General features: G+C 41.5%; 2 protein-coding genes across 4 annotated transcripts; one reads left to right on the forward strand and one right to left on the reverse strand.

Moving 5' to 3' along the window:
- Nucleotides 1-1,289: 1,289 nt before the first annotated feature.
- klf5b (Kruppel like factor 5b) lies at nt 1,290-5,800 on the forward strand. The gene is made up of 4 exons (XM_004567982.4): nt 1,290-1,666; nt 2,489-3,419; nt 3,536-3,595; nt 3,946-5,800. The coding sequence occupies exons 1-4, from the start codon at nt 1,487-1,489 to the stop codon at nt 4,122-4,124; spliced, it is 1,350 nt and encodes a 449-aa protein (XP_004568039.3). The 5' UTR covers nt 1,290-1,486; the 3' UTR covers nt 4,125-5,800.
- A 1,239-nt stretch (nt 5,801-7,039) lies between these two features.
- Nucleotides 7,040-49,139, reverse strand: klf12b (Kruppel like factor 12b). 3 transcript variants are annotated; one of them, XM_004567984.4, is made up of 6 exons: nt 48,990-49,139; nt 30,015-30,097; nt 23,509-24,046; nt 19,265-19,400; nt 12,887-13,044; nt 7,040-11,300 (listed from the first exon to the last, which is right to left on the reverse strand). In XM_004567984.4, exons 2-6 carry the CDS (start codon nt 30,078-30,080, stop codon nt 11,119-11,121), a joined length of 1,080 nt encoding a protein of 359 aa, XP_004568041.1. In that variant the 5' UTR covers nt 30,081-30,097; nt 48,990-49,139; the 3' UTR covers nt 7,040-11,118. The 3 variants fall into 3 exon arrangements, with proteins under 3 accessions (XP_004568041.1, XP_004568040.1, XP_076730853.1); XM_004567983.5 differs by lacking the exon at nt 48,990-49,139 and adding an exon at nt 48,716-48,981; XM_076874738.1 differs by lacking the exons at nt 30,015-30,097; nt 48,990-49,139 and adding an exon at nt 48,716-48,981.
- Nucleotides 49,140-72,089: the final 22,950 nt, after the last annotated feature.

Consider the following 72,089-nt stretch of genomic DNA (forward strand, 5'->3'; position numbering starts at 1 on the left):
CTCAAACTGCCTGAAGGTGAAAGTGGATGGGAGTGGCAATAAATGTCACATTAAAAGAAATCCTAACACACACTGAGGTTTCATATATATATATATGTGTGTGTGTGTGTGTGTGTGTGTGTGTGTGTGTGTGTGTGTGTGTGTGTGTGTGTGTGTGTGTGTGTGTGTGTGTGTGTGTGTGTGTGTACATATATATATATGTGTGTTTGTGCCAAATTGTGGCACACCCATATTTCCAGTTCAAGCATGCTCCCGTGGAACCATCATAGGTAGCATAATATACACAGTGTATTATGAGGGGTGTGTGTGGGGTGGTCGACAAGTCAATTCTGTTTTGTTAAGCTGAGTTATAAAGCTGCTGTCACTGATCTCGAGTGGGCTGAAGGCTGTAATCTCCTTTATTTCTGGGCCAAATCCAAGAAAATACAGTAAAGAACAAAAGCAAGTTCCTCCAGGGTCACATTTCCAAGTCTTTAGAGTGCAAAATGAATACAGGACTGGAAGTTTAGCAGGGATTGCCGCAGGACGAAGTTCAAACACCTGCAGGTTAAAGTACAGTACAGTTAATCGGTGCTAAAACGCACAATGGCGTACGCTGCATTTGATTGAAATGCTGAGCTATTTTGATGGAAACATGCGTAGCCTGTATATGCGCGCAGGCTTCGTCGCTGGCTCAGGAATGTTGGCATCAAGTATGCAGTCCTGACAGACAGCTGCACTGCAGTGGCGTTTTTAACATGCCACACCAGGACACAAGCCTGCAGGATCCTCTGTCTCTGAACAAAATCAGAGAGTGCGTGAAGAAATTAGAGCGAAACTACTGGCGAAGCGAGACGCAGAGAACTCACCAGTTTGACTCTATCTGTGGGGATGTTAGAGTTAAAAAGATTGCTGAATTTCCTTTGAAATTTGAGAGAGAAAAGAAAACCATGTGTATAATAAAATATTTCCCCTCAGAAGTCTGTGTCCAGTTTGAAAAACTTGCAGCTTTTATAAAAGCGTAAGAAGCAAAGCATTCTTTTTAAGTATGACCCTGCGGGGTTCTGCACCGACTCCATCAACGAGTCACTGACTCACTTTACTCTAATGTCTGCGAACTGCGCCTGTAAACCGCTCCTTCATGCTCACAAACACTTGACACCTTATTCTCTCGCAAGTGACTCTTTAATCACTAATCCCCAAGAGTTTTGGCGTTATTTCCACCCTCTGCCATTTCACCCCATCACACAACCACAGTATTCATTACACTAGGTGTATCGTGATCGGCATCGGCTGGTTGCCCTGTTTATTTTGTACATGTTCAGCCCCGCCCTGCAGACGCGCTGATATCACGCAGTTGCGTAATTTGACAAGCCAGCGCAAAATAGGGAGAATGAGCGTTTGACAGCTGCCGTTTTCCTGCTACAGATTTCTTCGAAACAAAAGAACACTTATGCTGCATTCATTCGCTAAAGATTTCGGATAGTTGCCCAGAATCTCTGCTTGCATGGCCGCTGCCGTGAGGAATAATAATGTTTGGGTTGCTCCGCGGCAGGACGCGCAGTTCCTCCAGAAAACCTCCGCACCATTGACATCCGACGGTCTTAGAGGTGAAGATCATGGACAAGTGCTCTGTAACACGAGGGATGCCATCCCGGGAACTTCCTCCTTCCACGATTACAATTTGGTAGGGGCTCGTATTATTATTATTATTTTCTTTCCCCGTCTGCCTCTCAGCATCACAGGCTTTACTGGTGTCAGCAGGTTTAACGCAGGATTACAGTGTGTTGCTGATCAAAGCAAAAAAAAAGAAAGAAAGAAAAAAAGGCTGTTTTCATTTAAAAATGTGACCCACGATACTGAAGGAAGGCCCGTGTAATTACAGCTAAATCCTGGGCTTTTAACCTCTGCATCGATGCTGCTATTTACTAACTGTTAAGAGGGGGAATTGCAAACAGGACATGGCTGGGATGTGACGCGTTGCTCCCGCTCCTGAAACAACTCCTGAGGAAGATGCATTGCCGTGCAGAGCAACTGCATGTTCTAATTTCAGCCATGTATTCTGAAACAGCTTAGCCTGGAGTGTTTTAGAAGGGCGTCTGCTGCTTGTAGGGAGGGGGTGGTGGGGGCGTCTTTGATGTGGATGGGTGCACACGAGTAGGCCCCAGCATGCATCCCAGATTAATTTACGTCAGTTACTTTTGTTATTGTCAGACTTCTAGTACCTTAAATGGGCAATAATGGGAAGTTCTGAATGTCTCTGATTTTTCATTAACTCTTGCCCCAATTAATATTTCTCCAAGTCCAAAGAAATAATGATATAAACAGATGAGTGCATGATGAGTGCTGACCTTGATAAATCTGAATGAAAAATGTCCTAAAACTAAGCAATTAGTGAGCTTGAATCAATTGCACAACACTTGTATTTCCTATTCTGCTGTCTTTACATCCACAGTAACAATCTTGCTACGACTCACCTGATCATTTTCCTCTGTTTTGCCTCTCCCAGGGTAAATCCGAGATGGACAGCTATTTGTGTTCACAACCACAGGATGTAGTAAATTCCAAAATGATGTGCAGAGACAGCACCCTGGCTCTAGAGCCACCTTTCACTGAGGACTTTGCCTCCCCTTACAGCGTCAGCATGAGTTTCCTCCTTCCCGATGTCACATATCTGCACCCAGGCCTTTGCAGGACTGTCAGACAGATCAAAACCGAGCCAACAAACTCTCTGATGCATCCCGCGTGCCAGGGGAGCGGAGTATCGCCAGCAGTCTCTGAATACCCAGGGTTTTTTTGCGCAGCTGACACTGCAAGTGGTAACTTCGTCATCAAGCAGGAAGTGCCAGATTTCCAGGACGTTCCCCTATTTCAGCTTTTGAACTCTGATCTGGAACAGCTCATTCACAGCTCGCAGGTGAACCCCATCCCCATAGCCCCGTTAAGCATTCCCACTGGGAATGTTCATGCTGGCCCAGTCCCGAATTCTACGAAACCTGCGAGCAGCTTGCAGAACGAATGTTTTTCATTTAATCGACGCGTGGGCCATCAGCCAGGATCAACCTATCTGCCACCTTCTCCGCCAAACTCTGAGCCCTCAAGTCCAGACAGGGGCAAAGGAGTCCTTCACAACCTCTCCCCACCTCCATCCTATGAAGCCAGCATCGCCTCTAAGTTAAATTTTGAGACCCACAATTCCATTGACCTTGGACAGACACCCAGCATAGCTCCAATCCAAAACCAAGATCAAATTTCCACGTCTGGATTCATCCAAAGTTCAGGTTCTGGACCAGTACAGCGTTCAAGCCTGACACCAGTTCAAACAACGTCGGGTATTGGCCCGCTGTCCCCGGTGTTGGCTCAGTCGGCTCCAGTTAAGTACAATCGAAGGAATAATCCTGATCTGGAGAGACGGCGGATTCACCACTGTGACGTCCCAGGTTAAGACTTCTGTTCGGTCTCCATAACAACAATTAATTTGAGTTTAAATTTTGTCAACATTAAAAAAGATATAAAATGCAAGTACTTAATGTGCTCTGTCTGTTTGTTTTTACAGGCTGTCAGAAAGTATACACAAAGTCATCTCACTTAAAGGCTCATCTGCGGACGCACACAGGTAAAATGTTCTGAGTTGCACTTCTTATTTTTGGATGAAATTGGTGACGTTGCCAGGCAGAAAAATTGCACTTGGCTTGCAGATGCATTCTGTCTGCTGACAGACCTGGCCCACATCTCACTGCTGTCAAATCACATAAACCCGCAGCTCTCATAAAGAGAGCAGGGACGACGACAGGACATGGTGTGATTTATGACTCACAGTTGTGGCTTAGTGTGAGTTTGTTTTTTTTAATTGGATGGAGTAGTTTGGTTTTTTTTCTTGCATAACATTAAATATTGAAGGAATTCAAATATATTTAAATATATAATGACTGGCTACCTTTATTCTTCAACTTCTTCCCGATGAAGGTGAGAAGCCGTACCACTGTTCCTGGGAGGGATGTGAGTGGCGCTTCGCCCGCTCTGATGAGCTGACACGCCATTACAGGAAACACACCGGGGCAAAGCCTTTTCAGTGTGGAGTGTGTAACCGCTGTTTCTCCCGCTCTGACCACCTGGCCCTGCACATGAAGAGACACCAGAGCTAGAAACCTCTTCCTATAAAAACATCAATCTTCCTTTCCTGTTTTTTGTTTTGTTTTGTTTTTTTTGGACAAAATACCATCATATGCATATCAGCAAATAAACATGTTAAAAACTCTGAAACTTATTTCACTCACTCCAAAAGGGGCAGATAATCTTAGCAGTGCTGGCCCACAAATACGAATAATAATAATGTAAAAAAGATCAAATATTATGGTTGCCTTATTTTTTTTCCACACAAATGCCTCAGTTTAGGGGATGTTTGCATAGGTATTAGTAAAAAGAACAAAAAAAAAAAAACATAATGTAATAACGTAACTATAATGTATCTTTTTTAAGATTTTATTTTAATTCTACACAAAAACATTTTGAAATTTAAATTTTATATTTAGGTGTTTTCATTGTACACATCATATCACTCACGTGTCGTAGGGGCATTTATTTAGTATGCTGCAAACTGCTACACTGTAAGTGCAGATATCTATGTATGCTATTAGCCGGAGGGAGGACGATGTTGTTGCAGCTAGTAGGTCAAAGGGTTGGTTGTGCATTTGTGTAATATAGAAAGTAAAAGCACTTAAGTTAAAGTTGCAGGAAAGCAAGTTGCAGAGTTTTCTGAAGCGGTAGCAGGAAGAATAAACATTGAGGGGGTGATGGGCATTGTTTGTGAGCCATGTGGTGATTGCATTGCTTACAACATGAGGACACTTGGTATGAGATATTAAGCGTTGAATGACCAGCACGGTGAATGATCTTTATCTGTGCTCTGACACTGTAACATACACATGGTCCTTACAGAGAGGGTTGTCTTTTTTTTTTTCTAAGTGCAGCAGATGAATCCAAATGTTGCATCTTGATTTTAGGATTTCTGTGAACACTTTCCACTACTGTGGTGTTTAACTTTCAGCGAGATCTCATTTTATATTAGGAATTCGAAGTGCTGAAACAATTTACAATATCTTTGGGAACATTTATTTTCTCTCTCCTGTTCGTTGTCATCGTGGAGAAATCAAAACATGCGGGTGAGCCTAATTTGACACTTAATGTTTTCAGTGTGAACATCTATGAAAGTTGATGGTTTCTTTGACTTCTCTCCAAATATCAAACACCTTTTTGAAAGTGCCTTTAACTGCTTAGTTGTTGCTGTTTTTTTTGAATGAATGAATGAATGAATGAAAAACGAAGCTGCCCCTGCCTGTTAAAACCATCGACTATGTTCCTCTTAATTTCCACAATGTAACATTAATAGAAATCTCTATTACCTGACCAAATTTGAATATGGCTTAGCAAAAACTAATTTTAAAGTTTCTGTTATTTAAGATGTATATATTTTGTATCTGCTGTTTTAAAATAAAAATAAAAAAGAACCATGTATTTCTTTTGGATTGTATTACAGTTTAAAATTTTCCTTTTTTAAAATAAATTAGGTTTGTTTATTTTTGTTTTACAAAGTACAAAAAGGATTAGATTATGCCGCTACAGTCGACGCTGTTACGAGTTTATCCAGCCAAGAAAGAAGCGCAGCGAATTATTGCAATACTGTTGAATAAATAAATATGCACAAAGGTCAGAGGTTTGTGTCAAAGCTGAAACATTAACATGTAGCCTAAACTGATCAAATGTCCAATGGAGCTGTGTGTCCCTCACGGTGCAAATAAAGATGTTTTGTGTTGAATATTAACTTTTGAAATGTCTGATAATTTATTCACAACATTCAAAAGGTTTACTCTAGCCATATGTCTCCATGCTAAATCTGGAGAAAACGCTGGCTAATGCTAATCTTTTGTTGCTTGCAGAGCGGGAATATTGCACGTTATTATATAATTTTACACCACAGCTTTTGCTTTCAGTGAACCTTGCTGGTATTGAATAAGAAATAGCACAAAAACAGGCATGGCAATGTTGATCGGTTTTTGCTTTAGAAATTCTGCTTTTTATGCAAAATAGGAGGGAAAAAGATTAAAGGTGGCTCATTGACACCATTATTTTTTAAGTTACAAGCTGAAAATACAGATAGTTTTAGAAGGATAATAAAAAGAACTCATGTAGCACCTTTGTAGTCTGTCTAACTTTCCCAAGGACACTTGCCAGCTGGAGGAGCCAGTTTTTCTGGAATTTGCTAATTAGTCCAGACCACACCCCGATTCATGACTTTCCTTTTTAACAATCTGGTGTAATCAAAACAAAACAAGTCATTTTCTTGGTTTCTCTTGGAAGGTGTCCCTAACATGAGTCATAGCAAAGCTTTTGCAAAAAGTACCAGGAGAACCTGTAAAAGCCACAGAAGGTGTCTGAGCTTGTCCTGGGTGCAGAGGAACTCCTGAACTCTTCTGAGGATTATTTACTAGTGTAAGTCCCCCCCCCCCAGCCCTCCTCCCAGTGCTTTACATTACTTACGGTACAGTAAAGCCCACATAACTCAGACTCTAGTGAGTGATAAATCATTCAGGTGAGATCCTGCACAGTAAAATGCTTAGTGGAGTGGGAATTGATTGTAATCATCTCAATCCGTTGCTGCCTGACAGAAACATTCATCCAGACCTCGTTATAATAGAGCAGAGGACAGGAAGTACAGGGTGCATTCTTTTAGCTGAAACCTTTTCTCAGAAAAGGCTTGTTTGAGAATACCAGGTCTTAAAATACTACTCTTTGTTGATACTACATAAGAACAACAAAGCATGTGATATTACACCGAGGTACACAATGTTTTAGTTGGACGATTCAAAACGTCTTTTTCCGCTTCCAGTAGCGGTCTGATGAACTTTGCGTACAGACCACTGTACTGTTGTTCAGCTACGTCTTCCCTAATAGCGAGATTAGTTTTCCGAATGCCAGCGAATGGGAGTTCTCGGATGTCTAAGTGACACCGAAACCACATTCCACCCATCTCAGTCATAGATAGCAACTGGCTCCGTCCCAGTCTGTTACATACAAAATGCAACTTTATTAACCTTCATGCCTCCATTCATATTAATATACATGTATATGTTTGAACTTATTTTAATTTCACAGCTCCATCCATATGAAAAATACAGAGAAAAAGGCAAAAACACTGACTGGATACTTAAACAACTCTCGGAGAAAAGGAAACAAAAAAAAGTGTAACAGGAGAAAAAAAAAGAGTACATCTGTTGTTGAAGTTTTGAAAAATATCAGGATTAAAAATTTCTGTTACAGATGTGGAATTCCATGAGCAGAATCTCCCTTTTTGAAGCGATGTTGAGCAATATCACATTTTTCTTTACGGTAAGAATGAAAAGATCTGAATATATTTACACTACACTCACTTTACATAAATACAGGAACAACGATTACTGTACGTAATATCAGCAAACTTGAAACAAAGGCATTGGCTTCACTACCTAAATTTTCAAAACCAGGAAAATCAAAAGCAGATGTTATACAGAAAGTAAAATATATATTGAACTGACAGAAACTGCAAGATAAGTATTCATTAAGAGAGGTGTGACTGCTGGAATCCCAGTCACAGGATTTTTTTTCCTTTCTTTTTTTTTTTCTTTTTTCCTGTGAGTATGATTCCTCATCATCTTCCATGGAATCACTATGTTGAATTGATGTGTTGAAGCTGAAACACCAAGAGACCTTTGTAACTCGGTTTTGTTACCCTTAGAGGAAGTGACTTATTGCAAGCAAAGTAATAATGTGTGCTATAAACAGCCTGTGAAAGTGTTATGGGAAGATGCTGCATTGTACACAATGGTATAAGGCTCAGTGCGAAAAGAAAGTTCAACATTAGAGGTCCGACTTGCATAATGTTGTCTGTGCTTCTTTTTCCCCCCAGAATTCGTGGTTTTCTCGTTTGAAATTTATTAATCCAAGCACGCGTGCTGAAATCGAAGCTCTGCACAGAGCAGCTGATATTACAAGTTTGTGATATGAGGCACTATTCATTATTATTATTGCATAACTTTGACCCTGGTTACCGTAACAAAATTATGCTTTAAAATATGAGGAAAGAGATGCTGAAGGGAAATACAATACACCCTGTCCTATGGAGACACCATCTTCAAGTCAAATTGAGATTTTCAGAAATTGGTGTATTAAGGCATGCAACGTCATATACTGAATACAGGAGTACATGTGTCGCTGATATGTGCTTGATCGGTAGAATTTCTTGTCGGGTATAGCAAAATAGCAACACAGGGAATTGTGTACCTTAATACTGTGTATAAATAATTGGTCGATTCTAGCAAACACTGGTTCAGCCTTGGGAACTGAAAAAAAATGATTTGATCATGAATGTGTTTAACCACAAACCAAAGAGAAAATAAAAAGCAAACTGTTCTATAACATCACATATGATCATTTACATGATGAATACCATTAGCCCCATTTCACTGTATATCAAATTAGATAAATTACAGTCTCTGAAAAAAGACTTTACATGTATAAATGTATTTCCTGCATCTACTAATCAAAAGCCCTATTTTTCCAATGTATGTACAGGCTGTAGAACTTTGTAATAAGTTTTATCTTCACTATCACATATATTACAACATTTCAAAATGTCCTTTGTACAGAAGAGAAAGATTTATATGCAAATGAAGACGTGCCCCTCAATCATAAAAACGCTCTAATACATTATAAGGATGATAAAATACGATGATGATTATTCGCTTATAAATTGACATCTGAAATAAAATCATTTGAATATCATACGAAACAAACAAACAAGGTGCTGATATGGTTTTGCCAAAATGCTAATACAACTGGGCATAATGTCGTGCACAAACAATACAGATAAATAATGACAACATGCGTTCTCCAACAAACCGAGAAGGGCGTCGCACGCTTCCGTGCGGAAATTGCTTCCTGGATTTGGCTGTTTTACTGAAAGTGAGAATGTGGAATCCAAGTTTGTGCATTAGCGTGCAAGTGTATGGATTTCAAGGTACCGTAATCGAAAAGGTTAACATTTTTCTTTTTTACTGGCCTAGGTCCAATAGATGCATTTGGCAGCATTATCGAATAACATTGGTTGGCCTGATATTTTATGTCCGAAGCTTTTACGTAGCATAAAGAGCGCTGGAAATACTTGCAAAAATGTCCGTTATTAGGTCTATAAAAATATATTTTTAATTGAATTTCCTGATTAAGGTTAAGTGATGCTTTCCAATAAATATATCTCTGCCGGAAACTGCTTCTAAAAGGTACTCCTGCTGTGAATACAAACACACACACAGAAAAAAAGAACGGAAAAAAACAGTGTGCATGTATTTGTGTATGCATGTGTGCAATTCCTGCATTTTTCTGCTTTTTACATGACCAAATCTCAGGTAAATCAGACATAAATCATAACTTATATCTGGTCTGAGGCGATTTCAAGTGACTTTGTTTGTGTTTGAGACAAACAACAGGAATAGAAATGATACATGTGGAGACAATCACCAGCTGGGAGACATCAGATTAGAAACCAGTCAGTAACGGAGGGAGTTGCGGTACAGAGCGTGAGGAGGTGGCCAAGCTGGGAACTTCTCCTCGGATATTGACATCAGCAAACAGAACAAAGAGGAGGTTTAATGTTCCTTCCCATCACTTTGTTCAGAATGTATTGCTCTTCTGTATTGTACACCAGGTGCCACACTATCCCTGTAACACTTCAGCTGGTGTCAGTGTCATTTTATGGACAAGTGCTGCGGTGCTGTGCAAAACCACAACACAAATTCCTTTTTTTTCTGTTAAACCCAGCTGAAATGACTTTTTCTTTTTAAAAAATGAGAAATGTCAGGACACAATAAAAGTCTGTAAGGTGCCTCTATTTTTTCACATACTGGAAATCTCCTCTGATTGTTCAGTTCACTGTACATGAGGGGTTGTATTTTCTGAGTCAAACATAAGCAATAAGCAGGCATTAAAAAAGAAGCAAAACCCAATAAACAAAACATTTTTATACTGAAGTATATTTATCCTTTAAGATTGCACTTTACTGATTGCTAATCACAGCTCAAAATCCACCAGATTTTTTTTTTTCCTTTTTCTAATAAATGCTTTGAAGAGGCTCAACATAAACATAAAGAACAGCACTGATGAGATTTGGAGTTGTCCGGCCATGTGAGTGGATCATCAATGGTGTGTGCTGGTGCGATGATATGCAAGTCCTATTTCCAGGCATTGAATGACTGAAAAAGTGGAGGTGCTGATGAGGTTGATCTTTTCGGGTTGTGGGCATTTGAGTCTATCTTGATTACAGTTTGCAGGCGATGAGAGAGGTGAAAGTCCAACCTTCTTTTAGCTTCTACAAGGGATGCCTCAGATCTAAGAGCAGAAGCCAACAGGAAAATGAAACCACTTATGATTAAATGGTGCCCCCTGCTGATCACAAATCAGACTCACACAGGGGGGCGTGGTGAAAAAACACTACCTGTAACTTCAACTACCGGTACATCCAAGTCCGTTCCCGTGATCCAGTCGAGGCCAAACTTCTTCCTGCTCACACAGGAAATCCATTCCTTACAACGGGGTCTTTCACATTATGAATGCTGGAAAAGCAGCCGTTTGGAACAATAATGAAAAGAAAGACACCAAAACAAAAAAAGACACAGTTGCAATTGCATTATACTTTTTTTTGTCCAAATAAAGAGTTAATCTTAAAAATCAAAGTGAAACATTTACGAACAGTGCTGTAAAAGACAGTTCCCTATTATACTCCAAGCAAAGACAAAAAAGATCCTGCCGTCTCTTCGTTCCAAACCAAAGAGGATCCAGAAGTGACCCTGTTTTGTGCTCCTCAAGCTCTGTGCACCTTCATCCATCAGTCTTCTCTGTCTCCGTCTTCTCTCCTTATGAAGGATGAGGGCATGTGTGCGTCTGTGTCTGTGCGTGGGTGTGAGTGTGATAGTGTGTGTGTGTGTGTGCGCGTCCAGGCCGGCTGAAAACATTCACAGGGAGATCCCGCTCCCCTGGCTGCCTGTGTATGCATGTGAGTGTGTGTCTTTTCGTTGACCTCTCCATCTCTCTCTTTATCGCGCTCCGTCTGATTCACACCAGCATGTGTCTCCGTCGGTGCAGGGCCAAGTGGTCAGATCTGGAGAAGCTGCGGTCACAGTCTGCACACTTGAAGGGCTTCACCCCTGTGTGTTTCCTGTAATGCCTCGTCAGCTCATCAGAGCGGGCGAACTTCCAGGTGCAACCGTCCCAGGTACACTTGTATGGCTTTTCACCTGGAAAGGAAGTCAGAAAACACAGTCCATGTTCAGTCGCATTTCCGGCAAATTAATTAGGAAAATCTGCACTTGATGAGTGATAATCCATGAATTACTGCTAACCTAATGTCCACTTTGGTAGTGCACAAGTTTCAAGAATCTATATAACTCACTAAAATGGTATGGATGTCTGATGAGATATTATTGAAAATATTTAAACACAAAAAAATTACAGGAACATATAAGTCACGCATCAGATTTCGACAGGGAAATATTCAATTTGAAAGTCTTCACTGAAAGACTGTGGAAGCACAAAATGATGCAAAAGCCTGGATTCAAAGTCACGGCAAAAAAGAAACATGAATTTGATCAAGTGTTATCTTAATATTCTGAGCAGTCTATACTGTTGGACCTCAAACTGGCTTTAAAGTCTATATGATTTCCAGTGAATAAACAGCAAATTGCTGTATATTGGCTAAACAACTGATATGCTATATTCTATAACAGGCCAGGAGCCGACACCTTTGCTACCCATAAGTCAAAATTTAGGGTTATTATCTCAAAAATTTCAAATCTCAAAAAGTTGCCTTTCTAACTCAAACCTCTGAGAAAAATCACTCAAAATTTAGAAAATAACTTGAAATTTCCAAGTAATTAAATTGAAATTTGGAGAGAATAACCTCAAATTTTGACTTTAGATAGCAAAATGTGTCTTTTTTTTTTCCATAGAAACCTTGTCAAATACAAAAAAGGTCTAATTGTGGACTGAGGTCAGAGACCTTTTACAGGGAAAAGCATTTTCCATTATCCTAACAGCTTAATGTTCACTGCTTGTCAGCTAGTGCGCTGGCTGAAAAGTCAGGCTTTGCAGCAGCCTGAGAGAAATGACTGATTTTATAATGTGAGGTGTCACAATCATCAAAGATCTACACGGTTGGGGTAATGAACGCAACATGCTTATTTCATTTGCATAAATGGTCTCCATATGTGTATATGCACTTAATCATGATATGCCACAGTTCTTTTCTTTTACGACTCTACTGCGAGGCCAATTCTTTAAATAATGCTTGACCATTAAAAAAAAGTGTGCAGAGTAGTAACGTTCTTCTCAATGTGTGAACAGAATAATGTATAATTTCTTGTGTGGTGCTATAACGTTGTGCCAGGGAGCCATACAATTTACAATCAGTATACACCTTTTACTTAAAGCAGACTCTGAGGCTTGAAATGATTTAAGGAAGCTATAACTTCAGTGTCCGTCCACAACAACGGGAGATCGTTTCAGTAGGAACGGCTGTAATTGTTTTAGCACTTTTCATGAAATAAATCATGTTAAGGACAATTCAGCCTTCTCAAAAAGTAATTAAAATGTTCCAAGATGCCGTATGCTGTCTTGTCTTACTGCGTTCATGAGACAGATAAGAATAAGTTTAGCTGCTCAACGCTCTTCTTCTGTGAGTCAAGACTCTAAAGTGGTTTTCAGCAGTAACTTTCTCAAAATGTGAAATGCCACCTCACTTAGACTTAAACAAATAGCATTTAACAGCATCAAAATAAAATAACAGCATTTCACAACAACTGTTCTCACACGTAGATTTACTGACCTGTATGCGTCCTCCGGTGTGCTTTTAAATGCGAGCTTTTGGTGTACACCTTATTGCACCCCTCAAAGTCACATCTGTGGATTCTTCTCTTTTTGGAATCCGGTGACTCCGACCTCCGAGGACGCCGTATGCTGTCGATACTGAACGGGGACATGGAACTGCAAGGAGGACAAAAAGTAGCAACAGATAACATTATTAGAGTCTGATGATGTCTTTGTCTTCTTCCGTGATAAAGAGCAGTTGTTGAAAGTTTTGAAGAATAAGTCAGTCATTTTAATTAAAGTTTGCAGTGCATTTCAATTCAAAACCTGCTGAAGAATATTGCAGTGTTTATTTAACTTGCATTATTGCACCATTTACCATTTCAGTTTCAGTTTTCAGTTTTATTTGTCATATGCAAGTTAGCACAGGGTCAACATTGCAATGAAATGTGTTTGACGAGCAGCAGTCACTCAGCAGCATGGTACAGTAGAAGAAAATATAATAAAATATAATAAAATAAAATAATAAAAAAAATAGAAAAATAGTAAAGAGCAAAATATTAGAGAGACGTGGTAAAAGATAAAAGATGACTAAATATATATGTATCTATAAATATAAATATATGTACACTAGTGATTAAATAAGAAAATCTTGAAAAGAAATATGACGGGAGGGCAGATGGGATATTGCACAGGAATGAGCAGCAGAAAATTACAGTATTGCACTTTTTAAATATAAATATTAATAACAATAAAGTGGCGTGACCAGTGCAGATTAAACAGAGTACTTGTGAAGCTGCAAGGTAGCTTCTGAGTGCGTCCTGTGGAGTGTGTGTGTTTAAGTGTTGTGGTTGAGGTGTCGTATGGCTTGGTGGTAAAAACTGTTTTTAAGTCTTGTAGTCCGAGCAGGCAGACTCCTGTAACGTCTGCCAGATGGTAACAAGGAGAACAGCTGATGATGATTTGCAATAAAAGGTTTAAGTTTTTGTTTTATGCAACCAAAAGAACATAAAACATAACCGTCATACCGGCTGTAATGTCACTAGTTATTGTGTTAAGAGAGGAAAAGGTGTGTAGATAAAAGACAGACTGGTATTTACAGAGTGCTTTTGTGTGCTTAGTGAGAGCTCACTACGCATTTACACTGGAAGCACACAGTGCACAAAGACGTTCATACAGCACTTTGCTTTATGCGCTTGATCTAGAGCTCACAGTCACACAATTTGAGGTTCATCTTACCCAAAGACATTTCAACATGTCAGACTCTAGGAGTCAAACCACCAGTCTTCTGATTTGTGGATGATTTTGATGCCCTCAATAAGTACAACCATTTTATCTCTTTCTTGTAAAAAGTAGTGCGTTTCTAAACGGAATCAACATATATGTATTTTTGAAATGCAAAAAAAAAGACAGTATACAGTGAATATTGAAAGATAGACACGTTGAAGGTGGCAGAGCAGCAGCTTTGCCAGCAGGTGGCAGTGCAACTCTACTTAAGTACCTCTGAAAAAGTATGTAAGGTAAGAGGGCTGATATTCGTATGGTTCCAATACTATTGTTAAAGCAAAAGTGGTGAGATGAAGAAGTTTTTGTCTTTTTTAAAATCTCTGTGTGAGTGATTTATGTACTCATTGCATTTTGGCATTTCCTCTCCAACAAGCAGTCAGTATCACCGTCTACTGTATTTGTCATTGTGAAGCAATGCTGCAAAGTGTGTGCCTGTGTCAGTGAGCATGTGTGTGCGGTTTCACATGCATGTCTGACTTGCCAGTGTTTGTGAGCGCAGTTGCAGAGTACAGTCATCATATCTGTAGTTAATCTGAATGTACTGTCATCTTTGTGTTCTGAAGGCAGCGCTGCACACAAGCACACAACCCAGAGAGAAATCCAGAAGGCAGCAAGAGGCGGTCAGAAGTTCATGCCTCGCCCATGATTGTTGACTGTGCAACAGTGAGCACCTTTTTACACAACACATGACTCGTGCACGCAGCCGGCAAACTGGCGAGAAAAACTGAGATACGATATTGAGCGAAAACAAGAACATCTCTGTTTTGTAAAGAGGGGAGGAGTGATATATTTGGGATATATTTAACAGGGTTCTCTGCTTATGCTGTGAGGCTCGGAAACAGGTAAAAAGTTGAAGTGGGTAAAATTAAAGCAGAGTAGCGGGAGGAGGAACTGCTAAAATCATGTCAGAGGAACAGGGGCTGCCAGACAGGCCCTCCAGTGAACTGTCTCCACCGCACACAACCCACTTCCTGTCTCTCTGTCTTACACCAAAGCACAGTCAAATGCAGATACAGTATACACGCACAACAAAGATAAACACATAGCTATACGCAGGCTATATAAATACACTGAAACAGAAGCGCACGAATGCATACAGATCACCTGTTACTCTTGGCTTACTGCCAAACTGAAGCTGTACAGGAAATGAGCACACGGGTCAGATATGAAGTGAACTCCATTTCCCCTCTCATTTCTCTCTCTCTCTCTCTCACTCTCTAAGCTCAGGGAATATCGCACTGTAACGTGATGACAAAACAAATGAAGAATTTAAGACGAAGAGTTAAACTCCTTTTCTCAAAATGATTGATGAGTTTCCCGCATCACATATAATCTAGATGAAAATTTAGAGGGCCGTTTAGAGTCAGAGGTGCTGTAGAACTCTGCGTGTGTGTCTGCCCGGGAAAGTAAAGAGAAGAGCCAGTGGATACACTCTGAGCTCAGACCATCGAGCAGATGAGGCGGATGTTTACATTCTGACTTCATCCATGAAGTGACTTCATGATTATGATATAATTTAGGAAGGTCTGAGTACAACAGCTTCTAAAACAAAGAACAAGCAACCATCATAAATTATTTCACCGAATACAACGCTGCTGCGTTTCAAGAGCTCAGTGACAGATTGGTGTAATCAGTAGTGGGAGTATTTATAGACGTTTTGTGCATCTGCAAAAAAAAAAAAAAAAAAAAAATTAAGTGAGAAATGTTCCAGTTCTCAAAGAAGAACGCCCATTGCTCACCACCGCTCACCAGTGACATAAAGGTAAACAGTGGAAAACTTCTAATCCCACTTAAATGACATTTTAATGATTCAAGTGAGGAAATTGGGTCACAACAAAAGTGAGCAGAATTCAGTGCATAATTGAAAAATAGTAATAGAAGTTAAAGGCTTAAAGAGAACTGAATATGAAATACTGTGACAGAGTTATTACTAGACCTACTGATTTAAGCTCCTGCTACACACTCACAATGAATACACGTACAGTCATGCGATTTGCCTGATTATTACTATTATATAATATATGACTATTTTGATAATCTGATAGATGTCAATTAAGAGCATTTAACAAGAAAAAAAGTGGCAGGAATTCGGTGCTTTTCAACGATAGCGTTGTAAACGCACAAGAAGTCTTCACTTTTACTACCTCATTATAGATGCACAAATTAATTTTTCTCATTTTTAAAAATCTAATAATAATCCCAAATGCAAGAAAGCACACAAAATGTATCTCTTTGGATCTTTCATGCTTATAATGTAGTTCTTGTGTGACCGCGAATTGGTTATATTTTCTCATTAGAGCCCAGAGGAAAACTCACTCTGCCTTGAACCCTGAGTCACCGCAGCATAATGCTTGTATGAATGTGTCTGTTTGTGTCTCCCGAAGTAGCAGAAAGAAATGGGAAGTACAGCTGAGAATAATTTCAAACAGCGCTAACCTCTGTTTTTGTTCCTTTGTTTCCCCGTTTTTGGTTTTTTTTTTTTTCCCATCATCATCCACTGGGCTCTACACATACGACAGAAAGACGGGGAGCATGGGGAATGAGTGTGTGTCACCTGCATTAGGGATTTCCCACAATACAAGCACAATACATATTTCTAACTCCTCACCCGCAGCGGGGTCACAACACCGGCTTGAGCACAGCAACAGCACGACCTGCTTCAAGGCACTGGTGGAATTATCAAGAAAACAGGAAAGGGAGTGCTCAAGTTTGTGTATGTGTGCGCTGGAACACTGCCCACCGGGCATTCCTGTACCTGTCCGAGGATACTACCCCTCACCTCGCCCACATCTCCTCCCTCCACCTGCTCTCTGGCCCCCCAGGTCCTTGGGGACCTGCCAGACTTCAACAGAGACAACCCTCCCAACACAAGCCCCTGCCCCCAGCCTCACACACCTCTCCTCTCTGTCTTCCTCTCTTTCACTCGCACTCTTCCACAATAGCCTATCCTCTGATCCCCAGGGAAACGCATGAATATGGAGGAGGCTGACCGAGTAGCACATGATACACACAAACTCGCTCTCTACCCAACTCTCCTTTCACTCATTTATTTATATATGGATACCTGGATTGGAGGCTGCAGGCACTCCCGTCCTCCGCCCTTACACCTCACCTCTCTGAAGCTCTCTGGGTGACTGTTTGTGTAAATGTGGCTGCCAAATTATGTAAAGCTGCTCTTTCCACAAGCGCGGCATACACATTTAAATGAAAAGAAACGCAATATAGCGACGCAGTGGACTGATATGTTTATAAGTCGGCTTCTGTTGCGGTGCAGATGTCCATCGAGTGCATGTGCTATGTCAACACACAACGCACATTCTTCCTCTCTGCGGCCAAACCGGCGTGTAACTCAAGAAGACTACAGACTGCTTTGTTTTTCACAGACAAACATGCAAGTCTGTGTTCCTGTTGACAATGGCTGACCTCCTTCTGGAACCAGCTGTTCTGTCCACTGTGCAGAAAACACGTGCATGCATACAGTACAAAACACGCACACACACACCGGAGGATTAATACTTACAGAAGTGCACACATACTTTTTTTTCACACTAACACACACGCACGCACAGTCACAGTCACATACACAGCGTGCACACAGGAGTTTCCACACAGCACAGTCTGCACTTTGCACACAGAGAAGTGAGTGTGTGGGCAGGCCCTGGCAGGGCAATGCTAACCCTGGCTGGTGATTTATCGCCATAGTGAAAGCTTGGGCTTTGAAAGGTTGTGTCCTGCCAACCTCTGTTCTCCTCTGACCACCCGGTGCCCACGTGTGGCACTCAGGGGCACGCCTGTCCCTTTCAATAACCTGCATCGAAACCTGAGTCCTCTGGTGCGTGTGTGCTTGTGTGTGTCTGAAGCACAGCAACCTATACTTGTACCCCTGAACCACAGCTTTACTATTATGTGCTGTACTTTGGAACTACAATAAAAGATTTAGGTTAATTACAGTAGATGGTCACACAGCCAATGGATGACAAACAAACAATACAACATCTAGTACACAATGTCAAACCTGCCAGCTAGAACATTACAAAACACAGTGAGTGCCGGCAGCCTTGTTAATGTCGCTACGGCATTAGCAGGATTCTCAAGGAGTCCTGGAATACTTTCCTTACAGTTAGTCTAAATAAAAGTCTGATGGGTATTAACTTGAGTCTACCCAGGCTGGCAATTATGACTGTTCTGGGTTTATGAGCAGCAGCGCAACAAGGACAGGGCCGAGCCAAATGCTTCTCTGCATCTGATTTCCTCCCTCTGATAAGAATTCTATACGCTGTCGTCAACTTTTCATTTCAACACAGATGGACTGGCACGGCAGGAGTTGATGTCTGTAGGCCGAACAGGGCATAAAGTATGTCTGAGCCATATGCATACAGGCATATAGATGCACGCCCACGCAGACACATCCAAAGAGTGGAAGAGCGGTTACAAAACCACACGGAAATGCACAATGCTAAGGATTACAATGGATCTGATAATGACGCCCTCCTCCAGGGAGTCACAAAAACATATTAGTACTTTGTGCTCTGTCTATTCAGAAATTCAAGACTGCAACATCACTGGCTTGGATGACTAAAGGGATTTTTTTTTTTCAATTTTACCATATTAAATCCATTGAAGATGATTTAATTTTAAAAATAAAAGCCTCTAATAAATGCGTGCACACATGATAAGATGTTATATTATAAAACATATTTACGTGTATTAAGTTTCATGCATTATTTCTGTGAGCTGTTTTTTTTCCCCTTTATGCAATGCAGAGTGCTACTTATTTTAATAAAGAGCTCTGCTGTGCTGTCATTATTAACTATTTGGCTCAGTAATAAAGCAAAGTAACAGTAGTTCGCATAAATTTGCTTTCCCCAGCACTAACAATAATGCACCAGTGGAACAAACTGAAACTTTCATGTAACCAATGTAACACCGGTCACTGGTAAAGAACGCAAAAACCAAAGCCACATACTTCTGAGCATCTTGTTGTCATAACTCCGACCCAACTCATGGCAGAGATCCACATTTGATTTATGGCTTTAAAGTTAGCGAAGAAAAAAAAAGTCAGCGCCAGGATTTCCGGCGTGTGTTCAAGAAAAAAAATGAATATACTCACTCTTGTACAGCACGGGCTATAGACAGCGCGGTAGAGCCGGTCTCATTAACACTGTCCAAGGTCACGTTTGGCAGGTCATCGTCATCGCTGTCACTTTTGATCTGCCTTGGCGACAGGCCGTTGGGGTCTATGTGTGCTGTGAGGATGGGACACAGACATGGGAGACAGACACATGAAACTGGAGCTGGCGCTGTAAACTTATAAGGCATATCACATTGTGCGTCTTTCTAATTATAATGAAGTAACTCCTTTATATACAATTTCATCCGAATAACCCCAAAAGTATTCTTTTGTGTGCCATTATTTAGCATACTGTATGCAGTAGCTGAGCGTGAGTTGAGATGGCCTCAGTACTTGCCAGTATTTTCTCTCAGGAGCTGTCAATCAAACGAAACATTTAACTGGAGGACAGAACAGTCGACCGTGACTCTGTACCCAGAGGTTGCGTACTTACAGAGTAGCATGTGAAAAGGACACACGTGTGCACATAATCTCTATCTGCCTCCAACCACAAAGATAAGACTACAGGGTGGAGCACTGTTTAGCTGTTGTTGCCTGTGAGCAGCGTGTGAAAACATTCGCGCATTTGTTACTGTTTCCAACTTAAAAGAACATGTGCACGCATGAGAGCAACTGTGAGCATCTGGTCCTCTATACAGTATGCACACCTGAAATAGAATCTTATTCATCATAGCGACGAACCTGTACACAACACCTGAAGAGATCAGCTGCTAATTTCTTCAACCTCGAAAATTAACAAGCAAACTGTATATGTGGGTGCTTGTTTCCTTTTGGACAACATGGACCAAAACCATGAAAAACAAGGAAAAAAAGACCACAATGCTGTTGAACCATGACCCTCTGAGCCAGTGAGCTCAGTGGTTTCTGTCTCTTGAGCTACGCAGTAAGGTTACATCTATTCCACAAGCTGTGAAAACTTGTCCCTTGGACAGCTCATCAGATATGCTGCCAGAGCCTGGAGCCATTCTGTCCATTCTTTCTCTTTCAGCCGACAGATGCGGCGAAAATCCCGGATAACACAATAAATTAATATCAGAAGAAAAAACAAAGACATGCTGTAGATGGAGAATTAGCAGCAGGGCATTCTAATACAGCACTTAAAAAATGTACACTGTTAACGGTTCTGTAAAGGCTATTCTTGCTTAAAATCACCGGAAACACTGAATATACGGAGACATACAGTATTTTCCACTGAGGTCTACAACATCCCCATCTACTGTAAGCCAGGGTGCTTTTATAAGCTATCAGGACTTCACCTTCTCTGCCCTCTCAGCTGAGACTGTGGCCATAATGGCCCATAATAATGGTCTAGAGTTAGGAGCAGACATGGTGTTATTACTGGAGGGGTGGGTTGGACACAGAAATAATGCTGTAACTCAGTTGGAGCTTTTGCTTTTAAAGGTTTCTGCTGTTGTTGTAGACTAAGACATGCAGAGTGGTCACCAGCTCGCCGAACCCTATGGAAAACCTGTAATTAGCTAGAAATACATCGCGTTTTGGAAATGGGGATTGGAGGGTGGGGGTATTTTGAACTAGGGACACAAAGGAGGAGTGGTGGAGAGGTGGGCAGAGCAGCGGATTTCTTCCTTTCTCTCCTGTTGTTTCCAGTCAAGCCCTGTTTCCATGGCAACCTCCTACCGGAGACAGGGAGACAGCAGTGAAAGAAAGGGTACCCGCCTTCTCTGAAAGAGGATGGCCAACCTGTGTATGTATGTGAAAAGCGAGTGAGTGTGCACCTCATATCTACGCTGAGAACTTTAATAATCGCATTAAAGTTTTCTTGGTGGGGGGTGGGAGGGGGGCTGGATTTAGTTCGGGATTTGCCTAATGTCAACAACTTATTTGTTTAACCACCGGCCAGTAGTGACACTTGAAATTCCAGATAAGGCAGGAACAAAAAAACTCTCTCTATATATAGATGGATAGACAGATATAGATATTTTTCCTATTGCTTTAATTCATTTTTGATTTGGCTTTGATGGTGGAATGTTGGATTTTGTAGACATCATATTAAATGCAATAAATAGCCAAATGTTCTGGTTCTCAACCGTTTGCACTCTCATTAAAAGTAACTGCGTCCACCACACCCAGCACTCATTCACCCCGTTTCCTTTGTGCTGGGTGCGTTCAGAGCCGGGCACTGCTGATGTTGCTCTATGTATGTGTGTGTGGATGCGTCTGCTTGAGTGCCACCCATCTTCAATATCCATCCACACCCTATTATGCAAGTCTTGTTTTTCCCTATCCTTCCTTCTTTTCCTCTCTCCTCTCCCTGGGAACTGACATCTAGCATTTTAAAAAGCAAAAAAAAACAACAACCAAAAAAAAACGCCCATCTCTGAGGACCACCCCACCCAGCCGGCCGAGTGTCTGTTTGAGCACATGCTCTAATTACATATCATTGCTTGTTTGCTTGTACGTACTGTACATGCACGGGTGTGAGCCTTAATGTGTCTATTCCTTCTGCAGGGAGTGAAAAGAAGCAACCTTTTTTTACAACCAACAGTTGCCCTGTGTACAGCTCAGACTTGGACAGAAACACCTACTGTAGGGTCTCATCCAGTGGTTGGCAGTAAAACCACACCCAGAGAGAAAACCAACAACACATCCAAGGCAAGGCCGGAGAGGTCTAACTCTCAGACTACCCCAGACTTCTGCTTCTTGACAGAGGGAAAGCTACCTGCACTGGAGGCTGTTAAACACAAACAAGGCGTTCAAGCTCTAAGCCTTATCTTCCCTCTGAAGGGGCAACATTTTTGCCCGAGAGGCCATTCTGAAAGCATGGACATGACAGTCTGCCTTCTCAGCAATGTGTTGACTAAAGACAGAGCAGAACACCTGCCAGATAACAAACCACACAGCTTATCACTGAGCTTTCCCCCTCTAACATTTCAAAATCCTCAGTGCTAAATGTCAGTTTGTGCCATCCCTTATATCTGACCCAGGTGCAGCCAAAAAAACTTCTGTAATTGTTCCCAGAGAAAGCTGCGAGCGGTTTCTCTATTCATACACCTCTTAGTAAGAATACATTGAAGCTTATTATGATTATAACCTATTTTAAGTGAGTTAACGGATTTAAAAGTAATATTTCTCAAAAGGTAGCGCCTAAGAACAGGTACCAGCACTTTCAAACTCTTAAATGTCCTATTAGAGGTTTCACCCAATCAGTCAGGCTGATCAGGAATCATGATGGCCACCAGTGGTGAAACACGCCAACAAGGTGGTAAGCCATTACATTTTTAAATACAATTGTAATTTTCAATAAAACAAAAACGTGATTTCCTAATTAAAACTCACTGGTGTAGAAGAAAAATTGACCTTAAAAAGTACGCAATTCAATTCAGAAACTTTTGAAATATATGTATCCCTGAGATACATTTTAATCTGAAAAACGTGGTAATACTAGCTCCAAACACAGAAATTGCATTATGAAAGTATTGCTTTATCTTTTCCTGCAGGGCATCGCAGGTAGCTCATTTTGTAGGAAAGAAAGAAAGTGATTAGATTGATCCACGCAAGCCTTTCAGACTTTGAGCTCAGTGATAAAGGCGTTGAGAGATAGTTGCAGTGGTTTACACATTTGCCATAGATGTGAAAAGACCCCCAGTTTGAGATCGGGAGGAGTCACAGGCTGGCGTACTCCTAGGGCCGGTTCCAATCACAGATAATCGAGAGGGTTGCGTCAGGAAAGGCGTCTGGTGTAAAATCGGTGCCAATTCAAACAAGTGAATCTATTCGCTGTCGTGACCCCTTGGGAAATAAGGGAGCAGCTCAAAGTCCCCCCCCCTCAAGATATAGCTCTACTGCAGAGGTAGAGGATAGAAGTCCAAAAACCCTCAGTGGATTTAGGTTGTGGTAAGCCTACACAGTATTTGTAATGTAATGGCCAGGAGAAGCTAGAATATGTAACTTCTCTTTATTGAATCTAACATTAAAATGTTTATCATTTTGACTTTGTTACACCATAGGGCAACATTTCCTTATAAGTACGTCTTAGAACATGCAAAATACACCAAAACAAGATGTGGGGCTAGAGTTTCACAGGGGCCCAGGCTGCTCAGTAAATATAAATGTAATAAAAAAGGCAGCAGTTCAAAACCTGAATCATAGTTGAACTTTTTGCAGTGTATCTTATTAAAATAATGACAGAGCTTTAATAGAAATCCCAACAGAACAAAGTTAGCTGTATAAATATAGAGCAAATTCAGCGAGCAGGGTCTCACCTTTGCCCTGGCTTTTGGCCTCATCCAGCAGAGGTAGCATGATGGCATTGTTGAGGCTGGAGGGTGATCGAACGGCAGTGGTGTACATGAGGGGCAGTGACTGTACCACAACTGGGATGCGGTGAACATGGCTGGCGAGCTTCCCGGCTCCCTGCAGGCTCAGAGGGCTGGATGGAGGCGGAGGCACAGAGTGCAGGATGTGCAAATATGGCTGACCTCTCACCCCAGTTCCCGGGGCAACCAGAGGGCCCGATGTGAGCACCGACGAGGCTGAGGTGATAACAGATGGAGAGGAGGAGGAGGAGGATGACGACGATAACGAAGACGGGGAGAAGGCGGATCTGAGGGGGGATGACGATGAAATCGTGGTGGCGGATGAAGAGGAGGGGCGGGGTTTGTTGATGGACAGGTCGACGGGCTCGGTCTGCGTGTGGAAGTGCAGGTCGTGGGCGAGCAGGTCTTCGGGAGGTTCCGGTTTAACTCTGCTGAGGAAAAAGGGGACGCCGTCCATCGCAGTGTAAGGGCGCACTTTGGGTGACTGTGGGCGTAAGAGAGACAGTGATGTTTCAGTTTAATGCCACAAAATACATTAACCTCAAAAGACAGAGTGTTTCTATGGCTGAAATCCAAGTTCTAATAGTTTTTGTGGAAATATTTGTTATGAAACACAAATACAGAGCAAAATATTCATTTAAGAGTTCAACTTCTCCCGTGAAGCTCTTCAACTGGCATGATGTCACGCACAGAAATGCACGAGTAAAGATAACGTCTCTAAAACTCGCCTCCTTTCGCTCCCTCGTTCTCTTCTCCTGCCCTGGGTTGCACTCTCTCTTTTTCTCCTGTTTTCCATGACTCCCACACAAACACAGCTCTCTTGGCTCCCCTTGTCTCTCTCTTAAATCTCCTTTGTGACGGTGAAAAAACATCATATGGGCTCAATTTCCTGACCGTCTCTCTCCGTCTCTCAGAAATGGGCCTCCTAAGGCCAATGCTGGTGGCTTAGCGTATCCCTCAACACATCTTTCACTTAACACCAAGCAGACTGTAACACAACCTCTCCATCTGTCTGCACACGTTTCAGGAACCTGTTTACTTGGAAAAGATAATAGAGAACACACACGGTAGAAAATGTGACGCTCACCCTGCTACTATTTGCTTCTTAGGGCTCCCAAACTTTGGCCCCTTTACTTGATATCGCGGTCTTTGTTCTAATGTCAGATTAGCCGAGTTGCATGTGATGCGGCTGATCTCGGCTCACTCTGCTCAACGTGGGTGCTGCAAAGTGTGGTAAGCAGTGTTGATCCTCACAGTGGAGCCTTTCAGAGGCTGAGTCACAGTTAGTGCCATCAGGGAGCGAGCACGTCCAGGATTTTTTTTTTTAAATAATCAAACAGGAAAAGCTCATTAAAATTAAATGGAAAAAAAATCACTCCAATAGCAGCTGCAGGAGAAATGAAAAAATGTTCTCTAATGTGGGTTTTCATGCTCACTTTTGTTTTCAGAGACTCGCATTTCTTTTTCCTTATGTAATGCTGACTGAGAGTCGATCTGCGGTGAATTACGAATTTTTCTGAGTGGTGTGTATGGGTGTTCTTTTATGTAGTAGCTTACTATTTTTACTCCAGACTTGTATACTTGTTTTCAGCCTACAGGAAGTGTTACAACCCCATGAATCAAACAACAAAAAAAAAAAACTTCACGCAGCGTAACTCCTCTTCAGTTGGAAAACAAACCATGCCCCATGAAAAATGCTTTCTGATGAACTCTGAACCTCAGTGGGGTTCAGCTCAGAGTCACTGGTGTCGTGTCAAGATCCACAGTAAAATATGGTCTGGGTCATTACCCACCACCGATTTCAGGCATGAGCCTTCACAGCATTTCGTTTGTGTTATTCTTCAGGGGTATTGCTTCAAAAAAAAAAGCTCAATCATGCTGTTTATTAAGAAAATGGAAGACATGATCAGTTCTAGTGTACTGTGATAAAGATAACATCACATCTCCTTCAATTTTGTCAGTACTATTCAAACAGAGACACTTCCCTAAAGGGGCTGACGAATCGTTATAAAGTTCTCCTCTTTTAAAAGTTATTCTCAAAGAACGAGAGCGACCTACAGGCACATATAGAATATTTAGAGATTCTAAAGCAAATATCAGTAAAGGCTTCAGTAGAAGCAACTTAGATCGTTGCGAATCCACAGTGGCATAAGGCTGCCAGCACAGCGACAATGAGAGCGTCATACAGGTTCCCTTCTACCTTTTCTGTTACGATCGAACTTGTGGGCCTCATCGCAAAGAGGAAGATGAAACCAAAGTTTACAAATAAGGTTTTGGTTTTTTGGTTAAAGAATTATGGTGCAGTGATGAAGTGCAAAAAAGAGTAAGAAGATAAGAGAAGCTATGAGAGAGCCACAAACTCTATCAGCAAGAACAGCGATCAGTATCCGGCTGTGCATGTTTGAGACAATAAAGCCCGTGCACCACTGAGAGACTCCGACACTGTGGGGATGTTATGGGCAGCGCACAACAACTTTTTTGATACTATTTGAGTATTCAACTGTTAGATTTGCAGCTAATTAAAGAGCCACTGGTGTGAAAGCATAAACCAAACCAAACGGCTGATGATGTACATGTACAATAACAATAAAGAGATTTTCTATTTTATTCTATTCTAAAACACGTTTTTGGTACTTAGAGGCAAAGAAACGGAATACACTTGTATTCTTAAACATGCTTCAGGCTACATTTATACGCACAGATGGATACATAAACCTATCATTTTTATACAAACAACCTCAAGTGAGACGGATGACGCTTGCATTGCTTTGCTTAATAAAAGTTACACTCTGTTGAGTCTCCATGCTAGCAATGTCTAGATTTAAACAAGCACGTCCCTCCTTTAGGTTATTCAAATTCACATTTTATATTTTTCGTTTGTTTGTTTGATTTTTTTATGGTTGAGTGTCTGCTATCTAGTGGCTATATCAAGAATTTACCAAGACAAAATTATCTAAATAAATTTCACACAGAGTTAAACATTAACCGTCATCTCTACTTTGTCTTGCATCAGTCTGACGTAGCCTTTCTTGGCTGAGCCTCGGGCTACCATCTAGCTGCTTTTGCACATGGTCTCTCTGTGTTTCCATTTTTGTGTATAGAAAGCGAGTGTCACAGTCTGCCCGGAGCTATACCGCCTGTCGGCTTTGAAGCCGTTAGATTCACCGAGGCTAATCTCAGTGTTTTGAAAACAGTGTCTTTCTTAGTAAGTGTGTGTAGCCCACTCCTAAAATCATGTAGTATTAGCAGGTCTTCTTACCAGTTAAAGACATTGAAGTATCTCATGTGGTAAAGTGCAGAATGAATAATGTTATGAATAAAACAGATATGCTGCCCCAGTCCTAAATGTTGATTGTTTAGGACAATGGAATTTTTCTGGCAATATCTTCCCAAGTGCTTTTTTAAAAGAGCAAAGAGTTTTCAACATAGCATTTCTAAACATACTAGTTTTCTTTGGAAAACAGAAATTGTTTCTATTTGTCACAAGAAATATTTCAGAAAAACAAAAGAAATTGGTTTAGACTATTGACGCTCACAAAGTAGAAGACCCATATAAAAAGTTATCACAACATTTCCTGGTGTTAAGAACAGAAATCAAAAGAAATTGAAAGAGTCACAGAGTACAGAAGAAGCCTGGTCGAAGTAAGAAGTTAAAGATTTCAAAGCCTCTGAAAGAAAACTAGTGAGAGTTGGTGTGTAAAGACTCCAGAACGACTACCGAGGCACCAGTGAATGACTTAACCCATTTGGGAGAACAATAACTAGAAGCAGGCACAACAATGGACTGTGCAGGTCTAATGAGATGAAACTAGAGTGCTTTGGCTACTTTCAACATGGCAACGACCCAAAACATACGGTGAAGAGCTACCTCCAGAAGACCAACGTGAGCATTATTGACTGGCCTGTGCAAAACCCTGACTTGAATTCTACTGAAAATCTGTGTGATGAACTGAAGACCAATGTCCATGCCAGAAGATAATCACATAACAGGCTGGGATTGCTCAGGAAACATCAGAGAAGCTTGTTGAAAACGACAACCAACGACTGCAGGCTGTTAACCAGCAAAAAAACAGTACACACGGTTGACTATTGACGTCAGAGGAGCTAATCATTTTGACCGGGTAGTTTGGCATTGCGTTGAATGTAAGCATCCAAAATAGGGCTAGGCTGTTTGGACAAGCTGTGTTAAAAATTCCTTTCTCTGTTTAACAGTACTTTGGAAATACTTCTGAACTAAAACTAAATTTTCATAGGGAGGTCTAATAATTCTGTCTGCATTTGTGTATGTTTGTAATGACAGTGCACTTGGAAAGTGTCCTTTAAACAAAGACTAGTTGGCGCTCTAGCAATGACATTTCCTTTTTAAATAAAATACATATACACTGTTTCTTAAAAAAAACTTTACTTATCTGTTAATTTATTTATAAAGTAGTTAAAAGTAACTTAATGTACTAGATGGTAAGTGAGCAAATTGCACTACAATAAATGATCATATGGCACAAACTCAGTTTACAGCAAGACATCAAACATGCCACTTACAGAAAAGTATACTTGCAACACTATTACAAGCCTATAAAAGTAAATCTACTGCTTTTTTTAGTCCATTGGTATTATACCTTTTGTTTCCATTCATTTGTGAGTGCTGCCGTAATGTTGAGAAGTAAGAACTCTATTTAAAATTCTCTCGTCAAAATATTAGAACGGTCTATACATAAACAAAACATGCAGAAACGAAAGTTCTGCCTTTTTTTCTTCTTCAAACACAACTCAACAGAAATGGAAAACTTAAGCCACCCCTACTCTCACTTTGACAGATACAAACCCACACATGCTTACAAACCTGACACACATACAGCAAGAGCCGCTCAACCTGCCTGCCTGCCTCCGTCCTCATGCCATTGTCTTTATTAGGGGATAATGGTTAGCGGGGCAGATTTTCCAGCCCCTTGCAGGCGAATTGTCTAACGAGGCAGACCATTTCCAGCAAGCCCTTGGCCCCACGCCACCCAAATGAAGACCACATTTCTGCAGCAGCCTAAACTGTCTGTCTGCCTCTGCCATCTAAAGGGAAGCTCGGTCTGTTAGGGCAAGATTGGATCTTAGTGCACTTCAAAGCTGTGTGGGCTGCAGTGCTCACATCCTGTCTGTGACTGACATCATTACAAGGAGAATGATTTCAAACCCAAGGTATGAGGTAGCAGCGCAAGAGCCTAGCTCTCAAACCCTTAAGCTGCAGCTGAGGAAAGGACACCCAGAAAGTAACCACCTGCTCCCTCTATGCCAATTCCTTAGATGTGGAGATTCAATTCTTATCAACACAAACCACCTCCACAGCCAAACAATTCTCTGCAAGGCCTCCGAGATAACCTGACGGGTTATCAGCAGCCCGTATTTTTCTCATCCATCACAGGTTAATGCTCCCAGATTCATCTCAACAGAAACTATTCCGTTATCCCACAAAGTGACCTTGGTGATTTATTAGAGAGCTAAAAATGTTATTGATAGGTTATGAATGGAAATCAATAATAAGTGAATTCTAATTCATCACGGTTACAAATATTAAGTGGTCTGCGCCCACTACACACACAGCTATGCCAGCAACACAGAGCCCTTGTAACCTAGCAACAGCTTCACCATAACAAGACCACTTTATTTCTAGGTACGTCAGACCAGAGAGCACTGATACTGTATGTGGGCCATGAAAAGCTTACGCGAGGTGCCTCTGTTATAAATAACATGATCAATACATTTAAATGAACTCATGAAAGTAAATTGTTCTATGTAGCCGATCGGGTAAACAAAGTTATTACAGATTTGCTGGTGGAATTTTTAAACTGCGCTCACATGGGCTTGTAGTGACAAGCTCTTACTCTGTGTAGAAACACCACGGAGGTGACATGGAGCTCTGTGAGAGAGCAGAGGCATGCAAAGGATACAACAAAGCAGCAGATGAAGCCGTAATAGTGTGTGCAGAGAAGGAGTGTGGCATGCTGTGTTGTTTGTCTGCCTGTATTAATGTGTGCATGTGTTTTTGTGAGAAACCCCAGAGGGAGGATAAAGGAAAATTGAGAGATGTCAAGAAGCAGGAACAGGCAGAGATAGATAAGATTTAGTTTCCCATGCAACCCTCCTCCTCCTCAGAGTAGTGACGAGGCTACATCTGCACAGGCCTCACCCACCCGTCCAGCCAGCCAGCGTGGACTCCGCTGGCTCCAGTCACCTCCCTAAAAGACCCCCAGTGCATTCCTGCTCCAGCTGTGGCTCTCTTCCTCTTGGTTCTTCTCTTCTCTTTTCTTACTACCATGCTCTCCGACCACTCCTCTAAGCCCCCACTCAGTCACTCACTTGCTTAGGCCTGGGAGTGATTATCAGCCCATTGCCGGGAGGAGGAAAGAAGGAAAGGAAAGCAGGAAAAAAAAAAGGAATTGTCTGGAAAACAACTGCTCTCTTACCCCTTGTTCCGATTCCAGGGGCTCGGCTTTGACTCGGACTGCAGGCATTCCGTCAAGCATTAACATCCTGTTTCTTAGCCTGCCTGTGAAGGAACACAGAGGAGGTGTAAGACGGGTGTTTTAGCATGACTAAGCAGGTCCCACACTCACTTATTCACACATGGACATCTACAATGTTGTCCTCACACCCACTGAGAAATAAACACATTTTAAATAGACATGACTTCATGTTTCAGAATCATCAGAAGCTGACACACAAACACACACACACACAAAAAGACGCACACAAACTGTGAGTCCCTCTTCTTTATAATAAAGATTTTCGAATTGCCTGGTGGGCTGCAGTGGGGCTAATAACACTTAATAATACTGAAAGAAATCCTCTTAAGACTTCAATGGAATACAAACACATGCTTCATATACAGTTAATCAACAGCAAAGGCATGAACACAACCCGTCTTCAGAGTTTTCCTCTTTAGCCACTTATATAGAGAAAACAATGAGCGCCGTTTGAAGTTGTGGCACTTCTAAAGGTGTAATGTAATATTCATTAATTCACATTATTATTTGAAGTATTTCTTAAGATCCACGCATCCCTCTGCCTCTGAGCACGGTGCGTCTGTAAAGTGGGCAGCAGTGCCCGTCTCCTCAGCTCCGCACTGTGGCTTTAAGAGCGATACTCAGATGGAGCCAATGACAACAATGCATGTTCCGTATCCCTCAGCTTGGGCCCGACCTGAGGTAACCCTCCCTCTTATTATTTTAGCAGCAGTACATGGAGGAATGCAAGCAAGGCAAATAGACCCTAAACATCTCTATTACTCTCCACTGCTGGCACCAGCAGAGGGGTTTGCGGCCCAGTCCTCATAGTCAGCAGCACCACGGCAATCATGACCATTCTAATTCTGAGGAATAAAAGCTGAGGCGGTAATGAATGACATACATTATCTCTGTTTACCTTATGTCCTAAACATATTGCATATCACACAAAATCCCCGTGGCCTGCTCAATTACTAAACGTTTGGGTTTTGTTTTTGTTTTTTACTCACCAAAGTATCCACTCAAGACAGCTATCGGAAAACATTTCTTATGCAAAAATTGTTTCAGCAAAACTGTTTAATGCCAAGTATTGTTCCTCTACCTCTCAGAGTCTCAAGCGAAAGGCTAATCCTGACTGTGTTTGTGAGTTGAGTGTGTGAGGGAGGCAGAGAAAGAGGGAGGATTTACTCCCTCAATCTGCAACCCCCCAGATCTCGCCTCACAGGTCTAAGTCCCTCAGGTACCCTGGCTGTGCTGCTATTGTATTGTTGTCCAGGATGTCCTTCGGCTTCAGGTCTTGGTAGGCCCAGATAGCGTTGCCATGGTAACGACTGGGCGGGTGGAGCTGCAGCCTCGGTCCAGCCTCAAGCCATGTGTTGAGGAGGAAAAGAAGAGAGGAGTGCACTAAGAGAGGCAGAAAGTGAGGTTTTGTTTTCCCCGGGATGACCACCGTTATGGCAAATGCACTTTCTCCTCATTCACGAGAAAAAAAAAGAAAAAAAACCCCAAACCTCTCCAGACAGAGACACTTAAGATAAAACTTTATTTTCCCGAGGGGTTTGCTATTCTTACATCAAAAAGTTGTTGTTTTTTCCTTTTCTATTCATTTTTCTTCACTGTGCTAAATGCTCACTCTATTGCTGATGGAAAAGCAAAACAATTAGAATCTTTTCCCCGTGTGCCTAAAGTCCATTTAATCCAGTGGGTTTGTGAGCAGTACCTAATGAACTGGCCTGCAGAGGGATATTCATAGGAAATCAATGGTCTCTGCTTTCCTTTGCTTGTGATGATAATGACCAAAGAGCTAACGGCAGTCGGGGAGCCCTAACACTGAGTAATGAGATAACTGAGGGGTGTTGAGGAGTTCGTGTCGCACTCCTTTCATTCATTCATTCATTTATTTATTCATTTTCAGGCACAACAAATACCTATATTGAACATAAAATACACAAAACAAAAAACAAAACTTGCCTGAAAAAGGAGTGGGACGAAGAAAACTTATTAAATCCCACCCCTATACTCACTCATCAACAAAAAAAACCAATAAACTTCCCGCAGCTACGCCCATCATTGCATACAGACCCATCAACAGCCCCGGGCAGATACAAGCATCTAAGCGGCAGCTCGCAACCAACAATTAGAGCCTTCATAACTGAATACAGAATATATAAATTATAAATTGCATTACCACAGGTAACTGGCAGTAATAACTACAAGTAACAGACACACATACATATACATACATATATATCTACACACACAAGTACATATATGTACATACATACGCACACTTTATTTTTTTATTTTTTATTTTGGAATCCATACCAGCAATGGTAAGAGGACAGACATTACAGAGCACACTAAAACCCATCATTGAGTATACTGTGACCAGACCAACTGTTTGTAGAGAAATTTAAATCTATGAATATTTTTGCATTGTTTCAATTGTAAACTCAGACTGTTCCAGATTTTCACACCACATACAGACACACAAAAGCCTTTACGGGTTGTTCGAGTTCTGGGTAATTTGAATTCTCCAAAGCCTCTCACATTATAAACCTTTTCTCGAATTTCAAATCTAGTTTGTAAATTTGCCGGTAAAAGTTTAGTAAAAGCTTTATACAAAATTATGGATGTATTGTAATTAACCAGATCCTGGAATTTAAGTAACTTTGCCTGAAGAAAGAATTTGTGAGTATGATCTAGATAACCAGCCTTGTGAATAATACGCAGTGCTCGTTTCTGTACTGTGACTAATGGATTAGTTGTATTTTTATATGTATTTCCCCACACTTCCACACAATATGTAAGATATGGAAGAACCAGGGTACAGTACAGAGTACGAAGTGCATCTTTATCAAGGAATTGTTTCACTTTGTTCAAAACTGCGAGGCTTCTGGAAATTTTGGTTTTTATGTGTCTGACGTGGGGTTTCCATGAAATTTTGTTATCAATTATAACTCCCAAAAATTTGTTTTCACTCACATTATCAATTGGTACACCTTCAATGATAATTGGTAATTCTATATTATATTTTAAATTACCAAAAAACATTGCTTTAGTTTTATTTATATTTAATGATAATTTATTTATGTCCATCCATTTTTTTATTAATTGTAGCTCCCTGTTTACAGTCATTACAAGATCAGTATAATCATCGCTACTGAAAAATATGTTGGTGTCATCTGCGAACAGTATGAGTTTAAGTACTTGAGAAACATCAAAAATATCATTTATGTATACATTGAAAAGTTTTGGTCCCAACACTGACCCTTGGGGAACACCACATGTAATACCAAGTTTCTCTGAATGGTAATGCCCTATGCTAACATATTGTTCCCGACCTGTTAGGTAACTTTTTAACCAGTTACCAGCTTTCCCTCGAATACCATATCTTTCCAATTTATCCAGTAAAATTGAGTGATTGATTGTGTCGAAGGCCTTTTTGAGGTCAACAAAAATACCAACTGCATATTTATTTTTATCCAGTGTATCAGTAATTTCTTCTACTGCCTCAATTATCGCCACTGAAGTGGTTCTTTGCGTTCTGAAACCATACTGACCAACATTTATTATTTGATGTTTTTCAAGGAATTTTTCTAATCTTGAATTAAAAAGTTTTTCTAGAATTTTTGAGAATTGAGGCAGTAGAGAAATAGGCCTATAATTGGTAAAACTGTGTTTGTCATTACTTTTATATAGTGGTATTACTTTCGCAATTTTCATTTTTTTTGGAAAACAACCGGACTGAAATGATAAATTACAGATATATGTTAAGGGACTAGCAATATTCAGAATAACCTGTTTAACTACAGACATATTTATGTCATGATAATCCATTGAAGACTTACTTTTACATTTTAATGTGATATTTATTACTTCTTGCTCATTTGTAGCTGAGAGGAACAGTGAAAAGGGATTTGATTTTATATTACTGATATTTTCATTTTTATGACACGGGATGTCCGCTGCTAGTTCAGGGCCAACATTTATGAAGAATTTATTGAACCCATCGACAATATTACTCATGTTGTGATTTTCACCATTTGCATCAGTAAAATATTCAGGATATGATGTTCCAGAAGATCCTTGTTTAATTAAGTTGTTTAACACATCCCAAGTTCCTTTTATATTGTTTTTATTTTCATATAATCTTCTTCTATAATAAAGTTGTTTGCTCGTTCTTATAATATCAGTCAATTTATTTCTATATGCTTTATATCTTTGTTCCACTTCTTTTGTTTTTACTTTGATAAACTGTTTATACAGATTGTTTTTCTTTTTGCAAGCATTAATAATTCCTTTTGTGAGCCAAGGACTTTTTATCTTTTTTTTCTTTGTCATGTGTTCGTTTACAGGACAATGTTTATTGTACCACATAGTAAAAATATCTAGAAAATTATCATAAGCCTTGTCCACATCTGACTCTTCATACACCGAACTCCAATCTTGTTGTGCTAAATCGAAATTGAAGGCATGAATTGCTTCTTCATTTATTGTTCGCTTTGCTATCATGATCTTGGTATCTATTTTTTTTAAATCACAGTCACACAAAGTAAAAACTGGTAAGTGGTCAGTTATATCACAGACAAGCAGACCACTATTAATTTGGAAATCCATGACATTAGTAAAAATGTTGTCAATAATAGTGGCGCTATGTGAAGTTATTCTGCTTGGCTTTGTTATTGTTGGATATAGTGATAAGCTGTACATTGTGTCAGTAAAGTCATCAATGGCTTTTAACCTTGTTGGATTTAGCAAATCAATGTTAAAATCACCACAGATAAATAGTCATTTTTGGTTCACCGAAGCAAACGTTTTTTCTATCCATTCATTAAAAGTGTCAATACTTGAACTGGGTGTCCGATATATGCAACTTATTATAACATTTCTCTTTTTTTCATTCATAATCTCAATAGTCAAACATTCCAAAATTCCATCAATAGCCATAGACATAGTTGTTACAACATTATATTTTATAGAGTTATGAACATATATAGCAACCCCGCCGCCCGCCTTATTTAATCTGAAGTCAAATGTCAATCGCTTTTGTTCCCACAAAAGAATTGTTTCTAACAGCTAGTGCTTGAAGATCAAAAAAAAAAAAAATCAAAAAGATTAAAGATAAGAACAAAGACTGAGTTGAAACTGAAAAGAATTTGTTGGTGGTGATAAACCAATGCCTATCCAGTATCACTAAATTTGCTCTGCTGGCAGCAGGCTCAGGCAACTAGCAGTGCACTGTCCATCAGCGGTATGAGGCACTGTGTGTGGGAGATGGAGAGAAGGAGGGGTGGGGGGGTTAGAAGGAAACAGGGTAGATTAAGATCACCTTTCCATTTGCTGCTCTCTGAAATGAAATGGCCATCCCAGGTGTGTGGGGGAGTTGGATGGAGAGAGGAGGGCAGTGGAGTGTTGAGGCATCTCATTTCTCCCTCCTACAAGCCCTCCTGTCCCCACCGCAATCCCTCGGTAAAAAAAAAAAGAAGGTAAAGGGAGCAGGTGAAGATTGATGTCAGTTCTAGCAGAAGAAATACTCCAAGTATACCTATTTGTGAATTTTCTGCTGTCTTTGTTTTATTGTTTGAATTTATTTGCGTGCCTGTTAATGCGTTTAACTGAATGAAGTGAAACTCCGACTGCACATCAACATCCATGACCTGAGGTTCACCATCTCCTAGTTCCCTGTTGACGGCTATTGACTGTGTACTCACTGAGGCAACAGCAAGAAGCTTGCGGGCTGCCTTAAAAAAAGTGTTAAAAATTAGAATAGACAAACTTCTCTAGAAGACATCAGACATTGTGAGACCAAATGTTGACCTCATGCGCTCGTTTACATGCACATTTCCTCACTGCATACAGAATCAAAAAAATCAAAAGGAAAGCATATCAAATTAAAAACCACTGTGCCAGAAACAGCTCTGTGGCTTACTCTTGTCTTTTAGCTTTACACCTGTGCTACTAGCACGCTGCCAACACTGTGAATGAAATAATTTTATTTATGAACTGTTCAGTGTTAATTAATGGAGTTTAACAAGGAAGTACTTGACTGGCTAAAAAAAATTATATTAAAAAAAAAAGATGCATGTCGGTTGGTGGTGAACAACACTGTGACTTTGTGCAAGTGCTTGATACTGTCTCTGGGTGTTCACTCTAAGAGCACGGAAAAACATTTCTAATTTTTTTGTTGTTCAAGTAAAAGTTGAGGCTTAAACAAGCTAATGAAACCAGATTTAGTATCTAGCTGTGTGCACCATCTTTGCTTCCCTTCTCATCTTTTTCCTCTCATGTGGACATACTAGCACACACACACACACACACACAGATGCCACACACCCTGTAACACACTGCAGCAGACGGGCCCCGCCAATGCTTTGTTCCCATGTCGAACGCCCAGAGCAACTGGGTGCATCTGTGTCACAGAGGCTGGACCTGCTGCCACGGGCTGGGATGGAAGAGGGATGGAAAAGGGTGAGAGGAAGGGAAGGGGTAATGAATAATTGGGGGGATTGGGGGGAGGGGATGGGGGGGTTACATGAGGATGGATTCAGGAAGGTGATAGGAAGAGATGGCGGGGGGGGGGGGGGGGTTGAAGAGCGCAGAGTTACTGGCAAAAGCAGTGGTTAGGAAAGCAATCACGGGGAGTTGAAGGGGTTGGAGGGGGTTGTTTAGCGGGGAGGAGGAAGGGAGGGAATCAGAGAAGGGAGAGAGGGGAGAGAGGGGATATGGACATGAGCCAAGGCCCGGTCGAGCGCAAAGCACACGGTGCAAGAATGCCAACAGACCCCCCCTCCCATCCAGTCCTCTACCAAAGGGAGGAGAGAAAGAAAAAAGGGAGAACAAGAAAGCAAAGCAAGAAATGCATTTAAAAATGTAAACAAATGCTTAACTAGTTCTATGGATAAAAGGGACAGAGCTGTAGTTGATGCGAAATAAGCATTTCCTGTGTTTTGCCCAGGCTGTCTGTTGCTGGCCTCTTCGCTGCAGCTCACTTCCCTGTTCTGTGCCCCTGGACACCCCAATGTGACACATTGGCCTGATAACCAACCTACGACTGTTAGCTCACTTGCACACTGCAGCACTTCCTCTCTTTCAAGTCAGCCAGTGCACAGAGGTTTTTGAAAACTAGTAAAGAAATACTGTAGCAATTTCTCAATAAAGAAGGTGAAATGAGGGGAAAAAACTTGCTAGACAAAGAGCTTTGGATGAGTGATACTTTTGCAGACACTGGGACATAAAGCTACTGATTTTTTTTTGCTAGCAGAGTAGACGGATCAGCCGAATCACAGCTGATTTTCAATCTCAGCCTGCTTCATGTTAAGCTGCATCTGTGCATGACCTCATCTTGTTGAACTAATTCTGGTCTTGAGAGGTACGTGCATAGTTCCTTGCTGAGTTAGTACTCGAAGAGTAACTGCGCCCAGGAAAATTATGGCATTTTATGCGGTCAAGGGCTCAACATTTGAATCTTAAACCCAATCCAGTCAGTGGTGCCCTACAAAGCTAAACACCACATAAATAATGCAATTCAAACAGGACCACTTTAGTCAGAGAACTTCTTATTTTCATTTGCAGATGACTAAGTTATACTTGGCTGCTTGGCTCTGCTCTCAGGCCTCCCCAGCAAAAGCCTTGAAGAGCACACCTCAATCCCATGCTCTTCCACATGCATAGATAGAAAACCCAAGCACTCTCAAAGGAAGAACAGCAGCACAGGCGTCAGTGACACCAGATATGATGCTGAGAAGTCAGATAAATCCATAGAGCTATTTGGGGAATGTATATAAAGAAAATCTTAGCTGTGTTGACTCATATTCATATCTGACAACAAATTGCATGGCTGGTAAAACATACAACTGACATGTCTACTTGGAACCTGGGTTTTCTCCAGGATGTCAAATGATAATTTGTGTGGGAATTAAGTGGAGTTTAAGGGATTCAGACACACAGCATCAGCTTATCCTCCATATTGCCTTCTGTGCCTGCTGGCGACTGTAAAAGACCGTAAAAAAGCACCTGATGCATTGATTTTTGCTGGGAGTGGGGGGCAGTCAACTCATTCCTGCTTGCTACAATATAGCTGTTGATGACCAAAATGACCCTGAAGCCACCGGAAAATGTTCCCGTGCTCCTGATTGGTAGTCTGCCGCTGTTTGTCACAGTGCGCAGCGGTCAAAGTTCAAATTAGTTGAACTCTCAGCGCGCTGCGGGTGAGCCACATCGTTGCTTTGGCCAGCATGCCAACAAGCCATCGGCGCAGTAACAAACCAGTGGTGCGCAGCGCAAACCATTTTAAAGTATGGATTTCACAGCGTCAATGTTCCATCATGTTTGAAAAACCGATTATGTTGATAGATATGAAAAAAACTCCCTTCAGAGCCACAGAAGGGACATAAAGATTACAAACAAATAAGGCAAATAACTGTTTTCAATACGATGAGTTGACTTTTGAAATTAGCAGAGTTCCCCTTTAAGGTCTCTCATGAAAATGAGATTAAGGTACTTCCTATCTAAATAAAATCCCTTCACCAGACAGGAAAAGAGAAACACCGTCAGTGTTGATGGTGTTTGTTGATTGTCCAAGGTATGTATGTGTGTTTAGGGTTCACGCCTGGATGTACTGTTTTGGACATGTTTTTTTTTTTTAAATCATTCCTGGCACTCTGTGAATGGTCTCAGAATTTCCATTTCAGAAGACGTATTTTCCTTGGCAAGAGCAGCAAGTGAAGTCTTTTGGATGCTTCTGGGACATTTTTGAACGGGGCTCAAGAGAGCAGAGAGCTACTACCTCCTTGCTCATAAAAGCGTGGACTTCTCCGACTGCAGACAAGCACAATGGCAATAAACTACAGCTTATACACCCTACCCTGTTTAAAAAAGAGAGAGAGAGAGGGGAAAAAAGTTCCCTTTAGGGTTAAAACCCCCTCAAAGATGCACTCAACTGATGCCTTTTACCTCAAAACACCCCGCCCATTTCCTCTTCGAATAAATCAGTTCCACAGAGGAAAAACACAGCTTGCTTTATGTACACAGTTATTAATAGACAGAACACACTCATCATGTGTTGGATGATTTATTTCTGGCACATATTGTGAAACTTGGGGAACTTATCAGCTCCTTATCAATTTAAAGGAAAAACTCAGAGACAGGATGAATACATAATGATTTTAGAAATAAAAGGTAAATGGGCACATTAAGGTTGTCAGCAGCAACAAAACAGAGCGATTACAGAGGTGTCACCTAATGGCTAATCCTTGTATGATTATTCTTGAAATTAAGAGTAAAAACGATATCACTGAGATGCTGCCTATCAAAAAAAATGATGTGTATTAAAAAAAAATTTCATAAAACCGAATACCAAATAAAGCCATGTGACAAATTGGGTCCAGGGTGCACCCTGCCTCTCGCCCCATGGCACCTGGGATAGGGTCCAGCCCCCACAAAACACTGAATTGGATTTTGGATGGTTGGATGCACGGATGTGTGGAAAATCAAATACAGAGTAGCCTGAGACAGCTCCAGAGATAGACACCCAAAGCATGTGAACAGGTTGACTGCGCCTAGCAAAGGATGAGTATTGATTTCATTGATCCAAGTGTCATAATGGTTACACCCAGCTTCAAGAAAAGCTCCAATTTGAAATTCCCCATAAAAGTCGTCGTGTTCCAAATTAAATTTAAAAAGAAAAACCTGCGCTCTGGCGACATTGTGCGGTGTAAAGTTAAAGAAGCAACAGCAGTACCCGTGATATAAATCATTTGAAGACTTCAAATTAAATTCTTAGAAATCAGTGTAATGACGTCTGAAATTATGGAAACACTGCCATGTGTGAGAGAGAGCCACAGAGCAGTGAACTCATAGTGTTCCTCCCTGAGCCAGGCAGCTCAGCACCTGAGAGGAAACCGGCTCCATTTATAGAGTGGATGCCCATGTAAATACACAAACAACACACAGACACAGAGTCACACACTAGTAAGGCCCACGGAAGTTCCCATATTCTGGTGAATTGCCCTTGGGTCCTTGCTATTTCTGCCAGGGGCAGGGGGATCCTGTGTCAGTAATCCTGTCATGATGAGGGGGATGAGGTCGCCGGATGCAGCTCAAGTACGCTGCCTTCACCAGCACACACGCACACAGGCAGAATAATTTGTAACGACCACGACATACAGCAAGTCAGTTATGAGTGTGGTTACAATAACAAATCTGCGGTTCACAATAAAATTTCCTCAAGGTAATGAGAAGATGTCGCAGACCGGCACTGACACATGCTTTATTTAATCAAGTGAAACTTATCAAATTAAACCAAAGAGTCGACAGACCAAAGCAAGTTGCACAAGTAATAACACTTTAGCCAGATATTTCCCTAGTGCCTCTTGTTTAATGAGTCAAATGGTCAAAATATGGTTACAACAGGGCAAAAGGGAAATCTTTTATCTTTTTTTTTTTTCAGTGACTTTTTTCATTGTGAAAGATCCCCACCTCCACCATTACCACCTCCGTCCCTTCTAGGTCTTGTGAAACTGTGGGAAATGAAGAAGCTGTTTATTCTGAGAGGAAACACTCAAAGCGAAAAGAAGAGTCGGTCGCTGTCTGGTTTGTCTGTGTCTCTGTCTGTGTCTCAAATGCACTTCTTATAAAGCTGACTTCCTGAGCCCCTTTTCTGATCTACAATCTGGCTCGCAGACACTCACAAACCTCGTGACCTCTGCCTGCACCCACCGTGAACCATATTTATCTTAGATTCAGAGGCAGACACGCATGCACATAAACTCTGCAGCTCTGCCCATGAAAGAAGAATATGGATGCCCATTCAACACAAACAGCCACCCACACACACCTACAGTGTATGCACACACAAGCCGTGCACAAATACACACACACTCCTCCACATTGCTCCAGAGAGAGGTAAACAGAAGAGTCTGACATCCTCTTGCATCATGTGCCTCAAATGCAGCAGAGAAACAGCTAAACAAGCTGTGACCGTGACAGCGCTAAAGTGAGGTGGCATTACTCAAGCAAGCTCCGACTCCCAAGTCAAAGCAATTTGTGACACCATTCTAGACTATTTATGTCCAATTGAAGGTCATTTTGATGAAATCGTGAGAAAGAATAAGTTAAATGTTCAGTATGAAAGCTGGATCGAGTTTGGTGCTAAGGAAACCACAAATAGACACCGCAAAACAGCTCCTGAAGAGATAGTTTACTATGAGGTCTTCTTGCTTCAGCATAATCCGCTGACCTCTCAGAAACACCGTACACATGCATACACACTCACTCACCTCAGTAAATGCAGCACGGTCAGTGGCTGTGCATCTAAAATAGCCTCTGACACAAAAACCTCACTTGTACCAAAGGAGGGGGAGGTGGAGCCAAGCAAACCAGGGTAAACGTGTGGAGCACTTGGCTTAGCCTTTCAGGAAGATACTCTAATATTCTGTGTATGTTTATACCACCATACGGCTAAACTGTACACGAGAGTGAGATACTGTGAGGCTGGTTGACTGCAGTGGATCAATATAAGATGCACTCGGTGCCTCTGTACCAGTCTCTTATTTACTTTCAGTTCACAGGTCCTTGGTTGAGGTGACCACACTGCGGTACTTACTAACCATCTCGAAAAGGCCGAACAGCATCGCGGGCACATTTCTGTACAGCATTCACCGTGAATAAAAAATGAAAAACCGGTGAATATATTTTTATTGATGCTTTACAGTGGGAGGCCGCCATAGAAGGGAAATATAAAGCGTTCTCAGTGTTGTAAAGGTGTTAAGCAAGTGAACCTTGTGGTATTTTGCCATTTCTCAGCGCTCGTGAAGAAGTTATAGCTGCTTTCAACATGTTGAAAATGAGTGTAAGGGTGAAACCCTGCTCTAATTTCCCACACTGAACTAATGGATTAGTTCAGTACCCTCACAAAAAAGCAACAAAAAAAATCCTTTCCATCAACTCTACCACCACTAACCACCCACATGTTTACCACCCCCACCCACTCTCACCTGCCCGAAGGGATGCCAGCACACTCGACCCTAATGGCGAATTCTTTGTGTAGGCTACTGTCTCTTATCCCCTAGGCTCTGGTAGCGTATGTGTGTGTACTTGTGTTCCAACATGTATGTCTGAATGTGATTCCCCTTCCCCCAACATATGCACTGTGTACATACTGCTCCCAATGGCCTGTCTTCCGAATGCATCACAGCACACGTGCATTCTCAAAAAGATCGACCTAGATGTTGTACAATAACTGTACAATGCAAGCATGCCAAGGCACCAATACAGTGACTCATCTACTACTGTATCTACTGTAAACAACTCATGTAGAAATAATATCATCTCAAACAGTGAAACACACACTCTTATTTTTTTTTCACTTGTCTTCCTTTGCCCTTTTTTCTCACTCGCCATCTCTTACATCCAAACAGCGGCCTGCATGCAGGCATATATGCGAGCGCACGGGCAATTTTCTCGTGGCTTTTTTTTAATAGCCTTTGCAGAGTCCTCCTGATGCAGCTTCACAAAGTGTCGCGACTATCTAACCCTACTTTTTGCTGACACAACCAAATCCACCCCAACGCACAGCACATGGAAATTGACAATAACGGACCAAGCAAAACATTCCAACACACTGACACTTATTACATCAAATGCGCGCAGCTATTTTCGCTCACCGAGTTTTTCCCCTTGGTTTGACCCATTCCAGCTCTCCAATAACACTCAATAAAAGCCAGCAGCTGTGTTTACCTCTATTACTCATCTACTCACGCCTTCACTTCGATTACTGCTCCTCTCTTTTTAAGCCGACGCTGTGCCATGTTGATACCTGGCTGAAGCAGCTAATTGAGTAGAGCTATGGCCTGTAGTAGGAGCCTAAATTCAGCTGTGTAGAAATGCCACAGCCCTCCAAATGGATTCCACATGCTGTTTACATAATTTCGTTTCCTAACAGTTGACCTACAGTACAACTGGAAACAAAGTTCACAGTGATCCACGCAGCATCCTTACACAGGTCTGTAGAAACCATCTGCATGGAGGATAGAGAGAAGCAACTCCCAAAAGATTCTGTGAAGGGGAAAGTCTCAGAAATGATCCAAAACAGACTGAAAATGCTGACTTTGAATACTCTCCCATCCTTCTTTCTTGGCTTCCTTCCTTTTCTTCTCTCCTCCTTTAACCAGCCATATTTGGCTAAAATCAATCGCACGCTAGTTTGAAAGAGGAAACGTCATCGCCTATAGACGGGCCTTCCACTGACATACCTTTCTATCCTAGCCATGGAAACATGTCGAGCGACCTCAAATCAGAGTCTGGGGGCAAGCTCTGCAACATGAGTCACTTCCAGTAAGCAGTGAGTGTGCTGCTCTAGCGATTGTGTCATTACTCAAAAGGAAAAAAGAAAAAAAAAACTTGGATCAATACACCGGTCAGACATCATTTGAAAAAATCTGCCTGTCTTAATACGTTTTTTGCTCTATCAAAATAAAAACTTGGTTCCCCACGATAGCTTTAACAATAGGAGACTCCTTATAAGTATACAACCAGGGATGAGGTTAACAATGCTTAAAATGATCTTGGACAAGCTGGAATCTTTCATGTTAGATTGTAGAGCCTTCTGATTTTTTTTCTTCACTATTTATACTATCAACCTCAGAGTCCCTGGCTGTTGCACAATACTTTCCGTGCTTTCTCTCTCCCTCTCTCTCTCTCACCCCTCTCTTTCTGCTCACTAAACACACATGCTCTTGCACTCTGTGTACACCCTTAACTTAATTTGGTAAACAAACGGGGGCTGGACACTCGGGTCGAAGGTTGAATCCACAAGAGAATGTGCAAAGGGAAAGAACATTTTGTCATTTCTAGGATTATGAAATACCAGTATAGGGACTTCAGCTCACTAACATCACCTACAGATGTTTCTTTTTGTTTTTTAATGTCGCTCACAGTAAGTTCACAACAGCCACCGCTGGATGAACGACGAAGCGACACAACGATTCCTTTCTCTTTCCTTTAATTGAATCAGCTTTTGCGTTTTCTTTTTTGGCTCACATGATAGTTTGATGTAAGAAGGTGCCAACATATCCTGGATTGAGAGCTCGAGAGATGAGAAGCAATTTTCGGAAACTGGATCTGTATGTTATATATTGGGTCCATACTCTAACCTCTCTAATTTTCCTCTCACCCTGGCCTTGGATTACAGTAGAGACCCACATTAATCCAGCCATATAGTGCGCTGCAGTCTATCTGCAATCAGTGCTGATACACTCCATAACACCCACTTGGATCAATGAGCAGTCAGTCAATATGGCAGCAGTTAACCCAGTTTATTAGCCCTAATGCAGGAAATTTCATCTTCTTAAATACAAATTTGAGCCTATGTGTTGTTAGCATGAACAAACCAGAGCAAAGCACATCTTCCTGAAAGATTTGATCTGTCAACAAGCAGCCAATTTGTGCGTCCTGATACGTGGCTGACAGAGGTTGCCTTTAAAGGGGGGAATCCTGCGGAGCAATTAAATATCCTGGGCAGAGCGGTGTTGATGGACAGATAGAGTCTATCCGTTGGTGATTGGCTTTTTAATTGAGTCCCCCCCACCTGTACCGATCCTTATCGTAAGCCTTTGGACCATGTCTTGGGGTGGGGGTTGAGCTACTGAAGGAATCAGATTGGCAGCACCAGCTTTATACAGTTGTGGAGGAAAACAGCAAGACATGTGAGACATCAAATCGTTCATGTCAATGTTGGCATAGTCGGTGTGCTCTCAAGATTTGCATTCTATTTGTGACAGCAGCGGTGGGTTTCAGGGGTTGGGTGCGCTCAAAAGCAGGCACAGGTATGCTAGAGAATACCATTTATAAATGCAAATGTTTAACCTGACATGTTGAGCATTTTAATCAGCTGCCTCTCCAGTGTTTCTTTCACCTACCACAATTGGATGGGCTCCAACTGTAGTAGTGACACATGCAGCAGTCTCCAAATACTGCAGGTCTCAGTAAAAGTGGCTCTCCAACTTACAGTGGATCTCCAGATCTCCCCATACCAATATGGGCAGCTGCCATCCAAGATGATGCCCGGGATGAGAGCAAAGCAGCTGAATAATTTTGCCAGCACAGCAGTAAACCAGCAAAGCATGACACAGGAAGGATGGGGCTAGGTGGTTAGTAACAACTGAACCTTTAAAATAAGAGCGAGATGATTGTCCACTTGCACAATAATGATGTATATCGTCCTTTCAGACAGACGATAAGAATCACAAAAATGCTAAAATGAGTCATGAGACATTAAAATATCTGTACAGCCTGCCGATATCTATGTAAAGTCTATTTGTGGGAAAACCTGATGCTTCAAGCAAAAAACTAGAAAATAAAAAAATAAGGAAACACCCCAAAACAAAATAAGTCAATTTTCAGAGCATTCTGCAAGTTGCAAGAGTTATGCTTGCTGTCCTTCAGAAGCAAATGTCAAAGATGAATAAAAAAAAGTACATACAGCGATGGGTGGATGGATGATTAAAGTAAATTTGAACACCGAAGACAAGTGTCAGTTCCCAGTTTTTTAACGGACAGCCACTGCCATCATTGTTCTTGAACTCTTAGTTATTACTATAAACAGGGCATTGAAGAGACACCAATATATCCACTGTAATCATTTTTCCAGCTAGTTTCATGGAGAACCAGGGGGTCTCCAGATCATAGACTGGACAGAATTACAGTCCTTGCTTTTTGCCTGCTGGGGTCTCCAGTCCATCAAAGGTCTAACAAAAAGACCCTAACAGCCTTTCACACTCACGCTCACCTGTACAACCGACTTTGAAATCAACACTTATATCAAGCATCTTTTTGGACTGTGGGAAGATACAGAGCATCTGGAGAAAACCCATGAAGTCACAGACAGAATACGCAAGATCGAGACAGAAAGGACACCGACAGGTTCAAGCCCAAACTTTCTTGCTGTGACGCAAAAGTGCTAAACAGTCATTTTGAACCCAAACCATGACCTTTTACTAACCCACTCATTTTTTCTAGCTAAACATACATCCTCACAGTAAGCCACAAACAGCAACATCCTTTCGATACTGCTGTCAAACCAGCTAGTGCAGGTTGCATGTTGCTTTAGGGTAAACATTAAAAATATATACACTAACTGGTCAACATTTCTTTTTCTTCTTCTTTTTTTGTTACTGCTATCTGAATGTCTGGATTAAGTCACAAGGAACACTGACCTGTTTATCATGTAAAGTGACCTTTACATGATAAACATTCAGACAGGTCATTTAACTCTTCTGTTATCATCCAAATGTACTACAGTTCATTTGAACTGAAGTGAGTAGTGTTGTCAGTGAAGTTAATACTTTAGCAGTCAATGAAGTCATTTTTACAGAAATACAGGCTCTGACTGTGTTTCAGCAAGAAGATGGTCTTGATTAAGACAATATATCACATGCACTGTGCAGGCTTCCCTTACATGCAGGCAGCAGTAGCATGATCAAATACAGAATGTACAAAGGCTTCTAGCATCAGCAGCAAAGTGGGCATGTGATGAAGACTTCGGGACCTGGACTGCAAAGTCTCTGTTTTCCTCAGTCCACACTAAAACACAGTGCTTGAATTTTCTACACTGCTTCATAATCCAGGCGTACTGTGAACGCTGGGTAAAGACACAGCAAAAGTTATGCATTTTAAAATGTTAACCAGTTATTGTGGCCATTGCCTCAGGGATTATCCAGCTTAAAGACTTTCTGTTGAAGACCTGTTCATACATACACTGAACCCCCTAATTATAGCTACATTATCTAGCGCTTACAATGGCACTCTGACCACAGATGTGGTTCAGTGCTACAGTAATTAACCTTAAAGAGTTTATTTTCAAATTTCTTTCCAGATCATAAATACTGTTATCACAAATAAGCCTTCAGATCCGTGACATTCCAGACTTACGTGATTTGGATGATCAAGACGTGCAGATGTTTGTGTGCTGTAAAGAGACACTTTCAGGCATCTAATGTGATTCCTTGCCGTGTACACACAGTGTCGAAAGTCTGCTCTACATGTGTGATATCAGCCTGCTTATTCGTGCACAGGCAGAAGGCCTTATTGTACATGGATTTAAGCGATACTTTAAATGGGCACTAATCTCCCTCGCTCAACACCAAGGAGCTGCAGAGCTGCAGGGGGTCTCATCCTCACACATCCACACACACACATATATATGCCCACACCTTCCCTTCCTCTTTCTTTCAGATATGTGTATGTATATATATATATATATATATATATATATATATATATATATATATATATATATATATATATATATATATATATATATATATATATATATATGTATGTGTGTGTGTGTGTGTGTGTGTGTGTGTGTATATATATATATATATATATATATATATATATATATATATATACACACACACACACACACACACACACATATGGACAGAGAGAGAGACCCCGGACGCATAGTTAAAGGCAAGGTAGGGCCTCTCCACATCGCTAGGGTAAAGTCACACAGGTCAGTGCTTAGTTTCCACATCAAACCCAAGAGCAGAGGCCAGAGTCTCTACCACCCCCATCCCCACCACCACCTTTCTCTCTCCTTCCCTCCCACTCTCTCCACACACATACTCCCCCCTCCTCCTCGTCCTCCCCCTCTCTGGATGTACAAATGCCTTTGCTGTCAGCTCTGCCCTGGTCCCCTGTAATTGAAAATAACAGCCAAGGGCCAGCCCCCGGCCACTCTCTCCAGCCTGGTGGCTCTCTGCCCCTGTGACAGCCACCCATCAATACCAATGACTATTACCCTGGAAGTGAGAGCGCTGGCGATGACATCCAAGACACCACCCCTGCAACACTCCCACACACACACACACACACACACACACACACACACACACACACACACACACACACACACACCCGAGTGTCCTTCCTCCGCTATCCAACCCTCCCAATGTTTAACCCATTCCTAACAGCCTCGTTCCTCTGTTTCTAAGCTGCTACAGTAGACAAACAAGCCCGTCTCTCTCTTTCACACACAGACACACACACACACACACACACCATAACGCTGCACACAAATGCACACCCACACGCACACAACTCTCTTAAGACATGCACGAAACTCTGACAAGCAGCAAACTTTTTTTTCCACTGAGAAGTGCCGAGAGTTTTTGCAGCGCAGTCACACTCACATCCCCCACTAAGACATTCAGTCAGTGTTATTCTACAACACTCCTTCACTGATAAGCAGATATGTTTGAAGTTGCATTGGACTTGTGAGAGATAAGAGACTTGAAACACAGGAGGTGCCTGCGCTGCAAAAGTGTGGATGCTGCCCATGTCCCCGGTTGTCCCGAGTATATAAAAATCAGCTCTCTTTTTTTTTTGGCCTCTTTTATGACAGCTTATTAATTGACACTGACAATAAAGAGTTGTCCAGTCAGCTACATGCGGGATCTCTTGTCTCCCCCCCCACTACCTTCTCTACTGTCAAACACCAAACACAATACTATAGGTGATCTGAGTTGTCATTTGCTTTGACAGAGCAATGACAGCTGGACGAAACGCATTGAACACAAGCACAAAGCCCAGCAACGTGACAAATGAAGCACATAGCAGCAGCCAGCAGAGGAACAGGACAAGAAAATTGCACAGACCTTGTCAGAAGCTGCAGAGCCGTGGAGACTAGGAGACTGTTTTCCTTTCTACAGTCCTCTCTGTCTCGTCTCCTCCTCTCCTCTTCTCTCCTCTCACTCTGCGCGTATGTACGTGTGTATGTGTGTGAGTGAGTGTGTGTGCGATAATGTGTGTGAGTGTGTGTATGTGAGTGAGCAGCTCCCTCCCCTTCTGCCTCTCAGCTGCTCGGCTCAGGCAGTTCTCAGGAAATGAATGAGAGCGCACAGAGAACTGTTGTACTTGCAAATGACTTACCCCGAGTCACATGATCCGCTAAATGTAGGGTGGGCCGGTGGGTGGAGGCTTCATAAGCAAAAGGGAAGACAATATACTCTAAGCTTTAACAGCATGCATCGAATTACATGGGGCCCCTCAGGGGAGGTTTCCGACGCGTCCGCTCTAAACCAGTCCAAACTCCCTCCAGTGCACACCTCCCGGAGCGCAGCGGAGAGTCCTGGGCTGGGGTGAGCACCGGAGCACCTCCCCGTTTAAAGGGGACGGAAACGAAGGGGGTAACAGTGCATTAGTTCAACTTGTTTTATTCGCAATGCATCAGTTTGGGTTGTGATAATTAAAAGGACAAAGTTTTTACACGCGCGTCTAGTAATTACACCCACGGATACAGTAATTATAAATACAAATGAACCGATGTGGTCAGTGAACCGATTTGTGAATAGAAAAACGAACTAGTGAACATTTAGTTTAATTTTAAATCTCATCCAAGAGCAAGGAAAAACAGCAAAATCACATGAGAATTTTTCGTTCTTCTCTGATTCAGTGACGATCAGTGTCTCAAGGGAATAACTGGCAGATTAATACATGAACACGAACATTTATTGATGCAAAAATGACTTAAATCCTTAATCTTCATAAATCAGAATTGTGACTGAAAAAATATTGCAGTGTAGAATACTTTGCTTCTCATCATTAAAGCATATGTCCTATTATTTATTTATTTTTATTGTACTTACTACTTATACTTATTGCATTTATTGCACTTATTAGCATAATAAAGCCTAAAAATCTATTTTAAAAAGTCAAATAAATGTATATATATATATATATATATATATATATATATATATATATATATATATATATATATACATATATATATATATATATGTAGAGAGAGAGATCAGTGCTTTGAATGATCACCGGTATTGATTACTTCCACTATTTATTCATTAACAGTTTAATGTCATGAAATAGTAATTAATGCTTAATTAATGCTACCCTTGTTGTGCATCCATATATATATATTCGCTTATTAAAATAATCTAAATAAATAAATAAATGAAGTGACCATCCAGATTATTAACGATAATTTTCTTGTTGATTCGAGTATCACTTTATCAAATCAATGTTCCACTTTAACCAACTGAATTCATAAAATCTCACAAGACATGTGCACACACAGTGTAAGACTGTTTTAAAGCACCCCTGTTTCCCTCGTCTTTTGGGGATTATACTATCTGCAAGTAAAACACAAAAGGCATTTCTGCCCTCGCTTAAAGTGAAAAGATTTGGATAACATGCAGGAATATAATAAGCAGCTAAGCCACTGTAACCACGTCAGTTTTGCTCTTGGTATAACTGAGCTTAATGAAAGGTATCTCTGTGGTATGAGCGGCTGATGCTCATACCCCTCAGACCCACTCCCCTGAGAGCTCTAATTAAGGTAAAGGAAGCAGACTCATCTGCATGGCTGATGGCGCTCATGCCACTTTACATGGTGCCAGCTTTATCGTGGAGCTGACTGAAAGAGCCAGAGATGATAAAGAACGAGAGAGAGAGCGTTGAAAAAAAGACTCTTTACTTTAGTACAGTGATCCAACTGCAACCCACTTAATATTCATTCTGTTTCACTTCAGATACTGTATGTCCTCTGTTTGCAATCAATGGAGGATAAAATGGCTGGATGGATATGAGAGGATGGAATGAAATGGATGGAGAGAAAGAAAGACTGGACTAATAAGGTTGAGTAGGCTGGATAAAGGGATGGCCTGGGTGTGCTATATGGGTGAATTCTGTGGCTGTCTCCTATTGGAGGGGTTGGTTGAATGAATAAAGAGAGATGGGACGGTGTGGCACTGACGTAAAATGTAGCCGTATATAATCTCAGGCTGCAGACCTGCTCTTCTTAGCTCTGCAATGACTTTTTCCATCAGTTGTACAAGTGCTTTATATGTTCTTACCCATAGATAATACAGCCTATTGAAATCATGGTTAAACCTGTTGGGGTTGATGCTATTTTTACTTAAAGTACCCTAATGATTATAAGTGACTTACAATGTATTTAGTGTTGTCAAAAAGCATAGCTACATATCAATTATGCAATTCTCTAGTCTAGTTACATACTTTCTGACATTCAAAGTATAAGCATGCGAAAACATGCATGTATGGTGAAAACATTAAGTATTGTGTCTTTTTCTGGATAACAGCAATGACACGCTGTTATCCAGAAACCCAACTGGGAAATTATCAAGTTTAAAGATACGGTTGTATTTAAGGTCAATGCAACAAGTGTTGCAAAACACAACTAAAATCCCTCTAGTGTTAGACTATCTCATTACCTGTCACACATTCAATGACCTTGTGCCATGTTTTACGACAGACTAATGGCTGTTCATCTTCTTGATTACACTGACACATGAGAATGGTCAGCTACAGATTCATGTGACGTTGCCAATCTCAGAGATAAATTTATGTGATGAGCGAGCTGGCTATTAGGTGCTTTGAAGGCCCTCCGTGTGTGATGGAACACTAATGTAACATCAGCCGTAAGGCCCGGCGATGATCCTTATAATGACGTCCCGAGGAGCTATTTCAAATGAAATCCTTGCTCTGTAACTGCTGCCCCAGGAGTCCTGGCATGTGTTGAAGGAAAGACGGCAGAGTGGAGCGCACACAGGCGCTCCGAAGGAAGAGGAAGGAGGTGGAGTGTGGATGGAAGAGAGGAAGAGCAAGGGGAGAGAGGATGATGGGAGATGGTCTGAGGGACGCTTGCGGGGAGGGGGTGGGATGAATCAGGCACGCAAAGGGAGGTGTGCGAAGGGGGCCTGGCGCTTGATTCGGGAATCTCAGTTCCATCGTGGTGCCCCAGCAGAGCTTGTTAAACACCTGAGACGCGAAAAGCTCTCCCAAGGCTACGCCAGCTCTAGACAGGTTGCTAACGTGTCACCCTCGGGTGGGATCAGTTCAAAGAAGGCGTGGGTGTCTGGGGGATCATTTATGCAGCATAATAAGCAGTAAGACATCAAGAAGAACATTATGATTGCACTCCTCTCCCTTGCATCATCTGACCCAATCTCATCAAATTATTGTAACACCATTCATCATTTAGTCACACACTACAAAATGTCTACACTGAGGGGGCGGGCGATCTCAGCGTGCAGAGGAAGCCTGGAAAAAAAAAAATCTGTGCGTGTTGTGAAATGCTACAAGTGAGGGATGTGATGCTCTCCTCCTGTTCTCCCTGGCTAAACTTTAGACTCTGGACTCAAAAGATCAGTCGTGTCAGATGAAGAAATAGGGAGCAAAGAAGCTAAAGTCAACCTGTTACAGCGCAGTAAAGCGGGAAGGAATGGGGAAGGGGATGAGGGTTGCTGAGAGGATAATAATAAATACTACAAAGCCACAAAGACACATTCCTTTCACTTACTTTCGTTTCTTTTCCTTTTGACTCAGAGAACACTGTAAAATATAACTTCTACCCCATTTTAAAATATTTCACCGTGGATTTGAAAAGCATAATGAACACAGGCACAAATAAGAAATATGTGATAAAAAAGAGTAATTGTGAGAAGACTCCGAGTAGAAGAATCAGCTTGAAACCTTGAAACTGGAATGGTCAAAAATACATATTCATGCTGTCAGACAGCCACGGTTTGTAAGTGCTCACCTCTGGAGCCTGTCTTTATCCCCTGCAGACCCACGCTGTTCCCACTGTGAATACTCAACACAAATGGGCTACACAAAATGACAAGCGCTTGCTCTCAGCTTCACGAATCAAGGTTTTCTCTCCTCCAAAATGAAATTGAAGCAGTACATTGGGCCGGCCTATTTGTCTGCTTGCCACAGTACTCGCACAGTGTTGTCAATTTTGACAAAAGTTTGGCGACTGATGCATGTGTGATGAAAAATATTCATATTTGAGTATGGTACTGTTAATCTACATTACACAATAGCTTGTACACATGTTAGAACAGCAGAGAAAATACTGCATTTCACACCTGCACACAACCTTGTTCTCAATTCAACCACAGTAGCATTTCACAGTATGGAGCTGTGCTAACTGCTCCCTTGCTAGATCTGTAAAATAACATGCATTATTGTTTCTTGCAGTATACTGTGAGAATATAGAAACATTAAAACCTTTAACCTAAAATAATACATGTTAGAGTCAGCTGTGTTCAGTAATTGGATTTTTTTTTTTGGTTGTGACAATAGCAATAAAAACATTAATGGATATGTCAATAACATATTTGTCATTTAATGCACAGCAGCTGCTTGTATACATCAAAACATTGATAAATATAGGGATTGTTATCCCTTTGTCACCAATGCATGTGTTTGATGTATTTCATTCATAAGTTTGCATGCTATCTATCACATATGACACATTTATTTATCACACATTCTTAACATTTTATTAGGAAAATGCAAAATAGGTGCATAGGGATTGTTTTAAACATCTGCAAACACAGATGAAAATGTAGTATATGAGGAGAAATTAGGGTTTGTACAGTTCAAGATTTGTTTGTCATACAAGATTTTGTATGACCGCTGTCATTCTTCAACACAGCTTGAACTCGAGCTTTCTTGTTATTTCTTAAAGTAGTCTTCAGGAATAGTTCTCCAGGCTTATTAAAGGACATTCAAAGCACTCCTTTGGATGTTGACTGCTTTTTTGTTCTGTTCTCTGTCAAGATGATCCCACACTGCTTAAATAATGTCGAGGTCCAGGCTCTGGGGAGCCCAATGCATGACTGATAATGTTCCAGTGTGTGCATTTTCTGTCCAGGTATGCTTTTACTACATTGGCAGCACATTTGGTATCATTGCTGTGCTGTAAAAATGAAGCCATTGCCAATCAGATATATTCCAGATGGTATTGCATGGTTAATCAAAATCTGACGCTACATTTCTGCTTTCATAATTTTGAAAAGATCTCCATCACCGCTGGCTGAAATGTAGCCCCAAATCATAAAGTGTAGAGACTCACTGTTATACAGTTCCCTTGACTTCCTATTGCCAGTCATTTCAACCCAAAGTTTCAGATTTGCATAAATAACCTGTTGCCACTGATTTTCTGTCCGGTTCATGTGTGAAGAACACAAATGGGTTCTGCTGTAGATTGTTTTAGGCCTCCCATTTCTTCTTTTAGCACCTTTTATCCAGTTTCCTCAACTTTCTGAAGGATACACTGCACACCGTTCTGAAATATGCCAAGTTTTTGGCTAATGGCCTTTTGGGAATTACCTTGTTATTGCAAAAATACTATTTTATGCCTGTCAAATTGTGTTATGTTTGGCATTTTTAATCGATTTAACTTAAGAAATGGGAAAAAATGATGTGTTTTTCTGACAGGCTGCTGGTAATAAAGTGCCCAAAGACACAATTTAAAATAAAAATGATCAGGTACAAGGACTAGACTGAAAATGTCATGCCCAAAACACTTTGAAAGACCTTCAGAAAGCCTGGAGAACAATAAGAAGACAAGAAAATCCAGCTCATTGGAAGAAAATTATAAATATATGAAGGGTGGCTCAAGACTTTAGCACAATATTCTATATGATATAGAATGTTAACCTGTCCCTTTCTTCAACCTGATGCAGTCCCAACAAACCAGACATGTTTGAATTATTGTTATAAAAAAAACAACAACAACCAAAAAAGGCTGTTTGGGGCATTTTTAAGTTGTCTTCTCTGTATTTTAGCTATAAGAGGTTTTTCAAAGCCCCAGTGTAATTTCTCTGACTTGTTTCAAAAGATTGCTGAATTTAAACACAGAAGGATGCCAACTAAGAGGTTAGATGTGGGAGTGGATGCAGTGCGTATAACTCGAGAGTATGTACAGTACTGTGCATAAGTGCGTGGCCAAGGTTTATGCCTGCACTGGGAACTCCACCCCCAAGCTCTTAAATGCATTGATCCAGGAGCTTGATTGCAATCACTGATGAAGAGTGTTATAAGGAGTAAATTATCGTGCGTTCATGTGCATCTATTGTTAGCTAGTTAATAAGTTCATTCAAAGCATGTTCAACTGCATGTTCTGGGACAATGGTTTGCTTTTTATTTTGTCAGAAAAGATACACAAGAAACCAGAAATGATTCCAAATAAGGCCCACAACTGGAAAATAATAAGTACCATTCATTTCAGTATTTGCTATTGCAGCAAGTGGAAAGGATCCTGCAAGCATGGTAAAGAAGGTAAGATAGTGTTACAGAAAGGAAGAGTAAGGAGAAAATGAGTACCAGTGACAAACCAAAAACAAAAAGGACAATAAACCAGAAATACAAGGAAAATGACAGTGAAAATGATAAATCCAGAAGAAAGGTAACAGAGAAACAGAGTGTTAGGACATCTGCTTGCTCAAGGGCCTCACTTGGTCTGGGTCTTATGCATGTGTGTGTGTTTTTCCAGGCGACCGTACACCTGCACAGACTGAGTGGGCTGGCTCAGTGGGCTGGCGTGGAGCTCCGTGGATCCCCCTCCAGGCCAGTTCTCTGTCAGGCCCTGCCAAGGTCAGCTGCCTGCCAGTGGGTGGGTGGGGGTGGCAGTGGCAGGGGGCAGGGAGGGGGAAGCTTCATCAGCATGGCCACCGGGGTTTCAGAACACTGTGTCTAATAGCAACCGCAATGCTTGCACACACAAGCACCCCTAGAATGAACTTTAACACCAATACAAGCAGATCCTGAGGAACACACGAGCACGAGTTGATAGGAACACATTCAAGGAAGTAGAAGAGATTTTTTTTACCCTGCAAATAAGATAAAACAAAAGAAACTATAGCTACAAAAACAAGGAAATAGTTTAGATTCGTTGACAAAGTAACTATATCTACTGAACTTAAGAGAATGAAAGGTTTGCTAGGAAAGTAACAAGGAGACCTGTGTGTTTTAAAACAGCAAGCTCTGTATTATGTCCATTCCACAGCTATCACTTACCTGGATCGTCTTACTGGGTGGCTAGAACCAGGGTGGAGTCTGTGATACTCAAGCCATCCTGAATACCTGACTCACTGATGCACAAATAAGAAGTTCAGCAAGTAATATAATGAAAAAATATACACTGTTGAAAACTTACAGCACTAACCCTGGAAAAAAGTTATCAACTAAGTATTGAAAAATATCTTTACATTACTATAAAAATGATTGGACTATATTAGATGATGCATTTTTCAAACAAAGCAATAAAAAGAAAGAAAGAAAGAAACCAGGACTGATTGATTTATTTTGATCATCAGAATCTGTCCCACATGACTTGGGGAAAGCTATTCACAGAGTGCTCATTACACCCACTTGCAATTGACAATCACCTGACAACCAAACCTATGTCTTTAAACTGTGGAAGAAAGCTGCAGTGCCAAGATCAAGGCCACACAGGCGAAAGGGAATCACAGTCATGATAACAGCGTAGACACACAGTCCTAGATACCGCTCTAGCAACACTGGTTGTGAAGAAAAAATGCATATTCCCAGACTCATTGGCAAGTGGTTGGTGACAGTTGCTGGGAAAATGATTATTAAAACCCAGGTCATTGATCAGTCTCTAAGGGTGTAGAGACCTAGAGACTGGTCAATGACCCTGTGGGAAAAATGTTTACTCCCTGACCACTTGGCAAAAAAAACTTATTGCCATTGCTTTTGTTGCTGGCAGATTGCCAGCCTTACTTTGCACTCCAACTTCTCTGCAAACATTCGCCACACTGCTTTTAATATAAGATGGGGAACCAGCTAGGAGAAGTTAATGGTACAACTATAGTCACAATTCAAACTTACTTATTAAACATACTTTTAAAGTAAAAGTTTCACCTTTTAAACTCTGTTGGTTACAGCGCTGAGGCACAATTTTGATTCCCAGTTTGCATTTCACAACTGCTTTGCTAGTACTTAGGGAGTGTTTCCAGAAAAGTCTGGGCCTTGAACGCTACTTAAATCCAATTCAGTTCAAATGAAATCAAATCACAACAACAGAAAAAAAGTCATGATCCTGTATAATACAGAGAAAACAGAGAAAATCCCAACAACCAGATGACCCCCTATGAGGAAGTGCTTTGGCGACAGTGGGAAAGAAAAACACGAAGAAACCTTCTGCAAAACCAGCCTCAGTGGGTGATTGCCATGTGCAGCGACTGGTTGGGGTTCAGGGGAGAAAGATAGGATAGAGACACACTGTGGAAGAGAGCCAGAGACTAATAATAACTAATGATTCAATGGTGTACAAACACATAGTGAGTGAGAAAGATGAGTGAAGAGGAAACACTCAGTGGATCATAGGAAGCCCCCAGCAGCCTAGACCTATTGCAGTGTAACTCAGGGAAGATTCAGGGTCACATGATGTGATGTGATGAAAAGGATTTTAAATTCAATTATGGAATTAACAGGGAACCTGTTAAGAGAAGTTAATATGGGAGAATATGGTCACAATTAAAAAGTTATTTTTCCCTTTTTTTTGGACTGATGTACCTTTACACAGGTCACTGCAAATTTTTACAGGAAAAAATGTGGCAATTTGTTACAGTGTAATTAACATCAAATGCATCAGTGGAAGGGTTAAATGCATTACTTCGGCACTTTACTAGACTTGTAAAGTGAGTTTTAAGTAGAAGACAGATGAAAGATTAGCCTCATCATAGAGCAGTGGAGACACCTACGTTGTATGGAAGCACTGAAGCAGTTGTTCACTGCCACTCTTCCACATCCCCCCACTGCTGTCAACCCTGTCATCAACACTGGTGCGTGTGTATGTAACTAGCTGGGGCTGATCAGCCACCAGAGCCCTCAGTATTGCTCTTTTGTTGCTCTTTTTCCAGCCAGCAGCCCTCTGATTTTGACGAGACCTTGTGCTGTTCCCCCTTTGGCAGCTGGACCCCCACTCCACCCCCCCACCACAGACATCCCCCACCTCACCTCCTTACACCCATCACCTCCGTCCCCCCTCACCTTCTTCCCCTCTCCTCCCTCCCAGGGTTTGGATAGAGAGGGAACAGCCAGTGCTCTCCAAACACAAGGACAGAAGCTGCCAGCAGGTAGCCATGGCAACAGTTTCTCTCTCACCCGCCACTTCCCCGCTCGGTAAAAGGGAGTGTGGAGAATCGCAGGGCCCCTCTCTCTCTCCTCTCTGCGCTCTCTCACAGCCCAAATTAGACGGGTCACAGTGTTTTTCTGGCACCCGTTTAAATAATCATAGAGAAGGATGTGCATAGAGAGAGAGGGTGGAAGAAAGAGAGGTGAGGCGGGGGCACGCCAAGGAAGTAGAATGGGGGTGTTAATCAAAAAGAGGCAGATTGCTGCACAACAAATGATTTCTTTTTTCCAGACATAAGACTGTGGTGGGTGTAGACAAGGATGCTTGAGATATTTGCAAGCCATGGTACAGAACCTACCTTGCTAATGCAAGTGCACGCGAGGAGGCTCGAGTTGTAATAATTTCAATTGCAGCTTCGTGGTGAGAGGATGTAAATGTCTGGGAGACAAATCAGTTCCTCGTTACGAGCTTTCTGTTTATGTGATTTCAAAGGTTCATTTCCAGATGCGTCTCTGTAACTTGTAGTTTAGCACCTAAAACATTAGAACAGAGTGCATGAGCAGATTTGATCATACATCCCTCTTGGCAGGTATACTATACTGCAGGTCTTACATATTTTTTCATGTAACACCTAGAAGGACATGCATCAAGCTAATATAAAACTCTCGGTGTCCTTCTGAAAGTTTATGTACCTACTAAGAGGTGCTGATATTAAGAACAAGGAATTGTATGATGGAAAAGCCAGAAATGTTTTCTTTTCATGAGCTGCTGCCACGGGTCTGCCCTGGCTTAATAGCATGCTGGCTTTTGAAAATAATTCAACCCTGCTTATTTTCTACTTGATTTACTCTGTGCAAGCCTCCCCTCATCAGGCCATGGTTTTGATATTAAGCCAAAATAAATCAGTTTCCCTTTTCAGCGATATGTTGAGCTTGCACTAACAGCAGAGAGAAGAATTTTTGAATGCAGCCACAGGATTACATCATAGTCAAACAATGTCTATTTTTACCTCAGCTAAGGTTTTTCTTACTTCCAGGAATTTCCAAAACAGGAGAAATCTGAAAGCTCACTGCAAAATTGAATTAAGCTGCAATCATAAAAAGGGGGTCAAAACGGGGAATTAGGCGTACCCTTTAAAGTAAACTCTGGGTTTCAAAGGTGTGTTTTGGGGAATAATACAGTGATGATACATACTAACAACAGCAAGACAATAACCTGAAATTTATCCTGGTCACAGTGGTACTTTGTTTGGTTTACATTACATCATTTCAAAAGTTGCCTAACCAGTGGAAATTATGCTAGTCTAACAACATACGGCCTCCTGCTTAATTTATGTGTCCACACCAGCACTAGTAGAAGAGGTCACTGACATGATGTTCAGGTTCAGCCACGAATCTCTTGTCCATAAAACAAAGTCATGTCTTCTGTGTGTGTGTGGCCGTGAATGTGTGCACATTCATAAGCTTGCTTGACTTCTCCGCATTGACACCAGATGGCCCTTCCCATCATGGCCAATGGAGGAATTCAGCTGGCAAGACCCCTTCTTGTTCATGGTCAGTGTGTGTGTGTGTGTGTGTCCCTGAGCCCCTCCTTTCCTACCGCACACTGACCTATTTGTATTCTGGGCAGAGCAGATGAGGCTCCAGGCCCACTGCCCTGCTCCCCTCTAGCCCGTCCCCTCGGGAGGGCATCTGTGGGTCTGCGCTGGGCAGATAGGGCAAGCCCATCATGGCAGCACTTTAAAGACCACCTCACTGGTCCGCAGAGAGGCAATGTGTTTGGATTTCAGTGTTGGTCCCTCCGTGCTTGAATGCTGAGAAGTATCTCCTTCCATTTCTTTGTCTGAGACGGTCTCGTTTTGCGACCATAGTTCAGATGACAAAAGAAATCTCCCGACTCCACCGCAAAAACTCTGAAAATCCACAGTCAAGTGGTAGCTCACAGTGACAAGTAATTGTATAGAAATGCATCTGTCACAACCTAGATCTTTTCTGCAATGCATTTGAAAAATAAACCAATAATTGAGAGACAGTGAGCGCTGTTAAGACTCTCCATCTCACACTGATTAGTCACTCAAAAGGGGCACATCTCCATCCTCTCTGAGATCATGTGTGGTCAACCCATATGTGTTGTATGAGTGTGTATTTCTGTTTGTGTGTGTGTATTTCAATTCAAACTTAGACGAGCTCATTTAAAATCACCCAAGCGTATCTGACAGACCCCTATTTTTAACCCCCACCTCCTCTCCACATCCATTCACCCTATAAACATTATTTGTTGATTTGCAGCTACGCACATATACTCAGAAGCTCACATGGAAAAAGAGCGTGTGTTTACGTGTGTGTGTGGGAGTGTCTCTGTGAAAACACGCGCGCGCACTCGCACACAGCCATAAAGGAATGCAGAGCGGTATAATCACAGCATCATCAGCTCTGTCCTCTGAGAGAGCGGGCCAATAATGCCCCTCTAATTGAATAACTTATCCACAGCTATTTCCCAGGGGGCCGAGCTGCAAGGCACTGTCGCCGAGAGAGGGGGCAGATGGTGCTGAACGGAGCAAATCAGCATCCTCCAAGTACTACAGTGTAAGGTGGAGTTAGGCAAACGCACATTGTCACTCGGCATAGCGCGACCGCTCTCAGAGGCGGCAACTTTTTTTTGCCCTTTTAATTTTAGATTTCCAGAAAATGAACTGACGTCGACTGCTGCACGAACAACTATTGTATCTGATAATTACCCAAGCTATGAAGCACATAAATTTATTAAAGCACACTGCTATGGCTTTGCTTCCTTTTTTATTCCATTGCTGAATCTTACTGTGTTTGTCGATGAGAACAGGGCTCCCTCTTCTTATGGGATGCTGAAAAGCTCGCTACATCTCCAAGCTTGGGGGTGAGGATAATTCCCCCTAACACCTCCCAAATTCTGGCTCCTTGTTCAACCACCCTTGGGCTCTCTACAGGGGGTAACTATACATTCTGTTTCCTTTTCTCCCATCAGACGCCATGCCTCCCTGGGAGAGAACACACACACATGCTGCACACAATACTTTCCAAGTAGCATTGTTGCCTCTATCACTGCCCCCCACTCCCAGTGATACTCTGTCACTGTGGGAAGAAAACATATCTTCAGGCTCATGGGAGAGCACTGTTGTTCATACAGTACTAACCTCGTAGTAAGTACAGTAAAAACAATGCCACATGTTAACGCCACAGTTGTGCTCAACTGAAATCTCGCATCGTGATGATTTCATTATTTCTTTTTCTCAGCTCACTTGCTGAAACCCTCTCTGTACCTCATCAGCACGCATGATATCTACCCAGGTCAATACCTTTATACCCACAAGCATAGTTGAAGTCAATGGAATTTTTATTAGGAAACAATAATGGGGGTGGGTGACTTGGTGCGAGGTAGAGAAAGAGAGAAAGCGAGGTGTAGGGAGAGGTAGTACATTGATTTACCCTTCATAGTTCGTTGCACTACATTTACCCAGCAGAGTGCTCAAATTAGTGCCCTCCAGCTCTCTCCCAATTAGTTTCCACAGAGACGAGGTGTAAAGCCAGTCACTGGCCTCATTACCTCTCCTCTCCTCCCCTCGCGCTTCCCCCCCTCTGACTAAACCTTCCTCCAACTCTTTCTGTTTCCCCCTGTCTCTCTCTCTCCACTTCAGCCTCTCTCATCTCCTCCACTTTTTTTTCAGTTTCAGTCCTCGCTCCCCAGCCTTTATTTGTGCGCGCTCTGTCTGTCTCTCCATTTCAACATTTGTGTGTATTTTCCTCTTGTTCAAAGTGTGGAGCAGACTGCGGCGACCGTATTCAATCTCTAGGAACATGGTGTGGGGCTGGCTGAGAGACTCAAATACCTGATGAAGAATAGAGGATGTGTCTCTTTTGTCGCCGTGATTCTGTGAAGCTACCTAGTTCAGCACAGTCAAGGATACTGCATGAATATCCCTGCTAATTCACTGTAGAGATCCTTTCAGCCGCTCTTTTATTTTTATTCAGACCTTTACTGAAACATACACTTAAACATATTAACCATCTGTGGTCAAAAAATAAGCATGCAAATGGTTTTATTGAGTTATGTATTTGCCATTTGTGTCCTCACATCCACTTTATTTTCTTGGCTTTAACAGTTTTTTTTCTCCTTTTCAAAATAACAGCAGAATAATTCAGAATAATTTTTTAAACTTTGACAGTCTGTCTGAGCAGAGTATTTTCTCATCTGTGATGTCTTTACTCTGTTGGATATTTGTGGGTCTCTTCCATAGATGGATTATGTAGAATGGGCAACTAGGGTCAAAGATCTCCACTGGCCCCAAATTCCTTGGGATTTGTGTGTCTAATAATTACATACTGTTATTTGATTTGATACTAGAAGTGTTAATTGAAAGTTATTCCCTGTGTTTTGCAGCTCCTTCATATCTAAATCATTGCTACTTTTGTATGCTAGTTTTTCTGAGGTAGATAAAAGTCACAGACTGGGGGCTTTCTGTGTTTGCATATTGTTTTCATATGCACCAGCATCCTCCCACAGTCCAAAGACATGTATGGTGTTAGGTTAACTGGTCATTCTAAATGGATGTGTTAGTGACCTGTCCAGGATGTACCCCGACTCTCACCCTGTGACATCAGGAAAGTGTCCTGCCCAACTATGACCCTGAATTGCAAATAAGGAAAAGAGGATAGATAGACGGATGGGTTTCCTTTTGAACGATATCTTGTCTGTGGGGTTTGCAATAGCACTACAACATGTGACATTTGACCCTCAATTATGCAGTCTATTGTGATGGCCTCACCGAGAGGCCTCACTTTATTCAGAGGTTCAAACCTGATTTTATTGTAGGGTCTAGGTTGAAAATTGAAAGCAGTCAGACGTTTTTATATGAAAATTTAGACTGAATCAGTTCTCTCACTAATACAATAGAAGGAGCACTCGTGGTAGATCTTTAGCCTTAGAACAGAAACATTTTTCTTGCAGAAAAGCAAACACCTTTTCTTGTACGATCACACCCCCAGCAATATCTCCTCACCTCCCTGCCTCCTCCTGTGTAGAAACCCAGGGAGAATCTGGGTGAGGTGTCAAGATAGCGTACTCCCTGCAAACAAAGCCACCCTGTCCACCCCAGATCCAGATGTTCCTTATTGATTCCCCTGTGGATTTGGCTGAATGTAACCGCTCTGTAATTTCTCTTTCTCTGTCTCTCTCTCTGTTTCGCTCTCACTTCCACTGTCTGCATATGTGTTACTCTCCGCTAATGTGGTCATGCATGGCAGGTCAAAGGCTGAAGTGTTGTTGCTCCTCTTGAGTTTACACTGCAACAACCAGCAGTGCGGGACTTGTAACGCACTCCCTCTCATTCTGTCTCTCCTGCCCGCTATCTGCTCCTCTCCAGCCCCTCTCGGCTGTTTCTGGTTAATAATGCAGCATGCCTCGCTGTCTGATGTTGCATTGGGTTGCTGTGGCACCACGGAGAGGCTGTCTACCTTTCTGGGAGACGCTGCAACTGGTTGCCAAGGAGTTGGTTTCAGGGAGGAGGTGAGCAAGAAGAGGGAGTGTAAAGCAAAGGTCTGGCAGAGAGACAGAGTAAGAGAAAACGGCAAAAACAAAGAGAGTGAGAGGAAACAGACCAGGAGGGTGAGAAGAGAGTTGGGGGTGTGCGGAAAGCAAACCAAGCAAGTCCAGCCATAGCTCGTATGATTTCACGCCGTACAAATCTTCCTCGTAATGATAAAAACAGACAAAGCAGGTGAAATATTACTGAGAGCAGGTTTAGTGTAAGAGACAGCATAACAGTGGTGTACTGTGGGTTGTGCAGATTTATTGTGTGGATTATACGGATGATATATTTTGTTTTAAACGACTGAAATAAATGCTCCTTGAATCACCAAAGGATGTGTTCAGGTTTACACTTTAACTTTCTTTGTAAATTCCTGTGCTTTCTTGTAAGAAAATAAATACCATAAAGCGATAAGATATGCAGTTTGCGGGTTGCATTGTGGGTGGAACATGTCATTCATGGGCTCCACAGTGATTATTTATGTCATTACATGGCGCAGACGTGGCTCCTGAAGGAACTGATGGATTGAGATGCTTGTCGGTGTTTCAGTTAAAGGTATTTCCCTGCAACCACCAGGTTTATAGGGATGTGCGCGCACATATTCACATACACAGATCCACCATAACTGCTTAAGATGTAAGTAAAAGCTGACTCTCCGCCTTCAAGCCTCAGCACAATATTTTTTGCGGTACTTAATCTGATTCTGTAGCAAGGGTAACGCAGGCAGGGTTGTGTCAGAGATGTCTCTTTTTACCAGTGAGATGCTCCTACATCAATGGGATTGTCTTTATCTGCCTGCTTGCAGCTTGGGCTCAGATTCTGCCCTCTATATACGGGTGCTGGGTTGTGGGAGGCATGTGGGCGAAGGTGCGTGGCATCCGGCCTAATGCACAGCCTGGAGAGAAATACTAACACTTCATATTCACTGTGACTTCAACACCGCCACAGTTGAGGCTCTCACATTTGGATAGAGATTTTCAGTGAATGAGTCACAGGTTTGAAAGATATTCCATGGGACATGGTCTTCTAATTTAGTTGTGGTGTAAAATGAAAAAGCCGATTGCAGGCATCCATGTTGTGTTGTCAGCCACTCAAATGAATAGTGCGCTTAGTGTCATCTGTCTTAATATAAAAACACAGTTTATAAAAGTCTTGCCACAAAGCGCTCCTCCTCAGACCTCAGGGTTTGCCTTGTGTTTGACTCAGGATATTCCCCGCTGCACCGCATTCCACTGCTGTTCCGTTATTCTGGACAGGGTCCCTGCCTCTTCCTGCCAAAACCCTCCCATAAACACACATCCAACCCTGAAGTCCTCACTCTGCAGGGGGCATTCCAGAAGTGTTAGTTTTCCGAGCCGTCCTCCGTTTTTTGAAGACATACACGTACGTCTGCAGACACACTGTACTGGCACCTTGCCCTAAAAATAGGACAGACAAGACTCACTACTTTAGGACTCCTACCAAACATACAACAGGACTCATTGACTAACTGCAGTTGAGTCCATTTTATACACTTTCCAGCTATATCATTCCAGTAGTAGCTAATGCTAGCTAGTGACCCACATGGGACTCACAGAAGTGACACTTGCTTTCTTGAGTGGAGTTCCATTATCATTATGCCAGTTTTTTTGGCACACTGAAGTCTGACAAAAACTTTGCAAAGTTAAATGGACACCAGCCTCTTTTAAGGCACGAAAAACCAGAAACATATGCTGTGTCTCTTCAGATTGGAAAAACGCTTCCAAACTCCGTGATAACCGAAAGTCTCCTTATTATTCGTAATCTGGTTACAATAATAGCTCCTAAAGAGTGCAGGCATCCTACGTTCAGGATGCATCTTTTTTTTCTTTCTTTTTATAAAATAAAGGGATGCGGTTCTTAAGCAACTAGTGGGGTTGTTTACATGCTGAAATACCCATTTGACTTGCTATGCAAGGAAGGCCAGCTACAATTGAAAAGTCAGTGGACTGCAGCAAAATATTTCCCTTAACATAGCCACACAATATCTGGGCTTTTTCAAGGCTTTCAGGAAAGTCAGTTAAAATAGGAGCGGCTTTAAGTTAGGTCTGTCTCCTTGGAGACATACAAACACACATATACACAGTTTACACTATCTTATTTGATTTTGAGCCCCTGATTTTTTGTTTGTTATTTTGACTTCATTGTCGGTAAAAGCAAAAAGACAAAAGAAAAAAAAAAGTGTATATTGCATCCTGTTTTCTTTCCTAATCACTTTTCCTTAACCTCGTGCCAACGAGGCAAGATGTGAAGGAAAATTTATACAACAGCAGCAGTGGTCAGATGATGTGACCACACCCAGACACAACTACTGAATACTGATGGATTCAAAACAGGTCTGCTGTTGTACTGAAGATGGTCCACAAAACGTGCATCATAGATACATCTTCCTTCTTTAGTCTTACTGTTTTGTTCCATGCAGACTATAAAACCTGTTAAAAGTGTCACTTCATTACAGAGGTTGGAATTTTAAAAGGAATATACGCTGGTGAAACAAAATGGTTGTAATGAGAATAATTGCCTACCCTCCTGTATGACTCATATTTTCTCTTTCTGCTAAAGAGATGATCCCATTTAAGACTTGATTTCATTTAGGCTTTTAGCATCTGAGATTGTAAAGTAAAAATACTTCATGACAATTCACAAAAGCCTTCAATTCAGCAATGTTCAAAATGTGAAAATAGCTGACTCTCAGCTCTGAAGATATCACTTTCACTTGATCATTTTAATATAGCTTGAATCCTTTTGGCTTCTGCACACATTGCAAAATAACATACAGTGATGTGAAAAAGAAAGTACACATCAAGCAGCAATAAGTCAAAGTGATCAGTATGAGGTATGAGGTGTTTATGCTGATATGCTGAGTTTGGTTTTAATTAAATGTGGTGCTGTGTGTTACAGCCAAAGACCCTCACTTTGCTCTCATCTGGCCAAATTTTAGTGGGATTGTTTGTTTCTAATTAAGTTTTGGGGATTTTTTAGATTAAGTTTAACAAACCGAAGCCATGCTGCCATGTTCTTTTTAGAGAGAAGAGACTTTCTGCTGGTAAACCTCCAAACAAGCTACATTTGTTCAGTCTACTTCTAATTGCACTGTTGAAAACTTTAACATTTAACTTGCTAGCTGACCTTGGGATGAATTTGCTGGGTGGTCCACTCCTGGGAAGATTATGGTATTGTTTCAACACACCTGAATGCTCTAGACCAACAAACAGCCAAAACTTCTGCTTTTAAAGCATTTAGGCTGCTTTTAGGTGAGTAGTCACAATGTGGGATTATTCAATATATCTTCTGAGGATAAGAGAAGAACCACTAAATCATGTCTCTGTAGCATTACGTAGGAAATCACTTTAACACTTCATGTCATTTCTCTCAGTTACACACGTTTCTAATCTAAGGATGCCTTGTGTGGTTTTATATTGAGAAAGAGAATTTCAGCACAGTGTTTGTCTTTGGACTGTGATGAACACATGTGATGAAATGTTGAGCTCGCTGTCAAAAATTAAGATGTTCCCCCCCAAAAAAGAAAAAGTCTGTGTGCATTCCATTAACGATGGCAAGGATTCAATTACATCAACATGCGTCTTTAATTCGTATTTTGGTTCCACAAATTTTTGGATGATTTGAAAGATTCCAACATCAGATTTACTGACAGCTGGTGTTTCATCTGTCACTCGACTTCATAAATGAAGCCTCTGTGCAGCTACAATGTACACAACTTCGACTGAGAACACTTGTAAAATAGCTTTTGGTTCTCTTTTTCATCAAAAGATGGAGATGTTGAGTGGAAACATTTCTGCACTTCTTGTTTCTGTCTCATGTTTCTTTGCTAGTTTTACACAGTCAGCTATCATTCCCCATGAGGTAATTGGAGTTATTCCAGCATGTGTTGCTTGGCCTTATCAGTAGCACACATTTAAAATACTTGGTGTCTTTTATCAGTTGACACAGCAAGAATGAATTACTTGTTGTCTATTTCCATTTATAGTCTCTCATGAACTCAGAGCTGATTTGATTTTTACTAATGACAAGAAACAATTTTTTTAAAAGGTGTATAAAGAAGTTAAGAGTAAAAAGTTTTAACTCATACGTCGTCTTAGCACTTTTCCCCTCAAATCTGTACCAGTGCATACACTATGGTGGCTAGTGTGTGTTCACACCAAGTCTTGAGGTGTTCCTATGTGAACTCTGCACATCAATTATTCAGTTCGATCACCTAGCCTACTTACTGTCTCCATCTTACCATTGCTCCATGTTGTAGAAGGACCTTCTTTGCTTGTATAGCCAGTCGGGGGGCGGGGGAAAGGGGGGGCAGCCCTGTAGATAGCCTGACTGGAGCCAGAAGAGGCCTGGAACAGGAGTGTTCATTAAAGTCGCCCCAAGAGCACAGGCAGAGGAGAGGATAACAAGACCCTAGGGTGGCTGGTGTGGGCCCTCACTCCTCAAAACCAATAAATGTATTCCCCTTCATCCAGACAAATCCAAAGTCTACTGTGTCAGCAAAAATATACACACACATCCACCTTTGCTGGACGACTGATTCCTTGTATTTTATATATATAAGTTTTTTTTCCTTTTTTCCCTTTTTTACAATTTGGAATATTTAATATAGAAAAACTTTCCTAGCCATTATTTTTAATGTGGTTACTTTTACAATAACATGTTAATCAGCAACTTGTGTGATGAGAGATGAGAACACTTGTTACTGTATGGCAGATTTTTGCAGGGGAGCCAAAGAAGTGATCAGATGTGCTTTAAAAACAGTGTCTATACTAATCCAAAAGATTGATTTTTCGTTCTGTTTGTTTATACTTGTAAATTTACACTGGAATCCAGGCCTTGTGATGTGATGGCAACTTGTCCAGGTTATCTAGACCTTTGGCTACATGTCAGCTTGGATGGGCTCCAGCCCCAGTGTCTGGATAAAATGGATGGATGGTTGGATAAATGGGAAAATAAAATATAAAATATTTTCTTATAGTTTAATAGAAGTGATCATTCAAGTTTGAATGATAAGTGCACAACTGATGGCTACCAGCTGGAGTCAACAGCAGTATAACTGAGAAACCCATTGGCCAGTCTACTGACTATGTGCTTCTGGGTCCAATTGCTAATTTTATGTGCTTCAGGTGCAGCCAACAGATATCTAGGCCAAGCCTTCCTGTTCAGTCCCCTGGCCAATCTTTAAAATTTAAACCAATCTAATAAAAGTGAAATCATCGTCAGACCATAGCCAGTGGTTCAAGGTTGTATGCTGTCAAAAGCAATTCCTCTATTGACAGTCAACCTGCATGCAACCAAAGTCTGCTGAAAAGTGACGGAAACCAGACAACCTTCCATACTGGAATTGTTTTCCCTTTGGTGCAGACGATGAATTTTCATATGTAGAGATTTGTTAATGGAGATTATGAGCAAGAGTGCCAAATCACTTCTTGGTAAGCACCAGTTGCCAAGCAACCAACAAATACTTCAGAAAGTTACTGGTCCTGTGAAAACTGAGGAGCTGGTTGGTGAATGTGGCTACCTTTGGAAGAGCCATGCCCTTTGTTTCTCCTCTTTTTCCCATCTTTATGCTGACTTATGCTAAATGATGCTCGGGAGCTCTAGCTACATATTTATGTACTGGTGAGAAAGTAGGATATTTGTGAGGATATTTTTCTTTGTAAATAAGTTTTGTTTTCTTTTTAAATTTAAAAAAAAAGTATTTTGTCAACACTCTTGGTACTGGTCATTGCACCATGTCCAAACACTACAGTATGATGGGTAAAATGTGATAGATGAACTAAGACTGACACTAATGGTGTGTTATTATATGTCCTCAGAACAGACCCAGTTTTCCCCCATTCTAGTTTGCATATATTTGGTGCAAAAACAAGGAAACCAAAATGATCTGATGAGGAGAGATAGCTAAATATGTTTTTCAACCCAGTTGCTGACTGCTGGCTATTGATTAACTCTCACCCTTGTGGGTATTGGCCAGAGGTGGAGAGAAGCATTTAAAAGCGCAGCACACTGAATTTCTCCTGAGGTAGCCTGCTCTGACTGACATTATGTGTCTCTGGAGTCTAACTGCACAGAGCTGTTGTTCTCCCTTGTTTGCCTGGCTGGCCTGTTGGACCCCATACCACGGCTTTCCAGAAAGACCCCCAAGCGATCTTGCATTCAGACAGGCTGAGCAGCAAGCTGAAATTAAAGCTGTTTCGCTGTGGTTAGTTAAATAGTTGGACAGTGAGAGCATTGGGTGGCCCTGAGTCAAGGCTGAGGCTGTCTGGGCTAGTGAGTGGAAATATCAAAAAAGGATAAAGCACTGGGGAAGGGAGAAGGGAACATCCAAACTAAATGAGTAGAGGAAACTATTAAGGCGACCTGTTTAAAAGGATCCTGGGATTTTAGAGTCGGAAAGCTACAAAGTACATGTGGATGTGTTCTGTAACACTGAAAATCTATTACATTTACTGTCACTGTTCAGTGCCTGCCGTTGTTGCTGCACAGTGGTAAGGAATGCATTACATAAGATGATAAGATACTCACTCAGTAAGGCAAACACAAAGAACGTTCAATGGTCATCTAAAAGTGAACAGAGACGAGAGACTGAAAGCAGGAAATATACTTCCAGTCCCATTTTCTACAGTGTGAATATGAAACCAGAATTCATCAGCCAAAACATGTAATTGCAGTTTTTTCCAGTAACTGTGATTAGTTAGTCATAACACAACTTAAAGTGCTGACCATGTTGTAGTCTGGGTGTTAGATGGCTTACAGCTGGACCCTGGCAACAGAGTTGGAGGTGTTTGTTGAATTATGTAACCGTTCGGTATAAATCTAGGCTAAGGAGCAAGGGGCGGATCCACAAGGTTTTTCTACCCCCCATGAACTTCTGGGTTTGACCACAAGTCCAGCCCACATTCTTGAGCCTCTGCTTGCTGCTTTTTGTGAAACATGAAAAAGAGGAGGGAAAAAAAGGATCAAACCACTTCGACCTTGTCAGCAGCGAGTTTCCTGACAGATGATTTTGTCCTCGGGCTCCAGGTCTGTCATCCAGAACACATGCTCAAAGTATCGTGTGTGATCATAATCACAATACTGCTTTGGCCTTTATTTTCTATTTTTATGCTTGTTGGATGACATACAAAAGAAACATTTTTCCTAATGTTTCCAGGCTACGGTGAATCGGCCATATATAATGACTGGAATGGAAGAGAGAAAATTCCTCAGCCAAGTTCCTTTAAATCCACAGGGGTTCATACAGCGTATGGATCAGTCCTCCAAGAGTAGCAGGAGCCAAGACATCTGTGTGACTAGTAGAGACTGATCCCTTCCTACTAGAACACTGGGAATAGGAAAACCAGGGTTATCTGGTCACATTGCATATCATGGGTGTATTATTTGTGCACAATTGCCTCACTGCCATCCAAGTGCTCTGTGTCAAATTCACAATGCAGTATGAATAATGTAACCCAATTAGCATATACCGATACGTGCACGCGCTGTATTTGGGAGATGGAACTTATTGTGAACTAGCATTTACAATCATATCTGGAACTGTGCAGGAATAGAAGCACATAGTGACAGTGAATCTTTTTGCCTTCACTAATCTACTCTGTGTGGAGTTTCTCATTATCCACTCTCCACAGTGTTCCTGTTCAGTGGGGTCTCTGTGCCCAGTCAAGAGTGCCACTCGCCTGAGGGTAAAAGGATGATGATGGGGATGACAAGAGGAGCGGGGTTTTACTGTTTCTCTGCATTATGTTTTACACATGCAATAATGTTGTAAAAGAAGAAGATAATTTCATCATGATCCACCATGCTTGTGGGGTGAGCAAATCAAAGATTTTTGCAGTGGTGGACAGCCGTCTGGAGACACATTATATTCACTGTAAAACGGTGACATCCAGCAGCACTGTGTTACTCTAGTGCGGCTCTTACTTCTGAGTCGCACTAGAGTTTGTGGGCACACGAGGAGGTTTATTTGATATTTTTTGTATTTCAAGTATGTTTTGATGAGTCGGTATGAAGGAGGAGCTGTCTAAAGAGGTGACCATATGCTTGATCAGAGCTGTTATATAGGACTGAAGTCAGGTGTGATCAGTTGTGTTACATTTATCTGCATTAGAAATATGGGTATCTAAATTTAGAATTTAAGAGCTCAGTGTTTGCTCCCAATTGATTCCTAATATATTAAGTTTCAAAAAACAGTAGGAGATTTTATAATTTCCTGTTTAGAGATTTACATTTAAAAAAAAACAGCATCAGTTGGTGCCAGCCTTCCTGCCACCTGTTAAATCTACAACAAACTGCACTACAAGTGGAGTAGAGTAAATATTTAGCATCTACAGTTTAGGCATAAAGTGCATGTATGCATGACCAGCCTGTGTTTGTCCATCCAGGGGCACACAGGAATGAAAGCGTGTGTTCTCACATGTGTGACCTCCTGTGTCCTAGAATGTTGCCTCCACCCAACCACACCCACTCTCTCTCTCCCTCTCACTCACACACACACATGCATGCACGCACGCACACG

Source organism: Maylandia zebra, linkage group LG16 (genome assembly GCF_041146795.1).
Source record: "Maylandia zebra isolate NMK-2024a linkage group LG16, Mzebra_GT3a, whole genome shotgun sequence".
Classification (NCBI taxonomy): domain Eukaryota; kingdom Metazoa; phylum Chordata; class Actinopteri; order Cichliformes; family Cichlidae; genus Maylandia; species Maylandia zebra.

What these genes read in the sequence shown, in the direction of transcription:
- klf5b (XM_004567982.4), top strand. Translation starts at nt 1,487, where the DNA reads ATGGCCGCTGCCGTGAGGAATAATAATGTTTGGGTTGCTCCGCGGCAG. An exon ending in CCTTCCACGATTACAATTTG is followed by an intron (nt 1,667 to 2,488) that starts GTAGGGGCTCGT and finishes TGCCTCTCCCAG; the next exon opens with GGTAAATCCGAGATGGACAG. An exon ending in TCATCTGCGGACGCACACAG is followed by an intron (nt 3,596 to 3,945) that starts GTAAAATGTTCT and finishes TTCCCGATGAAG; the next exon opens with GTGAGAAGCCGTACCACTGT.
- klf12b (XM_004567984.4), bottom strand. Translation starts at nt 30,080, where the DNA reads ATGTTAATGCTTGACGGAATGCCTGCAGTCCGAGTCAAAGCCGAGCCC. An exon ending in GGCCAAAAGCCAGGGCAAAG is followed by an intron (nt 19,401 to 23,508) that starts GTGAGACCCTGC and finishes CCATCCTCACAG; the next exon opens with CACACATAGACCCCAACGGC. An exon ending in ATAGCCCGTGCTGTACAAGA is followed by an intron (nt 13,045 to 19,264) that starts GTGAGTATATTC and finishes TCCTCCTTGCAG; the next exon opens with TTCCATGTCCCCGTTCAGTA.